This window comes from Quercus lobata, chromosome 3, assembly GCF_001633185.2.
Source record: "Quercus lobata isolate SW786 chromosome 3, ValleyOak3.0 Primary Assembly, whole genome shotgun sequence".
NCBI classification, from domain to species: Eukaryota; Viridiplantae; Streptophyta; class Magnoliopsida; order Fagales; family Fagaceae; genus Quercus; species Quercus lobata.
In genome coordinates this window covers 25,263,965-25,336,053 of record NC_044906.1, presented here as the reverse complement: position 1 = coordinate 25,336,053, position 72,089 = coordinate 25,263,965, and the positions used below count along the sequence as shown (strand labels likewise).

The 72,089-nt window shown below is 32.5% G+C and overlaps 5 protein-coding genes and 1 non-coding gene across 7 annotated transcripts; all 6 read left to right on the top strand.

The window, feature by feature from the left end:
• The first annotated feature begins 424 nt into the window (after positions 1 to 424).
• On the top strand, positions 425 to 9,120 carry LOC115981497 (probable aldo-keto reductase 1). Its single transcript, XM_031103682.1, has 7 exons — positions 425 to 589; positions 3,560 to 3,727; positions 4,831 to 5,034; positions 5,216 to 5,388; positions 5,642 to 5,738; positions 7,623 to 7,776; positions 8,667 to 9,120. The coding sequence occupies exons 1-7, from the start codon at positions 530 to 532 to the stop codon at positions 8,855 to 8,857; spliced, it is 1,047 nt and encodes a 348-aa protein (XP_030959542.1). The 5' UTR covers positions 425 to 529; the 3' UTR covers positions 8,858 to 9,120.
• Positions 9,121 to 25,715: 16,595 nt separating this feature from the next.
• Positions 25,716 to 29,218, top strand: LOC115982036 (receptor-like protein 7). Of its 2 annotated transcripts, XM_031104511.1 has the most exons (2): positions 25,716 to 26,557; positions 27,962 to 29,218. In XM_031104511.1, exons 1-2 carry the CDS (start codon positions 25,756 to 25,758, stop codon positions 28,036 to 28,038), a joined length of 879 nt encoding a protein of 292 aa, XP_030960371.1. In that variant the 5' UTR covers positions 25,716 to 25,755; the 3' UTR covers positions 28,039 to 29,218. The 2 variants fall into 2 exon arrangements, with proteins under 2 accessions (XP_030960371.1, XP_030960369.1); XM_031104509.1 differs by having other exon boundaries at positions 25,716 to 29,218.
• A 6,176-nt stretch (positions 29,219 to 35,394) lies between these two features.
• LOC115982372 (probable aldo-keto reductase 1) lies at positions 35,395 to 40,864 on the top strand. The gene is made up of 6 exons (XM_031104949.1): positions 35,395 to 35,556; positions 36,657 to 36,860; positions 37,038 to 37,210; positions 37,464 to 37,562; positions 39,487 to 39,638; positions 40,542 to 40,864. Exons 1-6 carry the CDS (start codon positions 35,413 to 35,415, stop codon positions 40,730 to 40,732), a joined length of 963 nt encoding a protein of 320 aa, XP_030960809.1. The 5' UTR covers positions 35,395 to 35,412; the 3' UTR covers positions 40,733 to 40,864.
• A 70-nt stretch (positions 40,865 to 40,934) lies between these two features.
• Positions 40,935 to 41,005, top strand: TRNAG-GCC. Its single transcript has one exon. It is a non-coding gene; the product is annotated as a tRNA-Gly (tRNA).
• Positions 41,006 to 43,576: 2,571 nt separating this feature from the next.
• Positions 43,577 to 50,265, top strand: LOC115980055 (probable aldo-keto reductase 1). The gene is made up of 8 exons (XM_031102255.1): positions 43,577 to 43,816; positions 43,937 to 44,048; positions 45,970 to 46,137; positions 46,343 to 46,546; positions 46,698 to 46,870; positions 47,035 to 47,131; positions 48,537 to 48,690; positions 49,884 to 50,265. Exons 2-8 carry the CDS (start codon positions 43,989 to 43,991, stop codon positions 50,060 to 50,062), a joined length of 1,035 nt encoding a protein of 344 aa, XP_030958115.1. The 5' UTR covers positions 43,577 to 43,816; positions 43,937 to 43,988; the 3' UTR covers positions 50,063 to 50,265.
• Positions 50,266 to 56,088: 5,823 nt separating this feature from the next.
• Positions 56,089 to 63,602, top strand: LOC115980054 (probable aldo-keto reductase 1). The gene is made up of 7 exons (XM_031102254.1): positions 56,089 to 56,229; positions 58,111 to 58,278; positions 58,471 to 58,674; positions 58,847 to 59,019; positions 59,320 to 59,416; positions 62,009 to 62,162; positions 63,223 to 63,602. Exons 1-7 carry the CDS (start codon positions 56,170 to 56,172, stop codon positions 63,399 to 63,401), a joined length of 1,035 nt encoding a protein of 344 aa, XP_030958114.1. The 5' UTR covers positions 56,089 to 56,169; the 3' UTR covers positions 63,402 to 63,602.
• Positions 63,603 to 72,089: the final 8,487 nt, after the last annotated feature.

Genomic DNA, 72,089 nt, shown 5'->3' with positions numbered 1-72,089 from the left:
AGCAGAAAGTTCAGATTCCTAGGGTGAAAAAGTTCATGAAGGGGAAGATATGTGTGTCTGTAGATATGACACAAATTCTAAGCAATATTTTGGTTCACCATCTTAGTGGGACCATCATCCTTACTGCTACAAAAAAATAGTGACTAGTCGTAGCAGCAATAACACACCTATTAAGCCAAGTTTTTTTTTTTTTTTTTGCTGAATCTATTCAGCCAAGTTATGTGCCTCATTGTTTGCTTCCGCACTTTCATAGAAACATCCCAAATAAGATAATGCATGAATATAAATGATAATCTCTTTTTTGGATTTTATAATGTCGGAGAACTTTTGGTGGGGTCTCCAGCCAAAGCAGGCAATTGGGGGAAGACTAAAAAATAAACTTTTGGTGGGGTCTCCAGCCAAAGCAGGCAATTGGGGGAAGACTAAATAATATATAGCATAGGCATCTATATATATATATATATATATATATATAACTGACAACAGAAGTAAGGCAAACAAAGATTAGGATTTTAAAGTAAGAATAAGAATGGCTGAGGAGCAGAAAGTTCAGATTCCTAGGGTGAAACTTGGAACTCATGGATTTGAGGTACCTTCTCTCTCGGGTTTTTTTATTTATTTATTTTTTTTAATTAAAGTTTTTCTCTTGCATATGGTTGAATTGAACACCACCACTATAGATTTTTCCCATGCCTAGATTAATTGAAATTTCAAATTAAAAGCTTTTAATTGAGAAAATTAATGATTTTTCATGGTTGTGCTTGATAAGCACATGTTTGTGAAACATAGAATTTTGATACTTTACAGCCCTTGAGCCCCTCAAAGAAATCTCACTGAAAAGATAGCAATGGCTATTCTGCCTAAATAATTGAAATTTAACTTGAATGTAAAGTTATGTAATTTGCCATAGCTAGAAGATCCTCTTTCTTATCTGGGAACATAAAATTGAAGGTTATGACCAAATGAAAATCAAACTGATTTAGGAGTGAATTGTTATTACTGATAAGCAACCTTTCAGAAGCTTTAGGTCTAATTTGTGGCAGGTGTACTGAACTAAAATTCTACAAGTCACTAATGCACAATTGGTATTGCTAGTATATCTATCCAATCTAAATAAGGACCCTTTTGCACATAGGTGCGTGCAAAAACAATATTGATTATGAAGATTAACAGGGCAGTTTGATTCTAATGGTTCTCATAAATGAAGCGGTATGATATTTGATTATCTTTATATATACCTCTCTCTTTACATAATGATTTTCCTACTTAACAAATGATATTAGCTACACTAGATATTGTCTCTTGAAAACCAAGACAACTGCTGTGACAATAGCATGCTCAAATGTAGCCATAGTGCATAGGTCCTAGTATCCCATGAACAGAGTCACAATATGTACATGGAGTTAATGTAAGTCTTAGGTGAATCCCTTACCAAATGTTGTTTGAGTTACAAGACAGTTTGATCCCCTTATTTGTTTTCCATTATGGCCTTAACCACTATCCTTAACTTCAAGTTCCCCACTTATTGAGAATCTTGAAAAGAAAAACCAGGAATATTTTGATAGATGGCAGAATAGAACAATGCATACTCATTAAATCATCAGTTCATGTCATCACCTAAATCTCATGTCATGTTTATGATTTACAGTATGATGCATGAGAATATGTGATTATTTTGTAAGGAAATATAAAGAATATATAATTTTTTTTTTTAAAACATGCGTAAAATCTTATATTAGGATTAGTCATCTGTAACAAAGTATTTTTCTCATTTTTTTTTTTTTTTTTTTCCATTTTGATGTATTAAACTACTAATTGCTGAATGCTCTTTTTTTTATAACCCTCTACCAAACCAACCAACTAAGAGCAAGGAATATTTTTAAAACTAAAATAAACATTGCTTTCTTTTTTTAATAATGAAATTTTGTGTTCTTTAGAAATAAAAAAATTTAATATATGCACACACACACATGTATATTTTACTTTCTTTTTATATCAAAATTTTCATTTGCTTATATTATTAGCCAATTCGCTAGTGATAGAATATAACAAGGATTAGGTTTTTCCAATCATTTAGTTAGAAAGGAAAGAGAAAAATAGAGTCTTCCCATCATTCAAAAAACTTCAACTTGTAACCACTATTTTAATGTTATCTTTAATACCAAACCAATTTATCTCTTTGAAGTATACAAAATATGATCATGATCTCTCTTTTTGAATACATTTCTTATCTCAATATGTTTGTAAATATATGCTAAATCAAAACATACTCATTCCATATGAAGAAACTTTGCAAAAAAACAAAGTGTCATATCAATCATTTCTTAACAATGATTAACTAAACTGATTAGGAAAATAATTTGATAGTGATAATCTTTTTTTTTTCCGCATAAATTGCAAATTCGTCCACCCAAAAAGATTATCAAACAAACAATTATTAGCAAAATCTCATAATTAAGTGTTATAATAACAATAACAATAACAATAATAATACAATTGCAAAAGCAAAAACATGTCACTAATCCGATTATTTTCCTTTGACTAACCTTTGCTTTTGTCTTAATAAGTGGCACTATAGAGTACTAAATCAATTACTAAGAGTAATTTCTCTACAAAAACAAAAATTTTCCACAAAATGATTAAAAAATAAACAAAATAGAGTAAAGTCTCATAAATTAACATCTAAACAGAACCCTAAAAAAATCAAATATAACTTGCAAAACAAGTAATTAATTATTAACCCAATAAAATCAAATCAATGAGATAAAGAAAAAAAAAGTGTAACTAGGAATTGGAATACCAAAACAACTAAATATGCATAGAAGCTGATACAAATTTTCCAAAAAGAGAAAGATATGTGATGTGTCAGTTAAATCGACAATAACAAAAAGAACCATTAGTAGAAGAAAAAAAGTGTTGTAACAACAAAAAATCCACCAAAAGAGAAACAAAATCGGGGAGAGAGAGAGAGAGAGAATGATCTTTTTTTTCATGGACAACTTGGAAGGAATAGGAGAGGTGGAAAGGAAGTAATAAGAAATTTATATGAAAATTAAGATAGAAGAAGAATGGTTGAAGTAGGTAAAAGGTTGAATAAAGTGAAATGGTAGATTTTAAGAAGATATAAAGTATAAGAATACAATGGTTGAAGAAGATGAAAGGTTGAATAAAGTGAAAATTGCAAAAATTAAAAACTAAAAAGTAAGAAAAGATGCAAATGATGTGGCACAACAGGAGTTTTGTAAAATTTATTGCAAAGCTTTCATTATTATATATTGAATGTATAGATAAGATGGGAAGTTAATAAACTTCCTTCTTGTCAAGTTATTTTCTGACCTTTGACAGTATTTAACGATTCATCAAATTCACATGGACTCCATCTTAAGAAATAATCAGAGGCCTAGACCATTGCCTATAATCTTTTTGTCTGTTTAGTAATTTTTTCCCCGCATGAGAAAATGAGGGAGGAAAGAGCTTAAAATCCCTGTTTAAATTTCCTTCCACCAAAACAAGAGGTATTTTTCTTCAATAATTACTTATAGTATTATTTGTCCTCTAGGTTTCAAAGTTGGGGTTTGGATGTATGGGGCTTTCAGGAGGCTACAATGATCCTGTCCCTGAAGAGGTTGGCATATCAATCATCAAGCACGCATTCAGTCAAGGAATCACATTCTTTGATACGTCAGATATTTATGGGCCACATGCTAATGAAGTTTTGGTGGGAAAGGTAAATTTACTTGAAAATGATATCTCAGATGGTTTGTATTCATTTAGACTAGCTTGGATACCTCTGAGTACCTTATTCAGTTTGTTCATAATGTACATAGCATCAATCTTGGGGTCTACATTGCTTAGATTAGAATTTTGGACTATGGTAAGTGGTCAGCCCTTGAATATAAATTTGTGGGCTGGAAGTAATTCATTCTGTCTATGTAACTAAATGAATAATTTTCTGAACAAAATTCCATTTGAAATTTGTTTGTATTTAATGAACAAGGATACCCTTTTCAATAAAGCACAATTGTAATAATTTTGATCTGTGTGGTTATAGAGATTACATAACCTTGGAAAAGTAGGTAACCAGTAAAATGTATCTCGTGATTGATTTGTATTTCTGAAAATCTGATTACACACTCCCTATTGCACACTCCACGCTACCTTTTGAAATCGTGTTTTCATTGAAACGATTTCAGTCAAAATTGTGAAATTGTGTTTTTAAAACATAAAACATGATTTCAGCTTGTGACAGTGTGTATTAAAGAGTATGTGACTATCATTACTCTTTGAATTGTTTGTGTATTATTTTAAGAAGATATCGTAGGGCGAGCTTATTTTCAGAAAAGCATTCTCCAACTATAGGAAGGGAGCTGCTTTTTACCCTTTGAAAGAATATAACTTGTTATCTAGAAAGATCAATCTTGTATTTAACAAAAACCTGAATCACAGGAAATGACTTCTGCAGAACTTCTTCCAAATTATAATTTTTGATATTAATTGACTGCCCTAAATACCTTTTTGTTAATTAAGAAAAATAATTTCTTTATGCCAAAGCTTTGATCATAAACATTTGTCACAAAACAATTTCCATGCTTTGGGGTTACAAGGAAGCTAACCTTTTTATTTTCGGAAAGAAGAAAATAAATGGTTTTGTTTAAGTTGATTACTCAAACATAATGTTTTCACTCATGTATCTTGCTGTTTCTCTTTCGAGAAACAGAAACAGAACCATTTGAATGCACATCTTTACTGTAACATTGGTTTTCTTAGTTATTGGTGGCTTTTTTTAGTTGGCTTATGAGTAAACAGTATAATTTAAAAAGGCATTTTCAGGCACTGAAGCACTTGCCTCGAGAAAAGATTCAGTTAGCTACAAAATTTGGTATTGTCAAATTTGATCTTAATAATGTTGAAATAAATGGTACCCCTGAATACGTTCGATCCTGTTGTGAGGATAGTCTGAAGCGCCTTGGTTTGGATTACATTGATCTCTATTATCAGCACCGGATTGACACAACAGTACCTATAGAGGAGACTGTAAGTGTTACAAAACTTCTTTTTCCCCTTCTTTTATAAATGCATTTTCCATGTGGCATCAATATTTATAAGCATAATTTCCTTTACTCCAAATCAGAAGTAGTGCTGTATTATTCTTTCACTTTCCTGAAGTTGTAAACTAGGCAATTCATACATGAAAACTTACTTTTTTGGATCATAGATTGGGGAACTTAAGAAGCTGGTGGAAGAAGGAAAAGTGAAGTATATTGGATTGTCTGAAGCTAGTGCAGACACAATACGAAGGGCACATGCAGTTCATCCCATCACGGCTGTACAAATGGAGTGGTCCCTCTGGACTCGCGAAATTGAGGAAGAAATAGTTCCACTTTGCAGGTAACTTCATATTCTCTTAAAAACTATTGGGTGTTCCATTCAAAATGACTGGGCCCCAAGGTAAGGGAAGGGGATGAGGAAGATTTAAATAAGTGACCTCCACTGCATAAGGCATATTTCTCAATGCATGGTTCCAGCCTGAGGAGCCACTTGGGGTTATTTGCATTTATCTTTTACTATACTGCTGTCACAATATGTTTGAACTCCACATTATGGAATGAAAAGTGTCCTTTTGATATGCCAAAATGTACAGGGAGCTTGGAATTGGAATAGTACCGTACAGCCCTCTTGGTCAGGGATTCTTTGGTGGCAAAGCAGTTATAGAAAGTGTATCTGCAAACAGTTTTCTGGTATGTAGCACATATTTGTCTTGACTTTTTCTGTGTGTTTAAATTATGGAAAAAAAAAAAAAAAAAACACTGACGAGGAATCAATTCTAGATATTTAATTAATCAATTTCATGCACAATTTAAATCATGGATAATCAAGCATGAAATAAACAACACATGAAAAAATTACACACACAGACAAGGAATTTTTCATGAAGTGAAACCCAATTGGGAAAGAGACTCTGGGCCAAATTCCAACCCATCAAATCCACTATGAAGACTCTTATGGTATAGACTACACTTGCTACACTTTCTAAACAAGTAAACCGTACTTGAGCTCCCCACTTTTGCTTGCAACTGTAGACTCTTGCCCTGTGTCTTTACAGTTTTTTGATGCAGCAAGTCAATATGCTGACCGCCAAACAAGTCTCTTGGTTACTACTAGGTTCATAGTGTGTCAGTTGGCTAACAAAAGTTAAGTCTTGCATGTATTTTGAAGTTTAAGACTCAAAACCAAAACAAGTCAAAAAAGAAGAAACATTTTGGAATCTCAACACATAGCTCGACACCTATAAATTGATCAAGAAAAGCTTGACATGTCTCGAGGCTCTTGACATCTATCGATTAATTGAGAATCATGGATCCAGATTCTCAATCTAGACCATTAATTCATCCAATCTGAAGTTTTTTGTGCCCTACTTGCTAGAGTATAAAGGGACTAATATATGATGACTTAAATAAGTTTTGAGAGCTGTGCTTTTATATGCTTAGGGTTTCATGACCGAGTTCTCACTACCATTAACCAAAGAAGATCTCTAGACCAGTGATAATGCTAAAGTCAGTGCATAACACAGACTAGTTGTGGAAACCTTCTAGAGGGTTCTTGAAGTCAGAAACAGAGTGCTCATATGAATAGAGTCTGCCATAGAAAAGTTCAAGAAGTTGGAGTTGCGTGCAGTCACGTTAGTAAATACAGTAGAGGTAGCTTCAGAATTAGAGTTAATTTTATTGGACAAACTTATATTCTATGAGTGGATTTGTTTTCTTGAGGAGTGGCGGTAAACCCCTGTAGAGTTTTCTTGTTAGGGTTTTCTCTTTGTAATCATATTGCTTGTGTTCTTTATTTTCTGAAGTTATTTATTTTGGAATATTGGTTTGTGGATTGAGTTAACCAAATCTGAATTGGAAAGCATAATTTGTAAATTAATTGAATCCATCATAAAATTGGTTAATTGATTGCAATAAGGGTCTGGATTTCTAACAGTTAGTTCAAGGCTTCTTGAAGATTTTGGTTAGTCTTTGTGGTTTTAATGAATGCTACAACAACACAGGTGGTTTTCTAATCTTGGTAGTGTTAATCCTCTCAATATTAGGCAATGGGAGAGGGTGAAAGATCTTTTGCGCTTGGAATAGTTTTTCTCAAGGATTTATTGGCCATCTTCCTCCTTTGAAATCACTCCTCTAAAATCAGGATTTAATTTTTGACTTTATTTGTCAAGGGTTTGAGGAGTGATTGGCCCCAAAAATTGCCATAAAAGCCTTAGTTGGTGCTTTCTTTAACAAGTTCTCTCTACTGAATGTTGAATGAAAGACTGTCAAAACTTTCTGTCCATGCTTCTGAATTTCTTCATATATTCGCCCAACCGAATATAAGCCCGCTCAACCAAATTTTACAGATGTGCACTGTGAACAAAATCTTCCATCTTCATCCTCAATTACGCCAAATTAAAAATTAAAATTCTTTTACAATTACAAGGAAACTTTGTGATTTAATCAGCCAACACTAAAATACCTAACAAGACATACAAACAATTTTTAATGGGCTTGTTGCAAATTTATTATTATTATTTCTTGTTGCTTGTGAGATTAAGCTTGGGACTAATGTGTAACCTTTCCTTTCTTCAGAACATACATCCTAGATTTCAAGCAGAGAGCTTAGAGCAAAACAAGACCATTTATTTTCAAATAGGAAAGTTGGCTGAAAAGCATGGATGCAGCCCTGCACAACTTGCACTTGGATGGATTCTTCATCAAGGAGATGATGTGGCACCTATCCCTGGTAAGTGACTCCTTTTTAATGTTCATTCACCTTCAGTTTCAAGTGTTCATCTTTTACCAGCAGCCTTTCAACTTTAATGGACAGAAGAATAGCTTGGATAAATCAGGGGAAGAGATAAAGTGGCATGTTTTTCCACTGAGGCTGCTCTAAATCCACCATCAGTCAATCACTATAAAATCTGAAATACCTCCTTCATTATCAAGAAAAATGGACTAGAGTACTGTACCTACTTTTGATGTTATGAATGTACAAAACCCCACTTTCCTTTGTGACTTGCCAATTCACAACTAGTATGACACAATCATGGCATGTTCAGCAACTGTATTTAGGTAGAAAATTTTTCAGTCTTATGACTTCTTGAAATTTGATGGTAATCTCAAATTTCCATCAGTTTTTCTTGCCCAATTCACCAGCATCTTTGCAGCATACAAAGTTATGTGGCTCATTTGAAGAGTAATCAAATCTTACGTTTAGCCATATACTTCTTATGTAGGCTGTAGCTCAAACAATCTGGTCCCAAAGATGGACTCATACAACTCAAGTAAACTCAACTATGCCTGGTGCTCATAACAGAAACTAAAGTCATAATTACAATTTTTCTTGAATTATGTCCGTATATTATCTTGATTAATTCTCACATAATTCCTGAATTTTTGAATTTATCATTTTTGAATCTTGTAATATTTCCTCTCTAAAAATTTAACAACTGCCCCCTCCCTCTTTTTTTTGGGGGGGGAGAGGGAGGGGGTATCCTTCTGTCCGAAGATAACAACACCTTAGTAGTAGTACTGTGTATATCACAACTTGCACTAATTTTTTAAGTAGGCTCTTGAACTAAGATTTATTGCTTATAGCTGATATTTTTTTTAACATTTCTCATGGATTTGTAGGGACTACAAAAATTAAAAATCTTGATGCCAATATCGGTTCCTTTATAGTGAAGCTCACCAAAGAAGATTTGAAAGAGATTTCTGATGTAATAACCATCAATGAGGTGGCTGGGCATAGAACAACTGACGCTTTTATTCACTGCTCATGGAAGTTTGCAAATACACCAGACAAAGAAAGTAAGTTAGCATAATAAGCTATGTGCACAATGGGAAGCGCATGTCTCATGGAAAGAAATAAAATCATGAGGCCACATAAAGCTACTTCAAATTGTGAAAGACGAAGATGATCAGCTACCAAAGAACAGTCCAAACTATGTTTGAGATATTGTTACTGTTAAGACTATGATGAACGGTGTAATATTGAATTCACAGAACTGTGATGCTGCTTGTTTTGTGTGTTACGATATGATTCTGGTTACTCTGTTCTTTTAAGAATTTTGTCTATTTTCTTCCATTTTAGGCCCTTACAGGTATGGTGAATGCAAATTTCTTACAAATATTTGCTTCTTATCAACATCTTTACTCAATCGAGCTGAAGTGAAAGGTGAGAGAAGTGTATCTTACCATAGCTTCTTAAGCTTTGGCCAATGCTGCTTATTCTTAGTGTGAGGCCAACATTTTGGGTACAGAAATAAAGAAATACAGAACAATAAGAAGCTTTCTTTCATATATACATACACACACACACACACACATATATATATATATATATGGGTTTTTTTAGGAAATTCATTATGGGAAAGCGAAAAAATGATTAACTTTTTTGATGGCCTTTTCAATTTCCTATAAAAAGTTTTTTTAAAATGGATGATTACTGTATGTCCTAAGGGCACATTAACTGAACCCTATATATATATATATATATATGCTTTTGTACTTATGTGTTTAAGAGATGCTAGATTTAAAAATTTTGAAACTAGTATTCTTGGATGATTCAATCATCCATGTTCAATGGTCCTATTTACTTCAATTGTTATCCTGATTTCTTGCTATTGATGATCCTAATAGCATTAACTTTGAATATTTTGACATCTGGTTATGATACGGAAGATGGTAGTAAACCTCTTGCTATCATTTATCGTATTTATTATAAATTGTTGAAAACCAAATTAAACCCACATGCTAAGTTAAAAAATGCTGGTGATAATACTTTGCTGATCCAATGCTCCAAACCTGATGCTAAGGTTACCCTTCCAAAAATGATTCGTTGGAAAGACATCACTCTTCCTAATGAGTGGAAAGACATCACTCTACCAATGGGTCTCCTTGTTTGAAGGACCATATATTAAGGAAAAATCGTGGAAGATAGAGTCTCTCAATCATTTCCATTAATGTAAGTACTTTGATCTATCATCGACTAGCTTTTTTTCCTTTCTTTTCTCTTTTTCTTTTTCTATATATATTTTTTCATTGAAGACTCAAAAACGATCAGTGATTTGCAAAAGAACCCTTATGACTCGTGAGTCATCCACTAACCACTAAATGGGCACCAACCTATCTTAATGCTCTTCCCAATTTGTCATTCCATTTCTTGAGTCATATTGACAGCCCTGGTCAATACATAATTTGTGAGCAAGCAATGGTCCAAGAGCCAATTCTTCCAAATTTTCATCACATCTTTCATTCCCCTCATCCTTTCAGATCTGCTCAACCATCTGCTAAGCAATCCTAATGGCTCTTCTGAAAAGCAAAGGAACTTCATCTTCCTCTTTCACCCACCAATCCAAGGATTTTGATGTCTTCTTGAGTTTTAGAGGTGAAGATATCCGTTATCGTTTTACATGCCATTTGCATCGTGCTTTGGTTCAAAATGGTGTAAATACCTTCATGGATGATAGCCTTCAATTGGGAGAAGAAATTTCAGTGGAACTTCTCAAAACCATTAAAAAGAAAATTTCAGAAGTCAGAGTAGAAGTGGATCCTTGGACTGAAATTTAGGGCTAGGTATTCCACTCATAAAGCCATTAAACTCTTAAATTTTGTTAAATTTCAAAGTCGTTTGGGAGTTCAACAATTTTTTAAAGATAAAAAATCTTGATGATAACATTGGTTCCATAAGAGTGAACCTCGGTAGAGAAGATGTGAAGGAGATTTCTGATGTAATACCCGTCAATGAGGTTGCTGGGGATATAATAAGTGATAATTTTATTCGCTGCTCATGGAAGTAGCTTAGAAGTCTTTATTTGATATGAGGTTTTTGTTTCGTGCAAAAATTATGGTGAAAGATGATGCTGATCAGCTACTAAAGTACAGTCCAACCTATGCTCAAGAAAGTTTTCATTGAGATGAATAACAAAGTACTGAATTTTTAGAATGGTAATGTTGTATGTGCTAGTATGATTATGATGTTGTTCTCTGTATTTGAAGTATTGTCCTCCATTTTAGGCACAATTAAATGTGTTGATGGCCAATATCTTAGAGATGTTTTACAAATCTGGTTACCTCTCTTTATTCAATGGAGCCATAGTGAGAGTCATGAATCGTAGTATAGTTTCACAAGCTTCAGCCAATGCTGCCTAGTTTTACTGTGATGACAAGTTTTTTTCAGTAAAGGAGCCTGCTAGAAAAAGCCTCAGCATCAGCTAAAATATCTACAGGATTCTAACTCAAACAAAAGACTACGAATGCATGAAGGTTTAAAAGCTATGTAAAGATCTTCAAGACATGAATGTTCTTTTGAGCTTCGCTCAAGCAATCATTAAAGTTAGGCAGAAAGTTCGCAAGATTCTTGCTTGAAATGGACAATAGAAACTTGAATTCAATAATTTAATAAACTGCTAGACAAATTAGATCGAAAGATTGTATCTCCAACGCATTTGTCTCATTCTCTTCAAGGATAATTTTTAATGTTGGGAGAACTTCCACCAAGCAGAACAGCTCAAGTGAGAAACATTACATAAAGTTTATCAATGGGGACATGTACTACTTTAACATAAGCAACATAAACAAAGCGTTGAAAATGCTGCATGATGACATATTTAAAGACGAAGGAGAAAAATAAAATGGCCATTTACCTGAAAACTATAGTGACAATGTGACATAATCAATGATGACAGAAAGTTCGGACTGGAGGACCAATTTTGTGGTCTGAAGTTCATTTTTGTTGTTTTTTAATGGCATGAAATTTTTTAAAGCTCGACTCTATGTTTCTAGAAGTTTGATTTTTTAAATCGGCGGGTTCCAACCTGGGCAGAAAATTAGCTTGCCATTTAAAGGTCAACTCTTTGAGTTTATAAAAAAAAAAGGTGAACTCCTTGATGCATGTATCTTTGAATTCTTTAGCATTACTATGCTAACATAACAAAGTTGTGGCAAAAATTGTGGTCCTAATATTACTATGCTATTTAAGTGTAAGTCTAGTCACTAGTGTCACAAACTTTTCTACAACTTTGCCACAGCTTTGCTATATGGCGACTCATGAATGGTGAAATCATAGACTCACTCATGAGTCGTCACGTAGTAAAGTTGTGGAAAAGTTTGTGACACTAAACTTACTTCGCTATTTAAAGGTGAATTCCATGATTCATGTATCTTAAATTCTTTAGCATCTTCCAAAGAAGTATTGCTATATATATAAAAGGTTATATTCAATGTATAAAACTCTCATTTTTGCAAGATTTGAAATAGGTTATGGTAGGCAATTTTTTTTTTTTTTTTTTTTTTTTGAGAGACTAATTCCGGGACTTGAACTTGTCATTTTTGTGAAAGGCAAACAAAAGAATTTTTGAATTAAGACTAAGAAAAGCTGAGGAGCAGAAAGTTCAGATTCCTAGGGTGGAAAAGTTCACGAAGGGGAAGAAGATATGTGTGTCTATAGATATGACAAATTCTAGGTAATATTGTGGTTCACCATCTTAGTGGGACCAACATCCTTGCTGCTACAAAAAAATAGTGACTAGTGGTAGCAGCAATAATGCTCTTTTTAAATGTGCCTCATTGTTTGCTACTTTACTTCAATAGAAACATCCCAAATAAGATAATGCATGAATATAAATGATAATCCCTAGGGTCATTCATGGGCTATTGGAAATTTGATTCATTCTCTTTTTCGGATTTTACAATGTAGGAGAACTTTTGGTGGGGTCTCCACCCAAAACAGGCAAGTGGGGGAAGACTAAATAATATATAGCATAGGCATGTGTGTATATATATATATATATATATATATATATAAAACTGACAACAGAAGTAAGGCAAACAAAGATTAGGATTTTAAAGCAAGAATAAGAATGGCTGAGGAGCAGAAAGTTCAGATTCCTAGGGTGAAACTTGGAACTCATAGATTTATTTATTTATTTATTTATTTTTATTTTTTTGAGAATCCTGGAACTCATGGATTTGAGGTACCCTCTCTCTGGGGTTTTGATTTTTTTAATTAAAGTTTTTCTCCTGCATATGGTTGACTTGAATACCAAATCACATTCCACCACTATAGATTTTTCCCATGCCTAGATTAATTGAAATTTCAAATTACAAGCTTTTGATTGAGAAAATTAATGATTTTTCAAGGTTGTGCTTGATAAGCACATGTTTGTGAAACATAAAATTTTGATAATTTACAGCCCTCGAGCCCCTCAAAGAAATCTCACTGAAAAGATAGCAATGGCTATTCTGCCAGAATAATTGAAATTTCACTTGAATGTAAAGTTATGTAATTTGCCATAGCTAGAAGATCCTATTTCTTATCTGGGAACATAAAATTGAAGATTATGACCAAATGAAAATCAAAACTGATTTATGAGTGAATTGGTCTTACTACTAAGCAACCTTTCAGAAGCTTTAGGTCTAATTTGTGGCAAGTGTACTGAACTAAAATTCTACAAATCACTAATGCACAATTGGTATTGCTAGTATCTCTATCCAAATTAAATAAGGACCCTTTTGTACAGAGGTGTGTGCAGTAACAATATTGGTTATGAAGATTAACAGTGCAGTTTGATTCTAATGGTTCTCATAAATGAAGCAGTATGATATTTGATTATCTTTATATTCACCCCTCTTTACATAATAATTTTCCTAATTAACAAATTATATTAGCTACACTAGATATTGTTATTGTCTCTTGAAAACCAAGACAACTGCTGTGCCAATAGCATGCTCAAATGTAGCCATAGTGCATAGATCTTAGTAACCCAAAACCACAAACTGCACTGCACCATGCGGTGCGGTGCACTATTACTTGCGGTGCGGTTATACCATTTTGCAGGCAGTTTTTACGGTTTGTGCGGTTTGATGAACACCTCTAATCACAAGTTCGCATGCTTTTCCTCTAGGAGCATTTACACTCCCAATCATTTTGGTGCAGTTGTGGAGGGTTTAGCTGATAAATCATGTGAAACAAATCAACAATCCATTTAGCTAAGTATGCTTATTTAATTAGTAATTTGTCATTCATCTAAGTTAGTGTCTTGTGAAGAATTGGCTTTTTTCATATTGTGGCCAAATAAATTTTGCATCTCTCCAAACTCTGAAATTGGTTAAATCTTGCAATAGATAGCATGACTTTTTTAATAGCTACATATGAATGTATAATAACAGAATGAGTTATCTTATGACAGAAATTGCTATAAATACAACTTTTTACTACAATTTAGCTATAGATAGTGGTAAAAAAAATGGACGTTATATCTCAAACAAGCATTAAAGCACCTTAATATCTAACAAGTTCTACATTCTTTGAGTTTCTATGATTTTGTACCATTGGAACTAAAACTATTTTGCAAGTTAGTACCAAATTGTTTTGATTATGTCCTCTCACTAAATGAGAGGGCCATTTGGCCCATTTTTCCATTGAAAGCTCTGCTTCTTACGTAATTATATTCTATCAATAAGTTGGAAATTGGTACCCATGACTCCATTTTCCTTCTCCTATACTTAACAAATTTCAACTCGTTTAGGGTCACAGATTATGACAGGGAATAATCCCCTAAAGAGAAAAGAGCTTGTCATTAGATGTATGCATATGAGGCCAAGAGGGAGGATGAAAATTGAGTGGGGGTTTTATTACATTCACAAAAACTTTTGTCAAGAGGACTTGCAAAAATCTAGTTAATATGGTCTTTAACGTCAACACATTATTTGTCAAGATTCAGGCACTAAAAATTGTAGATAGAGATAGAATTTGACTCATTCTTTCTATTATTTCTAGATTGAGATTTTTGTAAATAATAGCTTATATATTATGCTCCTCAACATTTTGTGTTGTGTTGTGTGTGAGAAACCTGTCTAGATGGGATTTTAGTAGATAAGGTGATTTAAGTCATAATTACGGTGTATGGAGTACTTTACTAGGATATAAAGAAAACCATTTCCTAAATCAACATGCTGCCTTGGAAAACCAGCAGAAGCGAAATTGTTCGAAACTAAAAATCATAAAGATGGTTGTATTATAAAACATACCATTTCCTAAAGTTTAGCTGCTCTCTAATGTGATCTTAACAAAGGGAGCAAGTTGCCAAAGTAGAACTTACTTGAAATGACAATTGAGTGTAAAAGTATGGCTTTAAAAATTTTAGGCTTCATTAGTGCAAAAAAAACTCGACTCTAACTACAGCAGTCTCCTTTAATTACTAATTTTGCAAATTCATTACTAGAGGGGTTTGTTGATATGGTTTTTGTCACCTACAATAATCTTCACCACTAGTCTCACTTTGAATAAAAACAAGATTGTTTAAGTCTTTTGTAAAAATATTTTATTTGATATTCCTAATGCCTACCTTCATTGTCAAGGTCCTATAACCATAGTTCAAATGCCTCCTCTTTGATTGTTATAACTATTAAATTATTAAATAAAATAAAATAAAGAAGTTTACATTCATTACTTCGATTTGCCAAAAATGATAATGACCTTTAATGTGGTAACAAATTTCGCATTGTCTCGAATGTCTAATTGCAAATACAATGACATTTAGTGATTCATGACTAGGTCGACTTATACAATATAAGGAACCATCTTCGTTTGAATAGTCCTCTCTTGCACTAATTATTTGCTAACAAGAATTTGGTAATGTCCTCTTATAAAATACAAGGGACCATATCCATTTAATGTCCTGATTCTCTTGCAATTATATGCTAACAAGAATTAGGAAATTGCTACAGGAGTTTATCAAATAAAAAGGCCTAAGTCAATTTTCTGTATCCTACACTTCAAGGTGACAAATTCATTAGTCCCTCCAAATGCCAAGATAGCAAAAGATTCCCTAATAAAGAAAAGGAAATGGAGCTTGTCATAGGAAGTATGGTCTATGGAAGTATGGATAAGAACAAGAGAAAGGAAGAAGATTGATTGGGGAGGATCTTACCATGAAAATGATGCAGAGTTACATCATCCTCAAAACTTTTGTCAGGAGGGCTTTACAAAAAGCTAGTCAATATATATTGCCTACCAAGATTATTAAGGCACTGAAAATTCTAGATAGAGATATCTTTTGAATAATAAAATAGTAGTAAATTTTTTTTTTTTTCCAAATTATAATACTTAATGCTTGCTTTTAGTATTTTCTAGTAAAATTGTTGGCAGAAAACAATGGGTGTATATTTGTTTTTTTCGTATTACATCCATTTTATTTTTTTATTTTTTTAAGGCAAATAGTGTGAGAGAGGAGAGGTGAAATTCAAAACATAGATATAAAATGCCATAGAAAAATGCCATTACACTTGGGAAATTTTTTTTTTTTTTAATGTAATTCAATAAATGCAACAAATTGTCCTTGTTGGCCATTACTTCAAGATAGTAAAAGAATCACCCATTGCTTGGGAAGGACGCCATTTGTTAGAGATATGACAACATTGAACGATATGAATGAGGCTAGACGAGGGGGATGAGAATTGATGGGCGTATAACTTGTCAAAGAAAAGAAATTAGGGCTAGAAATGCTTCCTCTTAGTATAAAATCTAGTAAACATGACATTTTCGTCAATTTATTATAAGTGTTTGTTAGTGAGACGTACAAAAAAAGCTAGTCAATTCAACACCACCGAGCTATCATAACATGATTTGTATTTTCTTATTTTATGTTCTCTTTGATAATTAGTCGTCCTTAATGCGTATGATGCAGAGTTCTTTTTATTTTATTTTATTAATTTAGTAGGAAAACCAAGATGAGATGTGGTGTTGACATGGAACCATGGGCATTAGAATGCCACGTATTAGGGTTTGAGAGAGAATTTTTTTTTTCTTACTAATTCTCATTATTAAGAAATGAATAATGAGTGGTTTTTTGCTCACATAGAAGGTATTTTCAAATGTGGAGAACAAAAGCTAGATTTGAGACCTTCAATTTAATCAAACTCCTTAGACAGAGAACAAACACATTTGGAAATAATCGATATGTAGGAAAAAAAATATTAAAAAAAAAAAAAAAAAAAAAACCTTTCAATTCAATAAATTGACACCATAGAATAAGAAACAGATGAACACCTCCACAACTGTGTATGGAAAGAAATTCAAGTCAATATGACTAATAGCTCCTACAATTAAATTATATCGCTCCTTCCAAATAATATATTGACAGCCTCCGAATTGAAATCCAATTATTTGCAAACCACAATAAATAAAAATAAAAAATAAGATAAACATCCAATTACCTTTGTCCTTCCAAATTGGCACCCATGACCTCAATATTCCATCTCCTGTACTTAACAAATTTCAGCTTATTTAGGGTCACTGATTATGACAGGGAAGAATCTCCTAAAGAGAAAAGAGCTTGTCATTGGATGTATGCATATAAGGCTAAGAGGGAGGATGAAAATTGAGTGGGGGTTTCATTACATTCACAAAAACTTTTGTCAAGAGGACTTGCAGAAAAGCTAGTTAATATGGTCTTTAACGTCAATATATTATTTGTCAAGATTAAGGCACTGAAAATTATAGATAGAGATAGAATTTGACTCATTCTTTCTATTATTTCTGAATTGAGATTTTCGTTTTATATATGATGTTCCTCAACATTTTTTGTTGTGTTGTGTGGAGAAACCTGCTCTAGATGGGATTTTAGTAGATAAAGGTGATTTAAGTAATAATTATGGTGTATGGAGTACTTTACTAGGATATAAAGAAAGCCATTTCCTAAATCAACATGCTGCCTTGGAAAACCATCAGAGGCAGAATTGTTCGAAATTAAAAATCATAAAGAAGGTTGTATTATAAAATATACCATTTCCTAAAAATTTAGCTGCTCTCTAATATGATCTTAACAAAGTGATGAGCAAGTTGCCGAAGTAGAACTTACTCGAACGCTCCACTTGTTTCGATGGAAAACCTTATGTAAAGATAGTTTTCCGTGTTTTCCATTGTTTGGTAGCATAAAAAAAAAAATAAAAAAAAATAGTCGAAGGAAAACTATCATTTGTCAACATAAAAAATATGACTTATTTTTAGAGATTGTTTTCTATTAATTTTTTTTTTTTTGGAAAACACCTTTATCTCATAGCAAGCTAAATAAGAAAAATTAAGAGATTGTTTTTCAACTCATTTAAAGTTGCTACCAAACATTGGAAAATGAGATAGTTTTATACAAAATGCTTCTTGGGAAATTACTCATTTCTAAAAAACATCATTACTGAAACAAACAGAGCGGAAATGATAATTGAGTGTAAAAGCATGGCTTTACAATTTTTAGGCTTCATTAGTGCAAAAAAATCTTGACTCTAACTACAATAGTATCCTTTAATTACTAAATTTGCATGTACATTTCTAGGAGGGTTTGTTGATATGGTATTTGTCACGTACAAAAATATTCACCACTAATCTCACTTTGAATCAAAACGAGATTGTTTTAAGTCTTTTGTAAAAACATTTTATTTGATATTTCTAATGCCTACCTTCATTGTCAAGGTCTTATAACCAAAGTTCAAATCTCTCATCTCTAATTCTTATAACTATCAAATTATTAAATAAAATAAAATAAAGAAGTCTACATTCATTAATTCAATTTGCCAAATGATAATGATATTTAATGTGATAACAAATTTTGCATTGTCTTGAATGTCTAATTGCAAATACAACGACATTCAAAGATTCACAACTAGGTTGATCTATACAATATGAGGAACCATCTTCGTTTGAATAGTCCTCTCTTGCACTAATTATTTGCTAACAAGAATTTGGAAAGGCCGTCTTATAGAATACGAGGGACCATATCCATTTAATGTCCTGATTCTCTTGCAATTATCTGCTAACAAGAATTTGAAAATTGGTACAGGAGTTTATCAAATAAAAAAGGCCTAAGTCAGTTTTCCGTCTCCTACACTTCAAGGTGACAAATTCATTAGTCCCTCTCCCTCCAAATGCCAAGATAGCAAAAGATTCCCTGATAAAGAAAAGGAAACAGAGCTTGTCATGGGAAGTATGGTCTATGGAAGTATGGATAAGAACAAGAGAGAGGAAGAAGATTGATTGGGCAGGATCTTACCATGAAAATGATACAGAGTTACATCATCCTCAAAACTTTTGTCAGGAGGGCTTTACAAAAAGCTAGTCAATATATTGTCTGCCAAGATTATCAAGGCACTAAAAATTCTAGATAGAGATAGCTTTTGAATAATATAATAGTAGTAACAAATTTTTTTTTTCAAATTATAATATTTAATGCTTACTTTTAGTATTTTCTAGTAAACTTATAGGCAAAAAACAATGGGTGTATATTGGTTTACTTGTGGAAGAGGAGAGGTGGAATTCAAACCATAGATATAAAATGCCATAAAAAATGTCCTTACACTTGGAACTTTTTTTTTTTTTTTTTTTAATTCAATACATACAACAAATTGTCCTTGCTGGTCATTACTTCAAGATAGTAAAAGAATCTCCCACTGTGTGGGAAGGACGCCATTTGTTAGAGATATAACATCATTGAAGGATATGAACGAGGCTGGACAAGGGGGATGAGAATTGATGGGTGAAGAACTTGTCAAAGAAAAGAAATTAGGGCTAGAAATACTTCCTCTTAACTCTTGTCAAGCATATTTTAGTATAAAATCTAGTAAACATGACATTTTCATCAATTTATTATAAGTGTTTGTTAGTGAGACGTACAAAAAAAGTTAGTCAATTCAACACTACCTAGCTATTTATTATAAGTGTTTGTTAGTGAGACGTACAAAAAAAGTTAGTCAACAACACCACCTAGCTATCGTAACATGATTTATGTTTTCTTATTTTACGCTCTCTTTGATAATTAGTCCTAAATATGATGTAGAGTTCTTTTTTTCTTTTCTTTTTTTAAAAAGAATGTAGGAAAACCAAGATGAGATGTGGTGTTGACATGGAACCATGGGATTAGAATGCCACGTATTGGAGTTTGAGAGAGAATTTTTTTTCTTACTAATTCTCATTAAGAAATGAATAATGAGTGGATTTTTGCTCATCTAGAAGGCATTATAGAATTTAGAATCAATCAACACATTTTCAAGTTAGCTATACAATTTAATCAAGCTCCATAGACATAGACAGACATGGAGAACAAAAGCTAGATTTGAGACCTTCAATTTAATCAAGCTCCTTAGACATAGAGAACAAACACATCTGAGAATAATTGATATGTAGGAACAAAATATTTTAAAAAAAACCTTTCAATTCAATAAATTGACACCATATAATAAGAAACATATGAACTCCTTCATAACTGCATATGGAAAGAAATTCAAATCAATACTACTGATAGCTCCTACGATTAAATTATATGACTGCTCCTACGATTAAATTATATGACTGCTCCTACGATTAAATTATATGACTATCCTGCAAATAAAACACATCAATTATTTTTAACTCACAAAATTTGAGGGTACGGGTGTGCATGGTAAGTTTGTGTTGAATAGAAGGTTTTTTCAACTCAACTTGACTTTAGCAAGTTAGGTCGATGAGAATTTTTTTTTTTTTTTTTTTTTTTTTTTTTTCTAATTACCGATTCTCCCGAAAGGTTAAGTTATTAGGAGATGGTGAATTTATTCGTTTGATCTAACAATATCAAGCTAACAAGCAGTACAACGAAATACAAACAGACATCAGTTAGAAGCCTATATCAAATAGACATCACACAACCCTCTGCAGCAGTAGGCACATAGCCAATAGCTAGAGCTGCTAAAACCAACAAAGTGCACAGCAATGAACTAAAGCTCATCCTAATTAAACATGAGACAGGATTTAAGCCCCAATCCAATTCAAATGAGATACCTATATCCACTGCTAAAACAGAGGAAAATTTGAGTTGGATCTCCCTCCCCTACTTAAGTAAGCCCCCCCAAAAATATTGGATCAATGTAACAAAATAATAAATTTTATAACAAGAGATATTTATTTCGTAAGGGCCAAACTCTTTGCCAATGAGCTCTTTTCTTTTCTTTTTTTGAGAAGACCAATGAGCTCTAATTGAAAAGAATTTGTTTCTCCTATAACAAGTTGACAGTAAAATTGTGCCTTCAAAATTCATTAGATACGTGAACTTACATGTTACATAGGTTACACACTTACACATTACAAAATACTTACATGTTACATCTTATGCACAACAATTAAAAAAATCCATAAGATGTTACATCATACATGAACAACTTTGGTATATTATGTTTCATCTTATGCACAACAATTAAAAAAATCGCCACACTCCAATAAACTCATCTTGAGACATAAATTATTAATAGAATCAAAGAAATAAATAAATAAACCCATCACTTTGCCGATGGGATAAGAGAGAGTCCTAGAGCTCTCTAGGAACAAAGAATGAGATTGGTGATTGCCATTGAATTACGATTCCTCAATCAATCCATGTCCATCTCTCAGAAACAAAATTTATACACCCCTCAATCAAACCACGTCCATCTCTCAGAAACAAAACTTGTACACCCATTCATTTTGCCCATTCATCATCACCGTGAGGAATAACATTGGCCTCTGCCCATCCTTTGGCGCCAATGGTAGAAGCAATGTATGAAAGTTCGATGAACTGAAACTCAAGTGGTGGTAATGCTCCTTCAACAAAGAATTTGTAAAAAAATTTGAGGTCCTATGAGCCTTTTTATTTTATTTTATTTTTAAAAAAAGAAGTTGTATTTGTACTTGACTATTACTGTGAGAGAGAAATGTGGAGGTGCGACAAACAAAAAAAACTTTTTTTTTTTAATTTTTAAATTCAGCTAAAATTTAGGAGTTTTTAAATTAGTAATGTTACATGTCGAACCCTATTATTTAAGTTTTACAAAGAAATGGATTTGAGGGTATTTTAGGTATCTAAAATGAGGATCCCAAATAAGAGAAACCCCTGAAATAGTAGTATAAATAACTTGATTCATCTCTAACCAATGTGAGACACAAAACTAAAGGTTAAGTGTTTGAAACATAACCCACTCCAACTATAAGTAAGAATTGTGGGCTCAACTCGCGATTTTAGTTATAAAACACATGTGCCAATAAAAAATAATCACCTAGGGCTTACCTGCAGGCACTAAATTCGTTTTATAAGGCAAAAATCTGGAAACGTTCCATATGTACATGTGAAGCTTCTTAAACAATGCCACATTACATAATCTTTTTCAATCCTATAAATACCACAAACCCTTCTCTCATATTTCTCGTACAAATTCCTCAAACCGTAATATATATACTTATTTTCACATTAGATATTGAAGTGCATATCTAAAATAAATAAATAAATAAAATGTTTCAATCCAAGTTGGAAATGTTAAAGTAGATGAAGCCAACGACATCGTATTAACGAGTCCAAACAGAGATAAACCTTCATATCAGCACCAACGTGCCAACACTAAAGTTCACAGTGGCACACACACTGACACTAAACTAAACGTTGACGTTTTGTTTAATTATAGTGTTATTGATGTATTAGTGAATCGGTGTGAGTGTGTGGAACTATAGAATAATATTCAGTTTTTACAAATCTCTCTCTAAATATCAAAGATTATTTTTGTCAATTTATTTTACTATTCAGCTTATTTTTGTTATTATTCATGGGTTTTACTGCACTTTCGATACTATTCATGGGTTCCACTGTATCATTTCAACTAACTTTTACATTCATCTAACTTTTAGCAAAAAAATTTCAGTTTTAACAAAATAAGCGGATCTCAAATAGACCCTAAAGCTTTCTGTTTCTTTTCTCGGAATTTTCCTTTACAGTTTCTCTCTTTTTCTTTCACTTTCTTTCATTGATCAATTGTGAAATAGTGTTGCTTTACTTCAATTTCTATCTTTTCCAAAGATTAAAGGTTTACAATTTTTAGAGAGAGAGAGAGAGAGAGAGAGAAAAGCTTTTGACCGCAAGATTCACGTGTAAATTAAAACAGAATAAATGGTTTTCACATTTCAGTGATGTTCAGTCGTGGTCTGCCACAATGAATGTATGCATTAAAATAGTTGCTGATAGAAAATGGAAAAGGAAAATGCAAGGTAGTAATCAATTTATCCACGTTAGTTCATTTTTGTACTATTATCTTCTCGTACTGGTAATCAAAATGACTACTTTTGTGCAGCGTTATTCACGTTCTCTCTATATTTACGAATTGAATTCTAGTTGACCGCATTGGAAGATTTTTTCAGCGTACCTGGCACGATTTTTTTATGAATTTATATATATATATATATAATATTTTTAAAATTAAAAGATTTTTTTTGTGAGAAACAAAAATTAAAAGATAATATCTCTAAATGTTTCATAAATTGAACAAAAATTGTGTATGAAGAACTGTAGGGACTAGGTTCTATTAGATGAGTCAACTCTGGCCCAACTAACCCAATACAATAAATTTATAGAGAATGGGTTTAAGAACTAGGCCTTAGTTTGAGGATTACAACAACTAGACATGGTTTTGAATGGATTGAATAACAAGGACGTGGACTAAAGTATGAAATTCTGTCATTGGGCATTTCTTCCGAGGAACTTAGGGTTCTTATTCTTTCTTCAATGCTTGGTTACAAAGGTTTCCAAGATCATGTAAATTGCTTCTGTATTCTCTCTTTCTCATCCCCCCCTTACTAGAGGATTTCTCACATTATATACCCCCTTTCGGTTGATCTTGACCCTCCATCTGTTGATCATGCAGGTCACTACTCGAGTACTTGTCCCATCAGCCACCTTCCCAGACCTTCTGTGTGTTGCAGCAACCAAGACAGCACTGTTCAGGGGTCATTTTCTCATTAATGCGGCCAGAATGTTAGTTGTGGGCATTTAATGCGGAGATGACAGTTTCTCCTTGAATTGCTCCTCCACCAGGCTCCCATGGATGTCCTACTGTACTTGTCGAATTGCTCCTCCACCATGCTCTCATGGATGTCCTACTGTACTTGTCCTTTTTCTTAGGATGCTCTGGGAGGTTGCCTTCGATGGCGTGCCATTCTTCCCTTCTAGGATCTCGGTTGGCCAAGGACAGGGTTGTCCTCAGCGACGTTTCTTGGCAATTTGGGCTTTCTTCGTTCATCCTAGGGCATTTCTTCCTCTTCGGCATGGGCTGGGGTTGCTATGTTCTTTGACCCCACAAGAACTATTAATCAAAATTCAATCTTAAAACTATTATAAAAAGAAGTATACCTTAGAATTAGTTAAGAGTGTGGGATCTAATTAACTCAACAGGTAAAATTTCTTGTCGAGCGAATAATAGATTTGTGGTTCAAATTCCACTTACATCAAAATTAATTAGTGTCTTAACTCTTTTTTTTTTTTTTTAGAAGAATTAGTGTCTTGACTTGATGATAGAAAACAATTATAATAAAGAGGACACTATAAATTTAAATTCTATTATATCTATAAAAATAAAAAGTATTAATAAAAAAACAATTAGTTGAGATATCTACTTATATGATAACCATGATTTTCAAACTACAGTTTGACAATTTAAGTTTCAATCAAACTTCAAATAGGTAAAATGTCATATTTCAAATCATAGGTAGACAACTTAAATTTCAATCAAATCATAGGTAGGTAAGTTGTAATTTGTCCAATTAATTTTGTTGACAACTTTTTATATTTTCAATAAAAATTTTGTCAAAACATTTTCATATAATTTATTAACTCAATTAAACACAGTCTATTAACAATTTCCCTAAAAAGCACTTGTTAACTATATCCTTTATTAATTTATAATATTTGTTTGTCAAGAGACATTTTTGTCTTCTATGTCAGGAGACATGATTGTATTTTAAACGTAGAAGAAAAGCTAGTCAAGTCAATAGAATCTAGCTATCATGATTCATGACGTGTTCTATATTTTTGTTTTTTTTTTTTTTTGATAGGGTGTTCTATATTTTCTTATTTTACAGACTCTTTGATATTTATCCCGTGTCTCACACGTCATAATCTTAGTATAACATACAGTTCCTTTAATTTTTCTATTTGGTTGAATAACCATTCTGAGATGTGGTTGCACATGAAATTGTGGGTATTGATTTGGAATGCCATTGAAAGTTTTTTTTTTTTTTTTTTTTTGAGATAAAAGATATAATTTTATTTGAGTAAGAGAACTATAAACCAATTATAAAGTCTAGCCATTGAAAGAAATTTTTGTTGGTTTGTTTGTTTATGTAGCATTATAATTTAAAATCATAGTCGGATTGCAAGAAGCTAACAAGCAAAAATTGAGATCAAAAGGCTATATAGATAGCAGAATTTTAAAAAATCAAAATTTATTAGTTTAAAATTATAATTTAGTGACTGGAATGTAACACAAAGGAAGGAATTTTAGTTACAAAAAATCAACTAAATATTAAATGTATGAGGGAATTCGTTTTTCTGTTTATAAAAAAGGATTGTCCTCTTCATATTTTTATGGTTACATAAAGGAACTTTTTAATCTAAAGCTTTCTAAATATAAAAAACTTTTTAATATGTTATCACAATCGTGTATGGAAAGCAATTCCAGTCAATACTGAGGACTTATAGATTCAATTTTCAGACCTTTCAAATCAATATATTTAAAGCCCTTAAAATCCAATTCGATTTAGACCACAAAAAATAATATAAATATCCAATTACCTTTAGTCCTTTCAAATTGTTGTGTCTATAAATATCCTCACGTGTCATTAGTTCTTTATCTACTCATAACACATAAGCCACCCAATTTTCCATTTACTTCCTCTGCTGAAAACATGTGGAAAATGAATCAATACCTGCCCTTATTCCTTATTGCATCTTGTTTGTTCTTCATTTCACATTCTCAAACTATTTCTAATACTTCCACTCAACATCTTTGCCTCCCTGACCAAAGCTCTGCTTTGCTGCAACTGAGGAAAGAATTTGTTGAGAAGAGAATTTATTCTGATGAATATTTGGATCCGTTTGATTACTATAATGGTTCATATCCAAAGATGAAGTCTTGGAAGGCAGATAGTGATTATTGTTCCAGCTGGGATGGGATCACATGCGATGCACACAACGGCCACGTCATTGGCTTAGACCTCAGCAAAAGCTGGCTTTGTGGGCCTCTCAAGTCTAACAGCAGCCTCTTCAGGTTGCGTCATCTTCGAAAACTCAACCTTGCCCTCAACAACTTCTCTTCCTTCTCCACAATCCCATCTGAGTTTGGGCAGCTTGTGAGGTTGACCCATCTTAATCTCTCTCGTTCCTTCTTACATGGCCGAATCCCGTCGGAAATTTCATGGCTCTCCAATTTGGTTTCACTTGATCTCTCTTTCAATTATAATTATTACTCTGTTGGTGCTGATTCCTATTATTTGAAGCTCAGAAGAATTGATCTTGAAGCACTTGTCCAGAACATGACATATTTGAGAGAACTTCATCTAGACGATGTGAACATCTCATCGTCACTGCCTCAATCCCTGGCAAATTTGTCTTCCTTGACATCTCTTTCTCTGTCTGACTGCATTTTGCTTGGCGAATTTCCCTCAGATATTTTCCTACTGCCCAAGATTCAAGCCATTGATGTGTCAGGTAACAACAATCTCACTGGTTTTCTTCCCAATTTTCGATCTGGTAGTTCCCTAAAGCAATTGCGTCTTTTCTCCACGAATTTTTCTGGGGATTTGCCCAATTCAATCGGCAACCTTAAATCCTTGAGTCATTTGGATCTTTCTGGGGCAAATTTTCATGGGGAATTACCCAGTTCAATCGGAAAGCTTGAGTCCTTGAATACTTTATATCTTTCTGGAACAAATTTTTCTGGGAAACTGCCCGATTCAATCGGCAATCTCAACTCCTTGAATGATTTGAATCTTGGTTCAAGTAAATTTTCAGGGGAAATTCCCCCTTCTATTGGGAACCTATCACAGCTTACTTTTCTTTCTATCTTAGAGAGCAATTTTCATGGCCAGCTTCCATCCACGTTAGGAAATCTTGCAAAACTCACTTATTTAGATCTTCGCAATAGCCGTTTCTATGGGAAAGTACCATCTTCACTGGGAAATCTTACAAAACTAGAAGAATTTCTTCTTTCATATAACAATTTTGAAGGCAGGTTCCCAGTTTTACTAACAAATATTACCAAACTCACTTGGATAGATATATCAGGAAATCAATTGAAAGGGTCAATCCCATCGGAAATAAGTAGACTTACTAATTTGTCTTCCCTTTACTTGTATCAAAACTCACTCACAGGGGCTATCCCCTCAGTTTTGTATACAATGCCTTCATTATTTGAACTGTTTCTACATCAAAATCAGCTTACTGGCCCTCTCCAATTCCAAAATATCTCTTCATCACAATTAAATATCCTAAGATTGAGTAGAAACAAATTGGATGGACCGGTTCCAAGGTCAATTTCCAATTTCACTAAGCTACGAGAGCTATATCTTTCTTCGATCAACCTAAAGGACAAGATGGAGTTAAACATATTCTTCCAGGTTAAAGAACTTCAACTTCTCGATCTTTCAAGTAACAATTTGTTGGTTTCAAAAGAAAATATCAATTCATCCCACCCCAAATTTTCATATTTGTATTTGTCTTCTTGCAATTTGCGTGAATTCCCTGATTTCCTAAAAGCCCAAAATAAATTGCAAGAATTAGACCTTTCCAACAACAAAATTGAAGGTAAAATACCTAAATGGTTTTGTAATGTTGGAAAAGGGACGCTACAATCCCTGAATCTTTCTTTTAACCTTCTCAGCGGTTTTGAACAACCGCTAAAAGTTCTTCCTTGGAAATCTATTTACATTTTAGATTTACGTTCCAACATGTTGCAAGGGTCACTCCCAATTCCCCCATTGTCTACATCATATTTTTTTGCCTCAAACAATAATCTAACCGGGAAAATCCCTCAAATGATTTGCAACATGAATTCCCTCCAAATCCTTGATATATCTAACAACCAGTTGAATGGTCACATTCCACAATGTGTAGGTCACTTAAGCAACTCTCTTTCAGTATTGAATATGAGGAAAAATTGCTTTCAAGGAAGCATGCCTAATCATTCATAAAAGGATGCAGCTTGACGACATTGGACTTCAGTCAAAACCAAATACAGGGGAAGATTCCACGATCCTTAGTGCAATGTCAAATGCTGGAGGTCCTAAATCTTGGAAATAACAACATGAATGATGCATTCCCCTTTTGGTTACAGTCTTTGCCAGAATTACGGATTCTTGTCTTGCATGCAAATCGATTCCATGGCCCTATATGGAATCCTCATACCAGGTTTGGCCTTTCCAAGTTGCATGTCATCGACCTCTCTCATAACAATTTCTCTGGTAGGCTACCTTCAGAATACTTTAGAACTTGGAATGCAATGCAAATGGTTCTTGCCAAAGATGAAGCACAACTAGAATACATGGGAAGTCAACCAAATTATTATTAAGACTTAATGACAGTGGTGAATAAAGGGTTAGAAATATTTTTGGTAAAGATCTTGACCATCTTCACAGCTATTGATCTCTCCAATAATAGGTTTGATGGAGAAATCCCGGATACAATGGGAATGCTCAAGGATTTAATTGTACTCAACTTATCAAGCAACGGTTTCACTGGTCATATCCCATAATCCTTGGGAAATCTAACCGAGCTTGAGTCATTAGATCTCTCTCAAAACAAGCTCTCAGGGGAAATCCCTCATCAACTTTTAAGTCTCACATTTCTTGCATATTTGAACCTCTCTAAGAACCAACTTATGGGTTTGATTCCCCAAGGTGAACAATTTTGGACATTTGATAATTCCTCTTTTGAGGGGAACTTGGGATTGTGTGGCCCTCCGTTGTCAAAGAAATGTGGACATAGTGAAATTCCAACTTTTGAACCAAGCAAGGAGTCATCTTTTGGAGAGTGGTTCAATTGGAAAGTGGTAGTGATAGGATATGCTTGTGGGTTTGTAATTGGACTGGTTACCGGGCATGTCATCATATCGAAGAGGCCAAATTGGTTTGTGAGAACTTTTAGAGTGAACCTGCGAAGGCAAAGATAATTTGAGTAGACTCTTAGAGGGCCTAGAGGCACTTAATGTGGATTTATATTTTCTGTATTAGCTGTATTTCTGCAATAAGATAAGTGTTATTTCCCCCCAGAAAGATAAGCTTGGCTGAATGTAATAAAATAACTCTTACGGTAGTTTTGTTATATTTTTGCATTTTGTTATATTCTCATAATAACAAACATATGTTTCCAGAAGGCCAGATTCTTATTTTTGTGAGAACTTTTGTGTTGAGTTTGCACAATTTTAGATGATTTTTATTTATTTATTTATTTATTTTTGAAGATGTTTAGCTGAATTGAAGTAGACTATTTGAGGGAATTATCAATTTTTTTTGCAATTATAATGATTGTAGTTGCATAGTGGCCAAATTATGATCGTTTTGATCTAACAAATAACTATATACTCTATGTTTTTTTTTTAATGGGTTCGGCTTGAATTCAGTGTTCTTTGCACTGGATTTGATAGGATGCTGCTATATGTCCAACAATTACCACATGCCAGCATCTTATTGGGTCAATACACAAGACACATTGGACTTAAGCCTCTTCCTTCTTTTACCCTGCACATATTGTCCATGGTTTTCTTCTTCAAGAGTCTAAGTCCTTAAAATGAGTTTTTACCAGTTGAGCTAATTGGAACACACAGAATTTCTAATCTTATCTAATGACTAATTAGATGGCAGTGTTTACACCAATGCATATAAGCATTGCCAATGCTTTATGGTTTGGTCCATACATAACTTGTATCTTTGTGTGGGTCATTTTTTATTATATAAGAAATGCGTAACTTTTATTAAGAATAAGATAAAAATATTACATCTTGAATCAAAGCTAACTCAATGAAAGTAGGATTTTCCTCTATCCAAGTTACAAAACTAACAACACTCCTAGTATGCTGAGCTAAGAGGTGTGCAGGGCAATTGCCCTGTCTTCTCACATGAGATACCAAGACCTGCAGAAAATCCTTGAGCTTGTGCCTAATCCCATCAATAATATTGCCGATAGTAGCTGGTGACTCACAATACCTATTTATAGAATTGGAGACAACCCTCGAGTCACACTCAAACATGACATCACGAAAACCCATATCCCAAGCAAAAGTCACTCCTTCCATTGCTTTCGCTTCACACTCCAACGGTCCCAATGGACAAAGTATATCTTTGTGTGGGTCATTTTAAATGACTTTTAAGGAGCATATATAAATCATTGATTTTAATGTAGTTAGCAAAGACCCCGATGAAACTAAAATATAGTTTCATTTTTAAATCAGGCACAATTGGGCCACATTCTTTATATAATTGTAAACCAACATTAGTACATGATGTTTAAGTATATTTAATTACTAATATTTTATTTTTAAAATAGATTTTACGACGACAAGTTAAGTATCACGAATAAATTTTTTTTCCCCCAAGAGTAATTGAGGTCCACTTCTTAGATGCATTGGAGCACCTGTTGAATTCTGTACTTAACAAGATCGAACAAGCTGGAGAATGTTCATGTAGAAGAATTTCAAAGTTATGTGCCTACTATGATGGGGAAGGTAAGCAGAGCATTTGTTGAATTTGCATAAAGAGTTACCAAAATTTTGTATGCCCCGACTAATTTTAACTCTTTTTTCTAAAGTTTGGATTCTTAAGAGTGGTTTTTTTCCCATTTGAAAAGGTTCTTAGTTGATTTTCAACTTCATCACCAAATTTTTGCGTCTTTTTATGTTTTCATTATCTTGTTTTTGGGTGAGTTACAATGGTGGTTGAATTACATATTTGCCTTATCTATATGGGATTGATATTTGGGAGGAGAATTTATCAAAGAACAGTGGTTTTTACATTTTTGAAAAATTATAAGATCACATAAAATTGCACAACTTGTGCTACAACTAATCAGAGGGCAGACTGTAAACAGCAGAGAAAAAATTATGGGGCAATATGAAAGTGACAAATAGCCAATCACAATCTAACATAGGAACGAAGCCATTCATTAGCTTGGGGGCAATGACCTCCCTAAATTTTGAAAAAAAAAATCAATAGTATATATATAGCTACCTAATTTTTAGCAATTTGACTCAATAAAATTAAACTTGCCCCATCCCTAAAAAAAAAAAAAAAAAAAAAAAAAAAAAAAAAAAACTTGTCCCTTTAAACCAAAGAAAAGGCTCATAAAAAAGAAAAAGAAAAGGCCCATAAAAAATTACTAATCGAAAATTCAAAAAACAAATTAGAAAGCCCAAAAATATTAACTCAACAACAAAATCAATAATAAAAAGTTAAAGAAAACTTAGCCCAATCAACAAATTTTACCAAAAAATTAGCCCAGCCCTTAAAAATATTTGAAACAAAATCAATATGAATCTTACATACCAAATCATTCCATCAAATTCCAAAACAAAGGAAAAAACTAAACTTGAGAGATAGATAGTGAAAGATGCAACAGCTGTAAGCTTGAGTGTTGAGACTTGAGCTCTTGAAAATGAGTGTTGAACTTGTTGGGCTACTGAGATTGAGCAGTGTATGGATGCAACAATGATGAACTTCTTAGATCCAACAGCTAAGGGAGTAAGGGACGCAACAACAGATGGTTTAATTGTGATTTGATTTGATTTCTAGACTTCAAGCAGGTTCAAATAAGAAAAAAGAAAATGTTTTAGTTGTGATTTGATTTATAACTGAGATAGCACGTGATAAGTTTTGCAAAGGTTGTATAAAATTTTTTTTTTTTTTCTAAAACCAAGATAATGGGTAATGGTTGTAATTCACTAACCGTAAATATCATGTTTTTTCACTTTTTTTTGTTTGCTAACCTTTTCTTTAAGAACTATTTGTTTACTTTAAACTTTATTTATATTTTTTGTTTTGGTTCGTGGGGCATATTCATTTGGTTTTTTTTGGCTATGGATTAATTTCTAGTAAAGTATATTTGTAACAGATGAAAATAACAAAGCATCTTAAAAATAATTAATTAATGGTTTTACTTCCGTGAAATCGGTATTAATTACTTCATTGTAGCATAATGAATATAATGAGAGATGAGCTTACATTAAACTTTTCCCCCAAGATTCGATTTTTGGTTCCGTTCTTGCTGTAACACGTAAGATATGACAAAAATTGTAGTAATTTATGTGGTACTAGAACTACTCTTATATTTTTACAACTTCAGTTATGGGATCGAAAGAGTATTAATTAAGTATTATGATACTCTTCCTTGTGAGGCTCGTGTAAAAGAGATAGAAGATGAGGTGATGTGTTTTTTGACCACTAGCTATGGACGTGTAATTTCAAATAAAATAAATGGTTTTCAGCAGTGTTCATTCCATTGTCTGCCACAATGAATGTATTGAAACTTTTTTTTTTTAGAAGGAATGTATTGAAACTTGTGGATAGAAAATAGAAAAAAATGCGTAGTAAGTAGCGCTCAATTAGGCAATGTTATCCATGTTGATTTTTCTACTGTTAGGATATTTTTGGTAATAGCTTTTGTTTTCTATTTTCAAAAAATTGTTTTTTAATTTCAAAAAATTGTTTTTAGGAATAGAAATTTAAAAAAAAAAAAAAAATTTCTTGTATTTTTAAAATAAAAAAACATGTTTGGTTAGTTGAAATTAAAAAAAAAAAAGGTTTTTTGAAGAAAAAGAAAGAAAATATTGAAATATATTGTTACTAGGACTCGAACTCTAACACTAGCTCATCTGCTTACTGTCATGACCAATTTAGAGGGAGGTGAAGGGAGGGGGTAGAGTAGAGTTGGCCGGAAATTGACGTCGTCTAGTACTAGACAGTTTCACACCAAAGAAATCTGATCATATTTGTCCACACATAAACACCATATGGATAAGTTGATTTGCATGCCAACTGACTTCCAGGTTATCTTTTCTCTCTTTTCTATGCCTAATGCTTTTGGGATGGTCGTAAATATTTTTTTTTTATGCTCATAATTATGTGATAATCATCAATGATGTGTTAATTTACCATTTGGTAGACCCAAGTTTTAATGCGTCTTTAAGTTCACCAATTTGGATATTGTAGACAATTCTAGCTGATTTGATATAGCAATTTCCTAGTGAATTTGAGGTTTCCTCACATTAGGATGTTTATTGCAATAAACGTCAAAGTGTCTATGAACTTGAGGGGATGTTCCTTATATGGTTTGTTTGACTTTGCAGTTATATGACATAAATTTTTAAGATTTTTACAGCTCAATGTGATAATTGTTCCATTACGGTTTGCAAAGATTCTTAACAAGCAATTTAAAAATTCATCCCTCTCACAAACTTGGTTGTCAAAATCGCGATCTGGATCGTAGGATCGCACGATTTTATGATTCCACCTCACCAAAACGTTTAAAATCGCACTAGGATCGTAAAAATGGTAGGATCATACATAGGATCGTGTAAGATCATATGGGATCCTACCAAAAACATAATTTTTTTATGGAGTAAATTTTTTGTTTTGATGAAGCTTTAAGGGTTTTTATTTTTTCATGTTGTGATGGTATGACTTTTTATCTTTCATTTTATAAAATTATGTCAACCTAAGCAAATGTTTTCTAATTTCTAATTCACTTGTAATCAAATTGAAAGAATGCTTCATCATTTCTAAATGAAGAATTTGACTTCCGATGTAAAAATTCCTAGCTACGCCCCTGCACGCACGCACGCGCACACACACATATATATATACACACATGTATATTTTACATTTTTTTATATTAAAATTTTCATCTACTCATATTATGAGCCAATTCACTGATGATAGAATGTAATGAGGATAAAGTTTTTCCAATCATTATAGTTAGAAAGGAAAGAGAAAATAGTGTCTTCCCAATTCCCACCATTCAAAAAACTTCAACTTGTAATCCTCTATTTTAATGTTATCTTTAATCTCAAAGCAATTTATCTCTTTGAAGTATACAAAGTATGATCATGATCTCTCTTTTTGAATACATTTCTTATCTCAATATGTTCAAAACATAGTCATTCCATATGAAGAAGCTTTGCAAACAAACAAAATGTCATATCAATCATTGCTCAACAATGATTAACTAAACCGATTAGGAAAATAATTTGATATTCATAATCTATTTTTTCACCACATAAATTGCAAATTTGTCCACCCAAAAAAGATTATCAAACAAATAATTATTAGCAAAATCTCATAATTAAGTATCTATATGTATGGTTATAACAACAACAACAACAACAATAATATAATTGCAAAAGCAAAAACATGTCGCTAATTCAACTATTTTTCTTTGACTAATCTTTGCTTTTGTCTTGATAAGTGGCATTATAGAATACTTCTAATTCAACTATTGAGAGTACTTTCTCTACAAAATCATAAAATTTTCCACACAAAATGATTAAAAAATAAACAAAACAAAGTAAAGCCTCATAGTTTAACATCTAAATAGAACCCTAAAAAAATCAAATATAACTTGCAAAACAACTAACTAATTATTAATCCAAATAAAATCATCAACGAGATAAAGAAAAAAAAAGTGTGACTGGGAATTGGAATACCAAAAAACACCTAAATATGCATGAAGCTGATACAAATTTTCCAAAAAGAGAAAGAAATGTGATGTGACAATTAAATCAACAATAGCAAAAAGAACCATTAGTAGAAGAAAAAAAAATAGTTGTAAAAAAAAAAAAAAAAAATCCACCAAAAGAGAAACAAAATCAAAGAGAGAGAGAGAGTATGACCTTTTTTGTTGTAGACAACTTGGAAGGAATAGAAGAGAGGTGGAATGGAAGCAGTAAGAAATTTATATGAAAATTAAGGTAGAAGAAGAAGGGTTGAAGTAGATGAAAGGTTGAACAAAGTGAAACGGTAGAATTTAAGAAGATATAAAGGAGAAAATTAAAAAATCCATATAGGGAATCAAATGAAACTTTTAAGAAGACAATGATTAGAGGAGATGAAAGATTGCACTAAGAATACAATGATTGAAGAAAATGAAAGGTTGAATAAAGTGAAAATTGCAAAAAATAAAATAAAAAGTAAGAAAAGATGCAAATGATGTGGCACAACAGGAGTTTTGTAAAATTGATTGCAAAGCTTTCATTATTATATTTTGTATAGATAAGATAGGAAGTTAATAAACTTCCTTCTTGTCAAGTTATTTTTTGACCTTTGACATTTAATGATTCATCAAATTCACATGGACTCCATCTTGAGAGATAATCAGAGGCCTAGACCTTTCCCTATAATTCTAGGACCCTTTTTGTTTGTTTAGTAATTTTTTCCCCGCATGGGAAAATGTGGGAGGAAAGAGCTTAAAATCCTTGTTTGAATTTCCTTCCACCAAAACAAGAGGCATTTTTTATCAATAATCACATATAAGTTATAGTATTATTTGTCCTCTAGGTTTCAAAGTTGGGGTTTGGATGTATGGGGCTTTCAGGAGGCCACAGTGATCCTATCCTTGAAGAGGTTGGCATATCAATCATCAAGCATGCATTTAGTCAAGGAATCACATTCTTTGATACGTCAGATATTTATGGGCCACATGCTAATGAAGTTTTGGTGGGAAAGGTAAATTTACTTGAAAATGATGTCCCAAATGGTTTGTATTCATTAAGACTAGCTCAGATACCTCTGAGTCCCTTATTTAGTTACTTTTTAATGGACATAACATCAATCTTGGGGTCTACATTGCTTAGAATTGTGGACTATTGTAAGTGGTGAGCCCTTGAATATAAAGTTGTGGGCTGGAAGTAATTCATTCTGTCTATGTAACTAAATGAATAATTTTCTGAACAAAATGCCATTTGAAATTTGTTTGTATTTAGTGAACAAGGATACCCTTTTCAATAAAGCATAATTGTAATAATTTTGATCTGTGTGGTTATAGAGATTACATAACCTTGGAAATGCAGGTAACTAGTAAAATGTATCTTGTGATTGATTTGTATTTCAGGAAATCTTATTATACATTCCCTATTGCACACTCCATAGACACTGCTTTTTGAAATCATGTTTTCATTGACAAGATTTTAGTTAAAATTGTGTTTTAAAAACACAATTTTAGCACATGTGGCAATATGTATACAGTGAATATGTATTAAGGAGTGTGTGACTATCATTACTATTTGTATTTATTGTGTATTATTTGAAGAAAATATCGTAGAGCCAGCTTATTTTTAGAAAAGCATTCTCCAACTATTGGAAGGGAGCCACTTTTTACCCTTTGAAAGAATATAACTTGTTATCTAGAAAGATCAATCTTGTATTTAACAAAATCCTGAATCACGGGAAATGAATTCTGAAGAACTTCTTCCAAGTTATAATTGTTTATATTAATTGACTGCCCTAAATGCTCTTCTGTTAATTAACAAAAATAATTTCTTTATGCCAAAGCTTTGATCATAATTTATCACCAAACAATTTCCATGCTTTGGGGTTTTAAGGAAGCTAACCTTTTTATTTGCGAAAAGAAGAAAATAATTTGTTTTTTTTAAGATTATTAATCAAACATAATGTTTTCACTCATGCTGTTTCCATGCTGTTTCTCTTTCAAGAAACAGAATCAGAACCATTTGAATATATTCACTGTAACATTGGTTTTCTTAGTTGTTGGTGGCTTTTTTAGTTGGCTTATGAGTAAACAGTATAATTCAAAAAGGCATTTTCAGGCACTGAAGCACTTGCCTCGAGAAAAGATTCAGTTAGCTACAAAATTTGGTATTGTCAAAATGGATCTTAATAATGTTGAAATAAATGGTACCCCTGAATATGTTCGATCCTGTTGTGAGGATAGTCTGAAGCGCCTTGGTTTGGAATACATTGATCTCTATTATCAGCACCGGATTGACACAACAGTACCTATACAGGAGACTGTAAGCGTTACAATACTCTTTTCCCCCTTTTTAAAATGCATTTTCCATGTGGCATAAACTTTTATAAGCAGAACTTCCTTTACTCCAACTCAGAAGCAGTGCTGTAATATTCTTTCACTTTCCTGAAGTTGTAAACTAGGCAATTCATACATGAAAACTTATTTTTTTGGATTGTAGATTGGGGAACTTAAGAAGCTGGTGGAAGAAGGAAAAGTAAAGTATATTGGATTGTCTGAAGCTAGTGCGGACACAATACGAAGGGCATATGCAGTTCATCCCATCACGGCTGTACAAATGGAGTGGTCCCTTTGGACTCGCAAAATTGAGGAAAAAATAGTTCCACTTTGCAGGTAACTTCATATTCTCTTAAAAACTATTGGGTGTTCCATTCAGGATGACTGGCCCCCAAGGTAACGGAAGGGGATGAGGAAGATTTAAATAAGTGACCCCCACTTCATAAGGCATATTTCTCAATGCATGGTTCCAGACTGAGGAGCCACTTGGGGTTATTTGCATTTATCTTTTACTATACTGCTGTCACAATATGTTTGAACTCCACATTATGGACTGAAAAGTGTCCTTTGGATATGCCAAAATGTACAGGGAGCTTGGAATTGGAATAGTACCATACAGCCCCCTTGGTCATGGATTCTTTGGTGGCAGAGCAGTTATAGAAAGTGCACCTGCAAACAGTTATCTGGTATGTAGCGCATAGTTGTCTTGAATTTTTCTGTGCGTACAAGATATGGATAAAAAACACTGTTTGAAACTCAAAGTCAGCTTACTAATATAATTCAATTCTAGATATTTACTTAATCAATTTCACACAAAATTTAAATCATGGATAATCAAGCATGAAATAAACAACACAAGAAAAAATTACACACACAGATGAGAAATTTTTCATGAAGTGAAACCCAATTGGGAAAATCACTCTGGGCCAAAGTCCAACCCATCAAATTCATTATGAAGACTGTTATGGTATAGACTAAACTTACTACACTTTCTGAACAAGTAAACTGTACTCGAGCTCCCCACTTTTGCTTGCAACTGCAAACTCTTGCCCTGTGTCTTCACAATATTTTGATGCAGCTAGTCAATATGCTGACCGCCAAACAAGTCTCTTGGTTACTATTAGGTTCAAAGTGTGCCAATTGGCTAACAAAAGTTAAGTCTTGTATGTGTTTTGAGGTTTAAGACTCAAACCCAAAACAACTCAAAAAAGAAGAAACATTTTGGAATCTCAACACGTAGCTTGACACCTATCAATTGATCAAGAAAAGCTATTAATTCATCCAATCTGAAGTTTTTTGTGCCCTACTTGCTAGAGTATAAAAGGACTAATGTGGGACAACTTAAATAAGTTTTTGAGAGCCGTGTTTTTATATGCCTAGGATTTCATGACCGAGTTCTTACTCACCATTAACCGAATAAGGTCTCCAGACCAGTGATAATGCTAAAGTTACTGCATAACACAGACTTGTTGTGGAAACCTTCTAGAGGGTGGTTCTTCAAGTCATAACTCATAAACAGAGTGCTCATGTGAATAGAATCTACCATAGAAGAGTTAAAGGAGTTGGAATTGCATGCAGTCACATTAGTAATTACTAGAGGTAGCTTTGGAATTAGAGTTAATTCTATTGTACAAACTTCTATTCTATGAATGGACCTATTTCCTTGAGGAGTGGTGGTAAACCCTTGTAGAGTTTTCTAGTTAGGGTTTTCTCTTCATAACCATTGCTTGTGTTCATTACTTTCTGCACTTATTTATTTTGGAATATTGGTTTGTGGATTGAGTTAACCAAATCTGAATTGGAAAGTATAATTTGTAAATTAATTGAATCCATAATAAATTAATTGATTGTAACCGGGGTCTGGATTTCTAACAGTCACTTCCTGGCTTCTTGAAGATTTTCGTTAGTCTTTGTGGTTTTAATGAATGCTCCAACAACACAGCTGGTGATCTTGTCTTTGGTAGTGTGAATCCTCTCAAAATTTGGCAATCAGAGAGGGTGAAAGATCATTTGCACTTGGAATAGTTTTTCTAAAGGATTTCTTGGCCATCTTCCTCCTCTGAAATCACTCCTCTAAAACCAGGGTATAATTTTTTACTTTATTTGTCTAGAGTTTGAGGAGTGATTGGTCACAAAAATTTCCATAAAAGCCCAAGTTGGTGCTTTCCTTAACAAGTTTTCTCGACTGAATGTTGAATGAAAGACTGTCAAAACTTTCTGTCCATGCTTCTGAATTTCTTCATATATTCGCCCTACTGAGTATAGGTTCACTCAACCAAATTTTACAGATGTGCACAGTGAACACAATCTTCCGTCTTCATCCTCAATTATGCCAAACAATTAAAAATGAAAATTCTTGAATAATTAAAAGGAAACATTGTCATATAATCAGCCAACACTAAAATACCTAACAAGATATACAAACAAAGTGCTAGGGGGGAAAGGATTTGAGTTGCGGGGTTAGCAGCATGTTGTAATTATTTCTCAAAAAAAAAAAAAAAAAAGGATATACAAACAATTTTTATTGGGCTTGTTGCCAAAAAAAAAAAAAATTACTTGTTGCTTGTGAGATTAAGCTTGGGACTAATGTGTAACCTTTCCTTTCATCAAAACATGCATCCTAGATTTCAAGCAGAGAGTTTAGAGCAAAACAAGACCATTCATTTTCAAATAGGAAAGTTGGCTGAAAAGCATGGATGCAGCCCTGCACAGCTTGCACTTGGATGGATTCTTCATCAAGGAGATGATGTGGCACCTATCCCTGGTAAGTGACTCCATTTTAATGTTCATTCACCTTCAATTTCAAGTGTTCATCTTTTACCAGCAGCCTTTCAACTTTAATGGTGAGAAGAATAGCTTGGATAAATCAGGGGAAAAGATAAAGTGGCATGTTTTTCCACTGAGGCTGCTCTAAATCCACCATCAGTCAATCACTATAAAATCTGAAATACCTCCTTCATTATCAAGAAAAATGGATTAGAGCACTGTACCTACTTATGATGTTATGAATGAACAAAACCCCACTTTCCTTCGTGACTTGCCAATTCACAACTAGTATGACACAATCATGGCATGTTCAACAACTGTATTTAGGTAGAAAAATTTTCAGTCTTATGACTTCTTGAAATTAGATGGTAATCTCAAATTTCCATCAATTTTTCTTGCCCAATACACTAGCATCTTTGAAGCATACAAAGTTATGTGGCTAATTTGAAGAGTAGTCAAATCTTAAGTTTAGCCACATACTTCTTATGTAGGCTGTAGCTCAAACAATCTGGTCCCAAAGACGTGCTTATACAACTCAATTAAACCCAACTATGCCTGGTGTTCATAACAGAAACTAAAGTCATAATTACGATTTTTCTTGAATTATGTCCGTATATTATCTTGATGATTCTCACATAATTCCTGAATTTTCGAATTTATCGTTTTTGAATCTCGTAATATTTCCTCTCTAAAAATTTAACAACTGCCCCCTCTCTTCTTCTTTTTTTTTTTTTTTGGGGGGGGGGGGGGGTGTTGGGGTATCCTTTGGTCCGAAGATAACAACACCTTAGTAGTAGTACTGTGTATATCACAACTTGCACTAATTTTTTAAGTAGGGTCTTGAACTAAGATTTATTGCTTATAGCTGATACATTTTTTAACATTTCTCATGGATTTGTAGGTACTACAAAAATTAAAAATCTTGATGCCAATATCAGTTCCTTTAGAGTGAAGCTCACCAAAGAAGATTTGAAGGAGATTTCTGATGTAATAACCATCAACGAGGTGGCAGGGCATAGAACAATTGATGTTTTTATTCACTGCTCATGGAAGTTTGCAAATACACCAGAAAAAGAAAGTAAGTTAGCATAATAAGCTATGTGCACAACGGGAAGTGCATGTCTCATGGAAAGAAATAAAATCATGAGGCCACATAAAGCTACTTCAAATTGTAAAAGATGAAGATGATCAGCTACCAAAGAACAGTCCAAACTATGTTTGAGAAATAATTACTTTCTGTTAAGACTATGATGACTGGCGTAATATTGAATTCACAGAACAGCCAACCATCAACGCACCAGTGGTCTAGTGGTAGAATAGTACCCTGCCACGGTACAGACCCGGGTTCGATTCCCGGCTGGTGCATTTTTTTGTTCACTTCTATTTTTGGGAGAAATTAAACAATAGTATTATCAATTGCATACTTTTTTTTCTTGTTGAAGTTGATGACCTTCCAAAATTTTCCACTTCTTTTTTTGAGAGAATTAAACAATAGTATTATTAATTGCCTACTTTTTTTTTTTTTTTTTTGAAGTTGATAACCTTTCAAATTTATCAAATTTCCAAATCTAGACGCTCATACCATCCCCCCCCCAAAAAAAAAAAAAAAAAACCCTCCATTTTTTATTTGTTGGGAGAAATTAAACAATATTATTAATTTCTTACCTTTTTTTAAAAAAAAAAATTGACAACTTTCCAGATTTATCCAATTTCAACACCCAAATGCCCATACCAAAAAAAAAAAAAAAAAAAAAAAAAAAAAGAAAAAGAAAAGAAAGACCTCTATTTTGATTTGAAAAAGTTTAAACCCACAAATTATTCTATAACTTTTTTTTATTCACAGTTGTGATGTGGCAAATTAAAAAATATTATTATTAATTGCATACTTAAAAAAAAATAAAAATTTGATGACCTTCTAAATTTATCCAATTTCCAAACCCAGACGTTCATACCCAAAAAAAAATGCAAAAAAAAAAAAAAAAAAAAAAAAAAAAAAAGACCTTCATTTTGATTTGTTGGGAGAAATTAAACAATATTATTAATTGCCTACTTTTTTTTTTGGTTGAAATCGATGACCTTCCAAATTTATCCAATTTCCAAACTGAGACACTCATACCCAAAAAAAAAAAACCTCCATTTTGATTTGAAAAAAGTGCAAGAACACAATTTATTCCACAGTTTTTTTTGTCACTATGATGTGGCAGATAAAACAATAGTATTATTAATTGCCTACTCTTTTTTCTTTTTTTTTGAAATTGATGACCTTCCAAATTTATACAATTTCCAATCCCAGAGATCCATACCCCAAAAAAATACGAAAAAAAAAAGACCTTCATTTTTAATTTGAAAAATTCTAAGAGCATTTACATCAGTTCATTTAAATTTTTTGTCTATTTTACACGAAAAAACCTACTTTTTCTATTTTACACATCCACTTTTACAAAACACCTACATCAGTTTATCTATTCTACACATTTATTCAATAAAATATTCATTATTTTACAATTTTTTAGTATTCACTCCCTCACTGCCCCTCTCTCTCATAGACCCACAGCCACCATCACCACCATCATCAGAAACCAAAAGTCATTAAATCAGAAATTGATCTTCAGACACGCCGATCAAAACTCCATTAGAACCCACTCGATCTCCACCCAAAATCAAAGAAAAATCAACATCAGATCAACCAACACCGATCAACCCACACAAAGAAAAATCAACGCTGATCAAAACGCCATCGTCTCCATGCCTCCACGCCTCCACACATACCCAGATCAACCCACAACCCAAATCAACCTAGACCAAGCAAACCCACACAAACCAAGACCAACCCACACCATAAACTCAGATTAAACCACCATCGAGACCTCCCCATGTTGTCGCCATCGATCATCGACCTAAACCCACACCGGCACCATCGAGACCACGCCACGCGCCGATCTCGCCATGCTGTGAACTCTGGTGGCATGCTTTGAACGATAGAGAGAGATGTGAGAGAGGGAGAGAGAACTGAGGATGAAAGAATGGAGTGGGTTTTTTGTGAGAGAAAGAGAGAGCGCACAGTGCCTGAGAGAGAGAAGGAGGTGAGAGTTAGGTACAGAGGAGAGAAAAAAAACTAAATACACATGCTACAGTGCCCGTGTAAATTTACACGGGTACTGTAGTTAGTTGATAATTTTACAAAAGTTTACACACTTTTAAATGGACTGATGTGAAGTGTTTTTTGGTTCAAAATGTGTAAAAGTGGTCAAAATCTATATTTTACACATTTATAAAAAGAGCTAATGTGAATGCTCTAAAACCACAAAGTATTCCACAAATTTTTTTGTCACAACTCTAATGTAGCAGGGTATGATTGGTGAAGAAAAAATAGTGGGTCCATATAAAAGTGATGGTTAATCACTCAAATTTAAATAATAATATTATTAATTTCCTACTCTTTTTTTTTATATATAAATTAATAACTTTTCAAATTTATTGAATTTCCAAACTCAGATGCCTACGCACCCAAAAAAAGACCCCCATTTTTATTTGAAAAAGTCTATAACCACATAATTTTTCATAACTTTTTATTACAATTGTGACATTATGGAGTGTGATTGATGAAAAAAAATTGTGAGTCCTAACCCACCCACAGTTTATCACGCCAAAAATGTGACCAAAAAAATTGTAAAATAATTTTTATTCTTAAAACTATATTTTAGTAAAGAAAATACTATAAGATGCTTTTAGAGTAATAATTAATAATCTATTTAAAAAAATATTTTATGTGAAAAGAAAAAAAATAATTAATATTTTGACAGTAATATTAAAACTTTTCTAAAATAAATGGTTAACTATTTTTCAAAAGCGGGTTAGCATAGCCATTTTTGTAAAAGGGAAAGTGACATAATCAATGACGGAAGAGATGGCGGCAAGTGGGAAATTGCTCAATTTATTCGGGGAGAACTGAAAGTTCTTGCCAGCGTGTACCATTCTTATCACACATTAAATTATTCACATTATCCGAAAGAAATAGGAACACTAATCAATGACATAATCAATGATGAAACAAAGGTTAAAAATTGGAATATGTCTATAAATATGTGTAGTATTTTGATTCGATACTATAAATAAGTGTAGTGGCTGCCACTGACAGCAGTTATCACTTATTCTCACTTCAACTCCTAATCCTAGGTACATGTCTTTACCAAAATTTTAAAACTAAACTAGTCTTTACATTTTTCTTTCTTTTTTGCAATGTTATTATTACCTCCACTGCTCTATATATATCTGATGTTGTTGATAAATGAACAGGGAAATCCTAAGACATTGAAAATCTTCAAAAGAAAAACACAGAATTTGGAAGATGGCAGAAGGGAAAGAAGTCCAAATTCCAAAGGTGAAACTGGGCAATCAAGGCTTTGAGGTGAAAACCCAATCACATTTCTTGAATTGTGAATATACCCATTTCTTTCTTCTTCTTCTTCATCTTTTTAATTTTTTAAATTTCAAGAAACTTCCACTTTGTATATGTCCAACTCACATTTCTTTGGAAACCCATCTGCATAATTTGGTCTATTTCGAGATTTTAAGGTTACATTAACCCATCTACATAATAGCTTCTCGGAATATTTGATGGAAGCTTATCCAGTACCATCAATGATAGCTCTTTTATTTATTTTTTTAACAGATATGCTCCTGAATGATGAAGCTAATATGTAATGTAAACTTACAAGATAGCTCATTTAATTTCCATGAAATTCACGAATTTGCATGGCTATAATTCCTGATGATAGTTTTAAATCCTAAGCCGTAATCTTTTGAGGAGACATGAAGGAAGGAAAGATTAGAAGAAAATTAAAACTGATTTTGGGAGTTTCCAAGTTACCTTTATGTGATCAGAAGCTTCTAGGTGTTAGGAGTACTATTATGAAAATAACACTCTTGCAGATTGTACGGTATATGTACAGTTTATTTTTGTAAAAATATGGTGTTAACTGAATGCTAGTTAGAGACACAGACCAAAAAGGTCATGGCCAGTGTATAGAGTTCCCACTTCTTCAAAGTCTAAGAGAGGTGATTGGTACAGTCTTACCCTCCCACCCCCCCTCCTCCCCCCAAACTTTTTTTTTTTTTTTTCTCTCTCTCTCTCGGTTTGTAGAGAAGTGTTCCATTGTAGCTGTCTTGAGATGTGGCTTGCTTGCTGCAATAATGATGTCTTCTAAAGACATTTGGCACCCTCCAATAAGTGAAAATGATAAGATACACTTTTATTCACAACAAATTTTACAATTGTTGAGTTGGTCAACTCTAATTGATGGAGAAAAATTTGTGGGTCTGTGAATGACAGTTGTGTCCACCACTCACAGTTGACCAACTCAGAAATTGTAAAATTTGTTGTGAAAAAAAAAAAAAAAAAGTTGTGTCAATAGTATTACTGTTCAATAAGAACTTCCTACTGCAGCAAGAATTGCGTCATCCCTAAGAACCACAATTCTATATTCAAAGCATGAGCTTGGATCAACCTCAGAGAACAGGAATGATTTAATAAGAGGTAATCTTTAAGCTTTGGCCTAGTGAGAAACTACTTGTGCCAGAAAATTTAAGTGGGAATGACAAAACAAGAGTTTAGAGCAATTTGATTATACTTATAATTGAATTGTTTTTTGAGATTATGATGCCCTTGAAACTCTGTCATGGCACCAAAGCAGCCATCTATATGCCTCAAAACAGGTCAACATGATAAACTTAACAGATTGAGGTGATTGGGAAACTTTTACTATAAAGTCTGAGTCCAAAAAGATTTGTTTTTTCTTGTGAAGACAAGAGGTTTGTGACAAATGCCATCTCTTAAATAGTTACTATTCTCTTGCCTACTATACTAAGAACCTTTTCTGGTAATCGTCTATGCTATATAATCGACTACTGTTGTGGTGAGATGCTGGAATCAACAAACTCCTGGTCTTTCATCCTTTTGATTTTCAGCACGTAATATTTGTATGTATTAAAGTCCATCAATCTTGTGTGCTTCATATGTTAACATGTGGGAGGCTTCAGAGATTAAAATTGATAGAAAGGATAGAAACTTTAGACCTTAATAGTTCTGTTTCTTTCTTACATCAAGAGTCTCAACGTAAGGCTGGACCTACATAAATAATCTATAACCTTGAAATCTTGCAATTAATCTTTCCCAATGTTCAAGATGCATAGGTTCTAAGGCTTTAAGGAAATTTTTTTTCTGCTAAAATAGTTTGCTGCGCTCTATTTTCTTTCTATTGCATGTTTTGCCAACTTTTTGTTTCTCATTTCTTTTTAATTCTAAACTCTCTCTCACCTTTTCTTTTCAGGTCTCAAAGCTGGGGTTTGGATGTATGTCCCTGACTGGAGCCTACAATTCTCCTATCCCTGAGGAGGACGGGATCTCAATAATAAAGTATGCTTTCAGTAAGGGTATCACTTTCTTTGATACATCTGACGCTTATGGACCCCATTCTAATGAAATTCTGCTTGGAAAGGTAAACGGCACTAATTTTTACTTTTACTAGCTCAAGAAGTTAAATGTTTTTGTTCCTATCTGGTGGTAAATCTTAAGATGGTTGAAGATGTGGAAATTTCTCTGTGATACTATCTTCTATATGTTTTGTTGTTAGTGAATTGATTAATAATGAGGACCATGTTAAAACTCTGTGCTATTACCTGAAAGAAGTTTATATCTTTTAGGCCTTGAAGCAGTTGCCAAGAGAGAAAATTCAGATAGCCACCAAATTTGGCATTGAAAAAGTAGGATTTCCTCACATGCAAGTGAACGGTAGCCCTGAGTATGTTCGCTCATGCTGTGAGGCTAGCTTGAAGCGCCTTGATGTGCAATACATTGATCTGTATTATCAGCATCGGGTAGACACAAAAGTACCCATAGAAGACACTGTAAGTGATTCTCTTGCTCTTTCACTAGATGCCTATGAAATTCTTGATTGTTCATAATTTGAAATTATCAAATTCTCTGCATTCATTATTTCATTGTAGATGGTGAGATCCAGGTGGTAAATTTGATTTGATACATATTTTTGGAATGTAGGTTGGTGAACTTAAGAAACTGGTAAATGAGGGAAAAGTCAAGTATATTGGTCTGTCTGAAGCCAGCCCCGATACAATAAGGAGGGCACATGCTGTGCATCCCATCACAGCTGTACAAATGGAGTGGTCTATCTGGACTCGTGATATTGAGGATGAGATAATTCCACTATGCAGGTTTATTCAGTTCACACTTCACGAATGATATTTTTATTAATTTTGGTCTCATGAGTGCTTCCATGTTTACACCACTGACATGTTCTTCCTTTCTTAATTTGAAAATTTAAAATTTAGATCTTCTTGTTCATTGCCCAGCTGTACAAATGCTTTTGTTCATGTAGGGAGCTTGGCATTGGAATAGTTCCATACAGTCCTCTTGGTCGTGGTTTTTTTGCTGGCAAAGGAATTGTGGAAAATTTGGATGCAAATAGCTCCTTGGTACATATTTCACCAATGTTTTTTCTCATTTATGCATTGACTGTCAAATTGCCTGCATTCTTTGATCAATGCATACTTCAAGTTTATTGAATAAAAAAGGAGGCAGTTGGTTGGTGGGTAACTTAAAGACACCCCTAATGTTAGGGAGCAAATTAGAACTTCTAGTAAACTTCAGGAACCAAAATAGTTGTATTCCCTTCATTTTTTTTATAAGTAAATCAATTTTATTGATGAAAAGCTATACAAGTACAGAAGAAACCTGGGGTATTTTGCCAATACATCTAACAATTCCCCTTGAAAAGTCAAAAGTACAATGAATCTATGAAATCATATAGAGTAGAATTTATCAAGACTTTAACTTTATCATGTCTGTAGATAACTCCTATGCCTCAAAGGTCCTCCTTTTCCTCTCCTTCCATACTTGCCACATTACACATTATGGAACTATATTCTACGCTATATTTCTTAAAGAGTTGGACCTTAGCCACTGTTTATTCAGTTGGCTTTAAAAGAATTATACATTGTAACATCTAATATGTATATTTTTTCTTAAAGCAATTTCCACTGAAAAATTTTCACGTAAATGCAGCATTTATTTTATTTTGAATTTATCATAATTGCTATTTTTTTGGCAATATTATGTTTTTTAGCTTAAGACTAGCTATGATCTATCGTATTGAGTTTTGAGCTATTAAGAATCAACATGATAATAAAATAAGCTTAACTAAAATAAGAATGTTATAGATAAGCTGGGGAAAAAAAGAAGAAGAAAGTGTACAAAATGAAGGTATTCCTTTAAAGATTGGTGGCTCCTATTGATGCAAAGATAAGAAAGAGTTGCTTAGTCATTTACAAAAGAAAGTGCTTGATACACCAATGAGAAGGAATGATTTAATTCAAGCCAAGAGAACAAAACGAAATAGAAGAAGACCTTAAAAAACATAAATAAAAGTAGTAAGAAAAGATATATTAACTATGGAAGTGATAGAGTATGATTTTGTAAGGATAGAATGGCATAGAAGAATATATATGGCTAAGAATACACATTGTTGACCAAGTTCTTTAACATAGGACGAATGCAGAATGGATGCAGCAAAACAATTGAAGAACCAAAAAATAAAAAGATAGATATCCTAGGAGTAAAGTACTAATAAGTAACTTACTAATAAGACTTAAAATAAATTAATTCACTTCACACTTCCCGCATTATTTTTTGGTTGAGAAATTATAGCCGACTCCAAAGTTTTGGGATTGAGACTTTGTTGTTAAACTTTAGAACCATCTTATATAAAGGATTTCAAGAATTTGGCATTTCCCCTTAACAGTAGTAATAGTAACAATAAATAAATAAATAAAAAGTTTTAAATGAAACTGACATCCAGCTGTTCTTCTTTTTTCTTATTAGGCGTTGCACCCTCGTTTCCAAGGAGAGAATTTGGACAAGAACAAGACCATTTATAGTCGCATAGAAAACCTTGCTAGAAAGCACCAATGCTCTCCTGCTCAGCTAGCTCTTGCATGGGTTTTCAAACAGGGACAAGACGTTGCACCCATACCTGGTAATTGGCTTTCATTTTTTTTTTTGGTCATGATTAATTACTTTAGTGAAAAACTGTGCTCTGTATTTAAGTTTTCAAAAACAGACGAGGAAAAGTGGCTGAAGATTTTATTCATTGTTATTTATACCATTATCTTTTGTGTGCTTCAAATTGAGTTAGCTTGACTCCAAGTCTGTAATGCACTTCCCCTTTTAAGCTGCAACAAGTAGAATTAAGATCACCTGCATCTTATAGAAGACAAAGTTGACATACAAGTCATGGAAAAATATCACAAGTATCCCTATTGAGTTCCATAAGGTTTTCCTGCCTCAAGTTTTAAACTATATAAATGGATAACAACCCATTTCATGGCTGGAGACTACGTAAATATTGCCTGCTATAGTGCCATAACAGCCTCAGAAAAAAAATCAGAGATTATAATTTAATGTTAAAATATTTATAAACATAGTGTTAGGTTGTGGTCATAACTAAAAAAAGATTTTATTTTGGGTTCATGTTTATGATCACAATGTCTTGAAGGCATCATTGGCCATACAGGCTAGTTTTTAACTTTTTGAATGAGTGGTAGTATGGTTTTGAGGAATAAAAATTAATATCATGAGTCAACCATGTGTAATTTCTAAAATATATTAGCAGATCTGCTAAATATATTGGGAGCTGTGTTTAGAAAAATCTGACAGCATTGATCAAGGTTTAGTTGAGCTCGTCAGAAAAACCTATTGGCATTTGATTTACTTTTCATTGGAAGTGTTACATGAATGAAGATGATGAAGCAGAGTGGAATTTTATGTTCAGTAAACCCTTTGGTACCTCCACAGGCAGGAAATTTGGAGTTTTATTTTATTATTATTTTTTTTTTTGCAGCAAAAATTGATAATCAAGAAGAGAGGATTGATAGTTCCATGGATATTTTAAGGACGATTGTAAATGTAAATGTATATAATTTTGAGTGTATATATCTCCTTTTCTCTTTCAGCAAGAAAGTTCACTAATATGCTCATTTTCAATTATATTTATTTAGTATAAACACTAACCGTTGCTTTTTTACTCAGATCCCTTTTGAATTGTTTGTGAAATTTTATTATCCAATTTGCCAAATCTCTTATGCCTCCTACATTTTAAAAAGGAGGCAAGTTGAGACTTTCAAGTTTCGCCTGCTATTTCTCATGTTCATTTGGCTTGAACTTTTACAGGGACAAGTAAGATCAAGAACCTGGAAAACAATATCGGCTCTTTGAACGTGAAACTTACAGAAGAAGACCTGAAGGAGATATCAGATGCTGTACCAATCGAAGATGTGGCAGGTGGAAGAAGCTATCAAAACATGGATCATTTTCAATGGAAGTTCGCTAACACTCCTCCTAAAAATTAATTATCTCCACTATGGAGCTGTCCATTTCACTTGGATAATGCCATGTTTTTGTGAAGTGAATGGGTAGATTTATGTTAATAACTAGCTATGTATTCACTCAGCAGATTAGGAACACTATTATGTCTTTCTCCAAAAAGAAAAAGGAACACTATTATGTAAACTTTTTGAGAATAATACCAACGTGGTTGCTTTATGTCACGCTCTATTGGATGTTTTGATAGTTTGTTCCTCACTTTGTTTTAGGGTAAATTACATGTTAGACCATATTCTTTAGGAGTGGTTACAAATGAATTTTGAAGTTTAAGACTTACAAATTAAACATTATAATTTTACTAGTTTCAAATTGAGTCCTAAAGTTTTAAAATTATATCAATTTAAACCTTGAACTCTTTAGGTTTGAGTAGGGGGTTTAAATTAATACAGTATTAAAAGTGCAGGGTTAAATTTGAAACTAAAAGGTTTAAATTGTAAGAGTATTAAATTTTAGGATTAAATTTGAAACTTCCCTTAAAGTGTAGGTTTTAAATTTTTTTTTTTTTTCTTCTTATATGGATATTTTGGGAGTTTGTTCCTCTCCTTTTGTATATTTACTAGTGGGCACTTGTGCAATATGTGGAAAATTTTGACAATTTGTTTTTATTTTTATGTTAAATGAATAATGAAATAGTAGATGAAATGTATAAGTGTTTGTCTTAAATCCTTTTTAATGATGTGATTATTTTCTAACAAAGTATAGTTGATACTTGATGCAATATGTAAGATTTTCTAAATTACACTATCAATATTTGTTATTTGAAAGTGTTTTTAATTTCTTTTTCAAGGAAGCATAATGTACTTTACATTCAATTATTATATAAGCCAAAATGTTTTGTAAATAATATAATGTATGGTTAGAATTTGTTTCTAGTCGTTCTTACAAATGGTTCATCCTCTGTATATCTTGAATGACCTAAAAATGACGCAAATATAAGTAAATTCATTACATATATTATTAAAAAAAAAAGAAAAAAAGAAAAAAAAAGACTAAAATATTTATTAAAAAAAAAAGAGTAATTTTATCCAGAACCTACTTACATTACGCTGAGAATATGACATAATTGTCACTGAAGTAACTTCTCTTTCTACACAAACCTCTCCTCTCAAAACGTCATTAAATTGGACTGAATGAATTGAAGTGGACCAAATAGACAGAACTAGGTCAAAATTGATTGAAATAGACAAAATAGAATTTAAGTGGACTGAACTGAGAATATCAATTTCTACTATTTCCATAGGATATACACAACTTGAGTATCATAATGTGGTTTTGACATTCGAATCCAAACCTTCATGAGAATATCTAGAACTGTGTACATCAACATCCACTATTTTGTTAGGTGATACAAAATCTAAAGCAAATTTGGACACTTGACATCCAAACCTTCTAAAGAATATCCATATTTGTGAATATCAATTTCCACATTTCCATAATATATACACAACTAAAGTATCATAAGGCGATTTGGACATTTGGCATCCAAACCTTCTAGAAAATGTCCAAAAATTACGTACATCAATATCCACCATTTGGTTAGGTGATACACAATCTTGAGGAGGCTTGGACGTTTGATATCCAAACCTTCCCAAGAATATCCACATTTGTGAATATTAGCGTCCACAATTTTCCATAGATTATACAAAACTTGAGTAACTTAAGATGGTTTGGACATTTGACACCCAGATCTTCTAGAGAATGCCCAAAATTGTATGTACATCAACATCAATCATTTGGTTAGGTGATACACTCTCCTAAGAACATTTGGATATCTGACATCCAGACCTTCCATCAAACATCTACATTTGTGAATATCAACACCCATGATTTATATAGGTTACACATAACTTGAGTATCATAAGGTGGTTTGGACGTTTGAAATCCAAATCTTCCAAGGAATGTCCAAAATTGTGTACATCCACATCCACAATTTGGTTAAGTGATACAAAATCTTAAAAAGGTCTAAATATCTGACATCCAAAACTTCTAACGAATATCCAAATTTACCGAATATCTACGTACACGATTTTCATAGGTTTTGCACAATTTGCGTATCATATGATGGTTTGGATATTTGATATCCATACCTTCCAAAGAGATTTGTGTACATCAACATCCATGATTTTGTTATCCGAAGGATATTTGGACATCTAAGATCACTTTGAAATTCAAAGCACCATACTCATTAATAAACTCTTGTCATAAACCAGACAACATGAAACCTATAAATGGCTAAATGTTCTTTCCAAAACCAAATAAACCCACACCATTAATCTAACTAGTCGCAAACCTACGCAATGCATGAGAATATATATAAATATTATATAATAGGATGTAATATATAAAAAGTAACACTTACTTCAAGTATTGTCAATTTTTTAAAAAGATTTCAACAAGTATTTTTTATCTTTTTATCTCTACAAATATATTATTCTATTATTTTTTGTATGTTTGATTAATATTTTTTTTAAAGTGAACCATATCTTTCTAATTTTTGTTGTAGTGTGTTATATTAACCTAATATATAACTAAAATTTATAAGTTTCAAATCTCTTAAAGAATAAGGAGATATCATGTAATCAAAACTCATCACAAAATTTCAAATTTATCTTAACCAAAATTAAAATGTAACCAACGAAATAAATGATTGACTTTATCATAATTTATTGTTCAAATAATTGGTAGGTATATTCAAATTCATAACCATGTTAATTGTGTTTTGATATAAACTCAAATTCCTATTTCCAAAAAAAAAAAAAATAAAATAAAAAATAAAAATCTAAGTATTAACCTAAACCAAAATTCAACCAAAGCTATAAAAGGGAGAGAGAAGACTTTTTAATGAAAAATTATAAAATTAAAAAAAACACATTTTTTTTTAAACCATCAATCTTAATTAAAATTATAAAAAAGAACAAAAATTCACCAAGAGAGAGAGTACTCATGGTTTTTGTGTGGTAAAAATATGGATTGAATGGGAGAAATGATATTAAATTTATACAATTAAAATGGGAAGAAGAAGAGTGAAGTTATAAAAAAGAAAATAGAAAATGATGAAGGAAATGTAATAAAGTAAAGAGTAGTGGGGGAGGTAAAGAGGCAATGAGGGAAGAGAAAGGTTGGAGGAAGTGTAACCATAAATGTGTACAAACAAAATGGGATGAAGAAGAGTCAAGTTATGAGAAATGATGAAGGAAGTGTAATGGTGAAGTAGAGAGTAGTGGGGGAGATAAAGAGACAAAGATGGAAGGGAAATGTTGGATAAAGTGTAACCATAGTATGGAGAAGAAGAAGTTTTTTGTTTTTGTTTTTTTGTAGATAGTAGTGAGAAGAAAAGTTTGAAAAATAAAAGAAGAGATAAAAAAATAAGTGGATGATGTGGCTCAATGATTGAGTAGCAAAATGTATTGTGTGTGTGTGTGTGTGTAAGGAATAGGATGGAAAGAAAATGACACTCAATGTTGAAAGGAGCTTTCAATATAGACAATAAACAATTAGAATTTATGATGACATGTAGTGTATTACATTTGGCCACAAAGAATTAATTTTGCAATAGACAATCAATAAAGATGGAAAACCAAAAAAAATAAAAATAAAATAGTGATGTGACCACTAATGTGGATCAACAGCAGCGTAGCAATAATAAATGCTACAGTTCAGTTTTTAGAGATAAATATATATATATATATATATATTTATATATGTATAAATGAAAACGCTTCCTTGATGGATTCTACAACCATAGAACCCACTTCAATTCCAATTGGACCTCTAGTCAGTAGTCTCTACTCTAGCTAGCCAACATTTGGGGGAGAGGGAGAAGGATGCTAGAAGCTGAAACCAATGTTTGTTTGGTTACATGGACAAATTTTTCATGGATGATAGGGAGAATGGCTGGTGGGAATATATATATATATATATATATATAAATAGGTAAATCCGAGAGAAAGTTCAATTAGAATATGAAATTAGAATCCAATTTTGTGTTATGTGTCTAAATTTATGTGGGGACTACACTATAATTATCCACTTAAATTTGTGCCATGTGTTCACTTAATTTTTTTTAATCTTTGTGCCAAGTGAGTTAATGAGTGCAAAATATTAAAAATCTAATATTAATGAACTATTTCAAAAAAAAAAAAAAATCACATATACTTAATAAATATCACCACACAACAAAAATCACCACACATTTTATCTTATTAAAAATTAGAAAAAAATTATCATAAGTAGTATTAAATTTAGGTAAGAATTTTAATATGTGACTAATTACATTTACCTTTTTATAAATAATTTGACTAATTATTTATATTTTTATGATAAAAATAGTGTTTAATTTTAAATGTATCCATATGTATGTTTGTGTTACATGCCTTTTTTTTTTATAATAATTTGACTAATTATTTAAATTTTTATAATAAAAATTGTGTTTAATTTTAAATGTATCCATGTGTTTGCATGGATTACATGCTAGTTAGAATAAGTGATTGGACAAAATTTGATAGATTTTTTTAACATATGGCAACGGTCACAAGTGTGTGCGGGGGCAGTGTCAAATGGTTAATACTTAATTTAAAACAGAAAAGTTAACTAATGTCTTGACCACAATGATTTAGAAAATATTTTTTAATGTATTTTACGAAAAAAAATAAAAAATTTGATTTTTAAACCCTTTTTTTTTATATATTTATCATGATAGTGATTAGTGTTATAATTTTCTTTTTCAAAATAATCAATTAATAAATGCACACTCAAAATTATCAATAAATAAATAAATAAATCCGCAGCCATTAACCCCTACGGTTTTCTTAAAAATAAAAAGTAAAAAACTCAACTCTTTAGGCACATCCAATTCATTTGGTTAGAAACTTTAGAATTCTTTGAAGTCAGCTATCAGTGACTACGTTTTGAATCTTTTCTTTTAAATTGTGCTTACTCTTTTAAGATCATGTCACGAATTTAATTATAATTGTAAAATAGTGAAATTATGTTTAGTGAAAAATGTTAAATTTAAAATATTTTTACAAGTTTTACGTGACAAATTGTTATTATTAGATAAAAAAAAACATTTGTGGTAAACTCGGATTAAGTCATCAATCTACTATTTAAGATTGGTTATGAAAATATATTTAACACAGATTTTATTTGAAATCCTGTATTAGTTGAGGGGATTAGAATCCGGTGCGATATCTAGGGTATTGCACCAGGTGCAATTTACCATTTCCACTCACAATTTTTTTTTCACTTTTCATTTTTTTAACTTTCACTGTTTACTTCTTTAAAATTTTTCTTAACTTTTTTGAATCAATGGTTGAGATTGAAAGTCGCTTTTTGTAATTATCAATCTCAACCATTCAAAGGAATTGACAGTACCCTAGGTATTGTACCTAATCTCAATCCTAGTTGAGGTGGCATTATGTGTGCTACACTGTTATGTAACTATCATTAGAGCACTAGCAATAAAGGATGTAAAAAAACACCTATTAAATATTCTCAAACACTACTTTATTTATTTTACTATCTCATTTTACAATTCACTTAACATCTTAATTTCTATTTTTACATACAATTTATTAAAATAATATAAACTATACCATCAAATAATATAAAAAACAAAACAACTCTTCCATCTCTCTACCTTTTTGTCTTTCTCTCTCTACCAAACCCACACACTACTTAAAATAATACTAATATTTAAGTTTACCACCCAGCTATAGTAGTTTGCAAATATGACAACTTACTTCAGCAAGGTGGCATAAATTTTTACCACTACCTACCCCAATAGAGTGAGTTTTTAATGAATTTGGTTGTGAAATAGCAACTTTGGAGTTTTAGGATCTGTCGGTAGAGAAATTTGATTAATGTTATTTGTAATTTTTTTTTTGTAAGGAAATATATAAAAATATATTTAATGTTATTTAAAAACTGAAAAATGTATCATTTAGAGGGTTTAAGCCTCACTTTCTTTCCTTCTTTTTGGGTCAAAATTAGCGTTTTACTATATATCTAACACTTCATCATCTCAGCAACTTATACATGCAGACATTGAAAAGAAAAACACAAAATTTGGAAGATGGCGGAAGGGAACGAAGTCCAAATTCCAAGGCTGAAACTGGGCAACGAAGGCCTTGAGGTAAATCTAAACGCCACTCCTTGAATACCCATTTCAATTTTTTTTTTTTCCTTTTTAAGAAACTTCCACTTTGTATATGTTCAAGTCATATTTCTTTGAAAACCCATCCACAGTAACTCAACACTGATTGACTATTAAGTTTGAGTCTCAAACTCAAATCACGAATGGTTGAAAACCGATGATGGGTATTGCCTAGTTACCTTTTTGTGATCATAAGCTGTGAAGTGTTATCATTATGAAAAAATTCCTCTTGCATATAGTACCCTGTGTGTTAAAAAGTACGGTGGGGAGTGGGGACAAAGTTAACTAGTGTGTTAATTAGAGGCAAGGAGCAGTGCATCATAAATTTGAAACGATTTCTATGAAGCTGTTTAGTTTAGTCACATGCTATAAATTGAGAATAAGTTTGTAGAGAAGTGTTAAACTGTACCTATCTTGAGATGTTGCTGCAAAAATGATGTTTTCTATACTCATTTGACGCCCTTCAATGAGAACTTACTACCACAGAAGGAATTGAAAGTCATCCCTAAGAAACACAATTTTATATTCAAGTCATAAGCAGTTAATGGCTTCGGTTTTGTAGTCATTTAACCACATACTTTTAACATTCCCCCGCACTAGTGAGTTGGGATTTTAAATGCGAAATAGAGTGGAGGAGACAAAGATTGAACTCAGGATCTCATGCTTACATACCATGCTAAATTACAGATAGTCTCAAAAGCTTAAGCTATTAGGATATGGTAAATTTAATTATTTAATCACATACTTTTATGATTTAATAGGAGATAATCTATAAGGTTTGGAATAATGAATAACTATTGCGGCTGCAAGTTTAAACTCGAATGACAAAGCAAGAGTTTAGAACAATTTGATTATACTAGTTATGATTGAATTGTGTTTTGAGGTTATGATCCCTTGAGACTCTCATAATTCAATTGTGTTTTGAGGTTATGATGCCCTTGGAACTCTGTTATGACACTACACTAAAGCAGCCATTTGTATTACCTCATAACCAAGTCAACATGATGAACTAAATAGATTGAGCTGATTGTTAAACTTTTAAGATAAATTTTAAGTCCACAGGGATTTGTTGTTTTCTTGTGAAGACATGAGATTTGTGTCAACACTACAGATGCCATCTAGTATTCTGAGAACATATATATGATACACATACACCAATTTGAGTTGGTGGGGAGATTTTGAAGTTAAGTGTCATTTTAATACGTATATGTTGGATAATGATCTTAAACTATATAATTGAGACTATGGTCATGGAGAGTTTCTGGAATTAACAAACTTATGCTCCTTCATCTTTTCTATTTTCAGCACCTAAGATTTGCATGTTTTAAAGTCCTTCAATCTTGTGCTTCATATGTTGTAATGTGGGAGGCTTTGGAGAAATAAAAGTTGATAGAGGTATGGAGACTTTAAACCTTAGTAGTCCCATTTCTTTCTTCCATCAAGAGTCCCAACATAAGGTTGAACCTGCATAAATAATCTATAACCATGAAATCCTCTGGTTAATCTTTCCCAATGTTCAAGATGCATAGGTTCTAAGGTTTTAAGGAATAGTTTTTGTACTAAAATATTTTGCTGCGCTCTGTTGGGGACATAACACTTGGGGATATTCTAGTTGAGTTAATATAACATATAGGGATAACATTTGACCCAAAAGCTTAAGCCTATGAATTAGAGCCTAATTATGTCATATGAACCATTCACTCTTGCCATTATTATCCAATGTGGAAACTCACTACTTAACTAACTACAATACTCACTCATGAATATTCCAACACGCTCTATTATCATTCTACTACATTTATTCTTAACTTTTTGTTTCTCATTTCTTTGTAATTCTAAACTCTTCTTTTTTCCCCCCAGGTCTCAAAGTTGGGGTTTGGATGTATGTCCCTGACTGAAGCCCAAAATTCTCCATTCTCTGTGGAGGATGGAATCTCAATAGTAAAGTATGCATTCAATAAGGGAATCACTTTCTTTGATACATCTGATGTTTATGGACCCCATTCTAATGAAATTCTTATTGGAAAGGTAAAAGACACTAATATTTACTTTTACTAGCTCAAGAAGTCAAATGTTTTTGTTCCTATCTGGTAGTAAATCTGAAGATGGTCACAGATGTGAAAGTTTTGTTACTACTTTTTATATTATCTGTTAGTTAATTGATCGAGAACCACGTTAAAATTCTGTGCTATTTAACTGAAAGTAGTTTATATCTTTCAGGCCTTGAAACAGTTGCCAAGAGAGAAAATTCAAATAGCCACCAAATTTGGCGTCCAAAAATCAGGATTTCCTCAGACGCAGGTGAATGGTAGCCCTGAGTATGTTCGCTCAAGCTGTGAGGCTAGCTTGCAGCGTCTTGATGTGCAATATATTGATCTGTATTATCAGCATCGGGTAGACACAAAAGTACCCATAGAAGAAACTGTAAGTGATTCTCTTGCTCTTTCAACTAGATGCCTGCAATGGGTGATTTTAAAAATTCTTGCTTGCTTTTTTGTAATTTGAAATTATGAAATTCTCTGCAAATTCATTATTTCAATGTAGATGGTGGGATCTAAGCGGCAGATATGATTAAATACATCTTATTGCAATGTAGGTTGGTGAACTTAAGAAACTGGTAGATGAGGGAAAAGTCAAATATATTGGTTTATCTGAAGCCAGCCCAGACACAATAAGGAGGGCACATGCTGTGCATCCCATCTCAGCTGTGCAAATGGAGTGGTCTCTCTGGAGTCGTGATATCGAGGAGGAGATAATTCCACTTTGCAGGTTTATTTTGTTCACAGGTGATGTTTTTTTATAATTTTGGCCTCATGAGTACTTCCACATATAAGAAGATTACAATGTTCATTTGTTCTAGATGTGGAGTTAAATTTAGAGCTGCTTGTTCATTAGTCATTGTGTCTTCCCTTAGGTTTCAAAGACCATTATCTTCTTTGAATGACTGCCACTATAAGGAAAATTTATTTGGTTTTGTATCCATTTTGTGTAGGCAGCTTTGATTTCATTATATGTAATTATCTTATCCAAAAGCATGAGAATGCTCTCTTGATGCCATTGTTCATGTAGGGAGCTTGGCATTGGTATAGTTCCATACAGTCCTCTTGGTCGTGGTTTTTTCGCTGGCAAAGGAGTTGTGGAAAATTTGAATGCAAATAGCCGCCTGGTACATATTTCACCAATAATGTTTCTCCTTTATTTGTGGACTTTCAAATTTTCTGCACAATTCTTCAGGCAATAATTGTTTTCTTTTTGAGCAATGCATACTTCAATATTATCAAGTGAAAAATTCCTACAAGGGAAAACAACTATTTTAGTTCTTGCAGTTTACAAGAAGTTCCAATTTCGTCTCTAATATTTGAAAATTTGCAAACAAGTTGCTGACATTTTTAACGTTTTTCAACTAAGCTTTTCTATCTGGCTCACACATACAATAGATGACCTGTCACGTCAAATAGCTAACCTGACATGACTTAGATGATGATTTGCCAATTGGAAGTCCACCTAGAATGATAGGAAGATGAGGTAGAAGAGTAATAACTATTCACAGATAAGTGAAAAGAACAAAAAGGTCCGTATATGTTTCCAATTTCCAAATCATCGCTAAGTTGTGCCACGTCATCTGTTGGCATTAGTTAGCACTTTGTTGTGTCATGTCATCTACTCATTACCACTCATCACTGACCCTCTCCACTCACTTCTGCTCTTCTCCTTCCCTGCCAAACAACCCCAACCGCTCACCCAAAACTGGGGTGTTATCCACTTCAACCCATAATCTAGTAAACAACATGCAGGGAAGTTCCCAACCCAAAAAAGAGTTAGTCAAGTAGCAGGTTGATACCAAACCCAAACTGCCTCAACTCGTTGACCTGCCTAATGTTAGGGAGAAAATATAACTTCTTGTAAGCTTCAGGAACCAAATTAGTTATTTTCCCTTCATTTTTCTATAAGTAAATCAATTTTATTGATGAGAAATTATACATAAGTATTGAAGAAACAAACGGGTATTTTTGTTCCCTAGATCTCTTATCTTTGTGTTCCTTCGATCTCTTTTATGAACTAAATTATCTCAAATATATCCACAAAAGAAAATAGTGGAAGGCTTAAGGTAACATTAGTAGTAGTAAAAAATGATATATTGATTAAGGAGGTGACAAAGTATGATTTTTGATCGGATAGAATAGCGGTGAAGAAGAATACATATGGCTGACTCCGATCAGTTGACACAGGACAAAACCGAAATGGATGCAGCAACACCTTGGGAGAGTCGTGTATTGAATAACAAAAATACTTTTGACTAAAGGAAATTTAAATAAACTACTAATAACCTTATTCACTCATATAAACTCTGGTCCATATTGAGTTAGTTTGTGGAAAAATATTAGAAGGGGGTGGCCCTCTTTATCTCGGTTTTTTCTGTATGAAATTGGAGATGGATCAAAAGTGCAGTTTTGGCTAGATAGATGGTGTGGATCATCTCCTCTTGTAGACTGCTATCCTGAATTATATTGGATTTGTTGAAACAAAGAGGCGAGTGTGGCTGATCTAATGAGGTACTCCAATGGAGTCCTTCATTGGGAGATAAATTTTTGTAGGGATGTTTGGAGCTTCATAAATACCATTTATAGTACTCCTGTAAGGGGGATTGGGGAGGATAAAAGATGTTGGCTACCTTGTAAGAGTAAGGGGTTTATGGTTAGTGCGTTCTACCATCTTCTAGTTGGCCACAATGAACAATTTTTCCCTTGGAAAAGCATTTGGAAGCAGAAGATTTCTTCTAGAGTTGCTTTCCTTGTATGGATCGTTGCCTTGGGGAAATGTCTGACAATTGACAATTTAAGGAAAAGAAAGGTTTGCATTTTGGATTGGTGTTATATGTGCAAATGTAATAATGAAACTGTTGACCATCTATTCCTTCATTGTTCGGTTGCTCTGGAGTTGTGGGACATGGTTTTTGGTTTATTTGGAGTTTGTTGGGTTATGCTAATGTCTGTTGTTGAGCTTTTTGCTTGCTGGCAAGGTCGATTTGGTTGCCATCAAAATGGAGATATATGGATGGTTGTTTCTCATTGTTTGATGTGGTGTATTTGGAAGGAAAGAAGTAGTAGCCAGTAGGTGTTTTGAAGACAATGAGCATTCTATGCCTGATCTCAAGTTTCTATTTTTCAGAACCTTATTGGACTGGTTCTCAGTGTGGAGAAACCAACATTTTTCTTCTATTTTGGATTTACTTGATTTATGTAATTTTTGTATTTGATATGTACTCCCTTGTATACTTCTTGTGTACTTGGGTGTCTCTTTCTTTTTGAAATCAATTAATCAATAAATCCTTATTACTTATTAAAAAAAAAAAAAAAAAATCCAATTGTCCAATGAAAGTACAATTGACCCAAAATTTATAAGACTTGTTGTTTACTGTGAAAGTGTTTTAGGGTTTGATAAGTAAACCCTAACACATAAAATATTATTTATATATAAAGTACATGATATTACTGTTTTGCCCCTATTACTCATAACAAGACTAAATTAAAATAAACTTTTCTTCGCACTTTCTGCATTATTACTTTGTTCAAAATCTAGCCAACCCCAAAAGCTTGGGATTAAGGCTTTGTTGTTGTACTATAAGAACCATCTTATAGAGAGGATTTCAAGAATTTGTTCTTTCTCCATAATAAAATAGTAATAACAACAATAAAAATTCTTCAAATGAAACTGAAAACCAGCTTCTTTATTTTTTTTAATTTTTATTTTCTATAAGGCCAAGCACCCTCGGTTCCATGGAGAAAATTTGGAGAAGAACAAGACCATTTATACTCGAATAGAAAGACTTGCTAGAAAGCACCAATGCACTCCTGCTCAGCTAGCACTTGCATGGGTTTTCAAACAAGGAGACGACATTGCACCCATACCTGGTAATTGGCTTTCATTTTTTGTTTTTTGTCCTGATTAATTACTTGTCAAAAATGTGCTATGTATTTAAGTTTTCAAAAAGAGAAAGAAAAGCGCTGAAGATTCTATTTCTTGTTATGAATACTATTATCTTTTGTGTGCTTCAAATTGAAATTAACTTGACTACAAGTGTGCTCTTTTCCCCACTTAAGCTGAAACAAGTAATATTTAGATTTCCTGCATCTTATTGTGGACAAGGTTGATATAGAAGTTGAGGAAATATATCAGAATTATCCCAATCCAAGTTACGTAAGGATTTCCTGCCTCAAGTTTCAAAGTTTAGCATATAAATGGATATCAACCCACTTCATGGCTGGAAATTACATATATATTGCCCACTCTGATGTCATAACGGCCTCAGAAAAACTCAGATTTTAATTTCCTGTTAACATATTCATAAGCATAGTCCTAGGCTGTGGTCATAACTAAATCAGATTTTATTATGGGTTATGGTTTGTGATCACAATGTCTTGAAGGCATCATTGGCCATACGGCTGGCTAGTTACTGACTTTTTGCAGGAGTGGTAGTTTGATTTTGAGGAATAATAAATCATGAGTCAATTATGTGTTTTTGATATTAAAATTGCTAAAAAATATATGCAGGTACGCTAAATATATAGGGAACTGTATTAAGAAAAAATCTAACAACATTAATCAAGGTTTAGCTGAGTTATCTACTTTTCATTGAAAGTGTTACATGAATGATGATGATGAAGCAGAGTGGAATTTTATTATGTCCAGTGCACCCTTTTGTACCTCCCACAGGCAGGAAACTCAAAATTTGATAATTAGGAAGAGAGGACTGCTAGTTCCATACATAGTTTAAGGGTGATTGTGTGTATATATCTTCTTTTCTCTTTCGGCAGGAAAGTTCACTAATGTTCTCATTTTCAATCTTATTTATTTAGTATAAACAGTTGCTTTTGTATTAGAGCCCTTTGGAACTGTAGATTTTAAAAGTTGAGGCAAGTTGAGACTTTCACTTGCTATTTCTCAATGTTCATTTGCCTTGAACTTTAACAGGGACAACTAAGATCAAGAACTTAGATGACAATATTGGCTCTTTGAACGTGAAATTTACAGAAGATGACCTGAAGGAGATAACTGATGCTGTACCAATCGAAGAAGTAGCTGGTGGTAGAAGCTATCAAGGCAATGAGCAATTTCTATGGAAGTTTGCTAACACTCCTCCACAAAACTAATACTCTATTTACACTTTCATGGATATTGTCCATTTCGCTTGAATAATGCCATGTTTTTGTGAAATGAATGGCCAGATTTATGTTAAAAACTAGCCATGTCATTCACACCACAAAATTAGCAACACTAGTTTGTAAACTTTTTGAGAATGATAACCAATGTGGTTGCTTTATGTCATGTTCTGTTAGATATTTTGTTCCTCACTTTGTTTTAGGGTAAAATACTTGCTAGACCATATTCTTTAGGAGCGGTTACAAATTAAATCTTGAAGTTTAAGACTTACAATTATTTATTTATTTATTTATTTTTTAGATTGTTACAAATTAAACATTATAATTTTGCTAGTTTCAAATTGAACCCTGAACTTTTAAAATCATATCATTTTAAACATTGATATGATTTTAAAAGTTGAGGTTCAATTTGAAATTAATGAAACTATAAGGTTTAATTTGTAACAGTTATAAATTTCAAGTTACAATATTAAACCACCTCTAAATATAGGGTTTTAAATATTATTTGACTTTTCTTATTTAGATTTTATTTTAGTTTGTTCCTCTCTCTCTCTCTCACGCACACACATGTAGCATCCTTGTCAAATGTTGTAACATACATTAGTGATATTAGCCATCTGCTGCTTTTGTTACCTCATCACAAACTACAGAATTAAAAGTTGATTGAGAACTTTGCAAGTTATCTCCAGTAATGATCTTATCATCAACATAAAGTAACATTGTGTGGTACCGTGGTCAATGCATCTAATAAATAACATTGCGTCATATTAATCGATAAAGTAACCAAGATGTCTTATGAGAATGCTGAATTTTGTAAACCATGTTCGATCTTTACAGGATACGATGAAGTATACAATTTATAGAAGAATGAGGCAAGCCTAGAGGATGCATCATCTAAACCTTTTTTTGAGTTTAGTTTTTGTTGAGAAAGACATTCTTCATGTCCATCTGAAGAAATAGTCAATCTTTAGAGGCAATGACTACAATGATAATGCAAAGTGAGGAGAGGTATGCAAAAGGGCCAAATGTCTTCTAGGTAGTCAATGGTGCGCTCTTGTGCGTGCGAACCTGTTAGCTACAACATTGGCCTGGTAGCAGTCAACAGAAGCATCAAATGTTGAATGTGTATGGAACGTGAACATGGAATGGAACATCTTGTGTTTCCCAAAGACAACAACATGATGGGAGACTCTGACTTACTTAGTGATAGGATTGTAGCATCCATAACAAAAACCCTTTTGTTTAAGATCATACCCCAGGAAGTAACACAGTTGAGAGCGCATTTGTCGTTTAGTGCGAGTGCGATCACTAGGTTAGAAAAGAATAAAGCACACACCCGGAAACTTGAAGGTGAAGGTATCCAATTGATGGTAGAATGGATGGCAATGGGAGATGCTTCTCCCTTATAGGAGGTAGGAAAAGAAGCTGAATATAATGAAGTTTTTGATTGGCTAGACTCTTATATGGTAATGCATGTTTTTTGTCTTGTATACCTAATATACAATCAAATGATTTAGAATTGACTTGACTTAAACGCTGGCCACTAAAGACTAAACAGTAGACAAGGAAGCATGATTGAGATGAGAGTGCCATAGAGTAGAGGAGTGCAACAAGGGCAAAAGTCTCCTCTAAGTCAAGTCATATTCTTGAGAACTCTTTAGCAACAAGGTGGGTCTTGTAACACTTAACAGGATCATCAAGGAGAATCTTGATCTTGTACACCCACTTGCATCGTACAATAGGCTTTTTAGGGGGAAAAAAAACGTAAAGAAAAAATATACTAGATTGAGATCCCATAATTTGACAAGTTTGTGATTACAAAATAATGCCTCAAAACCAAGAAATGTGCTATGACTCTAAGCTCAAAAAGGGACAACTTCCACATTAAAATGATAATGAAGAAAATTTAATAAATGTAATCCTTTAAATAACAAAGCTGCAAATGCTCACTACTTGAAGTATGAGGCCGAGATTTTTTTTTTTTTTTTCAACAAAGCTGCTAAAAAAAGCATATGCATTAGTCATGATGGCCGTGTAGACACTCACTTTGTGATTTGTTTGTATTATGAAAAACGTTTTTTGGAAAATGATTTCGAGAAAATAAACTTATTTTCCTATATTTGGTTGTGATCTTGAAAATAAGTTAGAAAACTGCTTGCTCACTCTCAAATGCAGGAGATCGTAGCAATATAATTCTCGAAGTACCGAGGTCAAACCATAGGGAGCAGGGTAAATTCAAAGACAATATAATTAAATAACAATTTGGGTGAAGAAGAAAAGTACTTTTGCTTCGAGATTGTTAACAAGAATAGTAATAAAAGACGATTAAAATCAATAATGTAAATACCAAGGCATCGAAGTTTTTCCCTATTCGATATGAAATTCTTTGTGATCTAAGAAATTATATATTTCATAATTGATTGTTCTTATACAATTAAATACTTACGATTCGGTTGAACTAAGACAATTCAAGAATGCATGATAACCTAGATTAATTATGCGGTTAGAAAATTTTCAAAAAAACCCATTCACTTTAGAACCTGATTTCTATTTGAAACTATTAGAAATTCATCTAAACAATAAGAAAAACATGATTGAACTTATTGAAAGCATGGAAGAACTAATACAACAAAAGAAATCTAATTGAACAATAAAAAATGTTGTTGATAAAATCTTAGAAAGAATCACATTGAATATTCATATCGTATAAAAGAAACATAACCCTTAACCCTAGCAAAGAGTTTAGGTTGCCATTAGAGAAAAGAAAATACAAGGTTTTCTCTGCCAAAATTCATTTTCCCAGCCTCCTTTCAAAACCCTAATGTCTAAGTGTTCAAAGAATATAAAACTTTTACTATTTTAATTTTCGTCCAGGTTTACAGCAGTAACTTGTGAATTAATTTTGGCGTTCAAAAATTGAGAATTTCGAAAAACTCAAAACTGGAAAGTTGTAGATATTTAAGTCACAGTTGCAACCCATCTAGCCTTGTGTCAAGGGAAATTATTGTGTACTCCTGGAGTATCATAAATGTGTGTTCCCTCCTCTCACATGATTGGTGGGTCCCACTAATTAAATTTATGGTAGGACCTACCATTCATGTGAAAGGGGGACTATGCATTTATAGTACTCTGGGAGTACCTAATAATTTTCCTTGTGTCAATTGGATTTTCGACGAGAGAGATATGCCCAAAATACTGATCAGTGCTCAAATCAGATTTTTCCTTTTTGAGATTCTGCCTCTTTGATTTCTTTCCTTATTTGAAGCTTCCAATCATGGTAGACTATCCAAACACTCCAACTGCACCTCCTTAGATATTTAAGCATGGTCCTTTAGCTCCACTTTAATTCTAGTTTGGCCTCCATTCTCTCACAAATTTCTGTAAACTCATTTTTCTCACATAATTTCCTGAAAGTAAAAAATTACACACAATGAATGACATCTTATTCAAGAAATTATGTAAAGATAAATAATAGGGACTAATGCAAATCATGGCTTAATTATATAAATTAAGCATAGTAATATGAAGATAACGCCCACATAAATATATAACAAGTATACATTTCAAGGCGTTATCAAAAACATTTTTTGTTGTTTGGCTTGCACATAAATCATTAATAATCGATGATGAAACATACGCAGCAATAACTTTGTCTCAAATGCATTATTAGTGGTTTGATTTTTAATGTTTAGAGGGTGCCAATATTTTGACATAACTCATGAATACAACATTATTTTTAAATTATTTTTAATATTTTATTTAAGAATTTATTTTTTGAAGTTAATATTTAGTGTAATTGAGTTTGTATCAAAGCACAATTAATAAATGGTTCAACCTCGTGTTGACCTACATAAGTCACAATCAACCCAAAATGATTTGGTTAATTATTTATGTTAGGATGGATGACCCATTTTGAACCCATTTAGTTGAATATATCTAGAATTGAGTAATTAAAAGAAAGTTAATGTTATATCGGTAAATTTTTATATCAAACCTTAAAGTGTCTAACCTTGCATTTCATTTTATTTTCTTAACTTGTATATTTCTAAAGCTGTATGGAATTTCATTGAATTGAATTAAAAACTTTTAGGTTGTGTGCTATTAGCATTTAAATAGATGTTATTGTGAAGCATAATTTCAATTTGTATGAAATTTATTTGTTTAATACTATTATAATTTAGTATGCTTACAAAAATATAAAAATATGGTAATCTTGTTAATTATTTGGTCTTTTTTTTTTTAAAAAAAATTATAAAATAACAAGAGACTTTACCTGTTGTGCTAACTAAAACTCACGGTCACCTATATTAAATGTGTTGAAATGGGTTATATTTATGTCAACCTAACCTATTTATTAAATGAGTTGAAATGGATTGTGTTAGATATAAGCACGTTATTAATAATCATGTTGTTTTAAGGTCGAATACTTTTGAGTCGTGTCGATTTATGTACTCAAATACACCTAACTCAACTCAAACATGACCCACTGACATGAATGGTCGTCGACTAGTGCAGTGGTTGGAGTTTTAAGGCACTTGGCAATACCTATCAAGGTCTTTAAAAAGATTACTTGTCAAGAGTCTTATAACTTAATTAATATTTTTTGGTGTTCCCAATAAAGACGAATTCAAATCCCCTTCCTCCAACTATTATTTATATATATATATATATATATATATACATATAGATAATAAATAAAATAAAATAAAAACCTTAAGACCAGTAGTATCATCTTTTCTAAGAATAATAAATTCAATTGTGTCATGTTTTAAATTTGCTTGGGAAACTTAACGTAGTAAACCTAGATAGGAAACTATAGCTTCTTCTTTAAAAAAAAAAGAAAAAAAGAAAAAAAAGAAAAGAAAAAGGAAACATTAGCTAAGATTTTTCCCATTGAACCCCTATGGTTTTTCTTAAGGGAAAAATAAAATTGAACTCCTAGGTAGCAAGGTGCATATTCGTGCAAGTGGTTAGAATTCTTTGAACTTGCCATCAGTGATGACGTTTTGAGTTTCGTTTCAAAACATCTCCAGATATTGGAAAAGTAAAAATGAACTCCCAGTTCTACTTCTAGGTAGGTAGTAGGTACATATCCATGGATGTCGTTAGAATTCTTTGAACTTGCCATCAGTGATTACGTTTTGAGTTTTGTTTCAAAACATCCTATAGTCTTTACCTCTCTAGTAGTACTACTATATATATCTGAGATTTTTAATGATAAATGAACAGGGAAATTATCCTAGAAACAGATTTAAGGTATTGAAAATAATCTTTTTTTTTTTTTTTTTTGAGAAACCATTGCAAATAATCTTGGAAAGAAAAACACACAATTTGAATGATGGCAGAAGGGAACGAACTCCATTGTCTATATAATATTATTTTATTATTATTATATTATATTATATTATATATATATATATATATATATATATATATTAAAGTTAGTTCTTAGTGTGATGACATGTGATTTTTATCAAAAGTTACAAGTTGCAAGTTTAGTTGCAACTTGTAGGCAAAAAAAAAAAAAAAAAAAGATATGTTTATTTGATAATATGTTTTGGGTGGATAAAATTACAATTTTTGCAAAGAAAATAACCTTAATATATTATCAACAAAAAATTGTTTTTCCTAATTGGTCCAAGTATTCATTGTTAAGTTTATTAATTTTCTTAGTTATGTTTTTCTTTATTTTGGATTGTAGGCAAAAAAAAGGGGGTTAAGAAAGTTTGTTTAAAACTAAACGAATAATTTTCAAAATTTATATATATATATATATATATTTTAATGATTCACAAAATGTTATAAATAACTTTTATTAAAAAAATGAATATTTTCGTTAACTTGCCTTTTGAATTTCTGAGAAAAATTGTATCGTTTTCAGTTTGGTACGACAAAATTTATATTTATGATTTCTGATTGTTCTTATATTACATTTATGATTGTTTCTATAATAAATAAAACTATGATTATGAAATACATTATTCTTTATTAAATTTGTTTAAATTGTTTAAAAAAAAATTACAATAAAAATGATTATCATGCGCAACGCACGGGCTCACGATTAGCATATATTAATAGGTATAGATCAGAGAAAGTTCAATTAGAAGCCAATTTTGTGCCATATGTCTAAATTTATAATGAGACCACACTATAATTATGAATTATCCACATAAGTTTGTGTCATGTGTATATTTAAATTTTTTGATCATTGTGCTAAGTGAGTTAATGAGGGAAAAATACTAAAAATCTAATATTAATGAACTATTTAAAAAAAAATCAAATATACTCAATAAAAATTACCACACAACAAAGATAATCACACATTTTATCTTATTAAAAATTAGAAAAAAAGTTATTATAAGTAGTATTAAATTTAGGTAAGAATTTTAATATGTGACTAATTACGTTTACTTTTTTTTAATAAATAATTTGACTAATTATTTATATTTTTATGATAAAAATTGTGTTTAATTTTAAATGTATCTATATGTATGCTGTAGGGGTAAGGGCCCAAGATCATATATTGGGTTTTGGACTTCACCCAGGACAATTGACAAGTCCGAGGAGAGGCAAATAGTTGTTAAGGGATCCCTAGTTAAAGTCTCATAAGCAGGGAATAAATGGAAGATGATCTGAGGAGGAATACCTCCTCTGATGCGACGAATGTAGCTCAAGTGTGTACTCTAGGAATTAGAGGGACCCTTCAAAAGGCTTTAGTGATAGGAATGTACCTCATAAACATACTAGAAAGAAGGAAACACAAAATATCTAAGGAAAAGCTGCTACCACCGCATTAAATGTATTGCAGCTACTTTTCTGGCTGCATTTATGTGAAGAAGACTTTTGAACAGTGCTGTCTTGACTACCACAACTCACAGAAGGCTGAATGGGGTGTCTGATGGGATGGACACTCAAGTAGGGACTCAGATGATCAAGAAGTGTAGGATCAAAATGACCCAAAAGGGGGTATATAATGTGAAAAAACCCTCCATGAGAAGGGGATTGGAAAGTAAAGAGAAAAAATAGTATAACAATCTAAATCATTTTGATATTCTAGAATGATCATTATATGCAGATTTAACCTCCTTGGACTGAAAGTTTATTGATATCAGCATCCTTTGTTTGTGTTTGATCGCCATACAATTCAATACTAGCTGTTGTCCAACTCATTAGGATCTAGTTCTTTGACCCATTCTCTACAAATTTATTGTATTGGGTTCATTGGAACAAGATGATGGGTGTTGCCAAGTTACCTTTTTGTGATCATAAGCTGTGAAGTGTTACCATTATGAAAATAATCATCTTGCATATAGTACCCTGTATGTTAAAAGTATGGTGGGGACAAAGTTAACTAGTGTGTTAGTTAGAGACAAGGAACAGTGCATCATAAATTTGAAACGATTTCTAAGTAGCTGTTTAGTTTAGTCACATGCTATATATTGAGAATAAATTTGTAGAGAAATGTTTAACTGTACCTATCGTGAGATGTTGCTCCAAAAATAATGTTTTCTATATTCATTTGACGCCCTTCAACGAGAACTTACTACCACAGAAGGAATTGAAAGTCAACCCTAAGAAACACAATTCTATATTCAAGTCATAAGCAGTTAATGGCTTTGTTTTGTAGTCATTTAACCACATACTTTTAACACTCCTTCTTACTAGTGAGTTGAGATTTTAAATGGAAGATAGAGTGGAGGAGACAAAGATCGAACTCAGGATCTCATGCCCCGATAATATGCTAAATTATAGACAGTCTCAAAAGTTTAAGCTGTTAGGATATGACAAATTTAATCGTTTAACCACATAGTTTTATGATTTAATAGGAGATAATCTTTAAGGTTTGGAATAATGAATAACTATTGTGGCTGCAAGTTTAAACATGAATGACAAAGCAAGAGTTTAGAGCAATTTGATTATACTAGTTATGATTGAATTGTGTTTTGAGGTTATGATCCCTTGAGACTCTCATAATTCAATGTTTTGAGGTTATGATGCCCTTGGAACTCTGTTATGACACTACACTAAAGCAGCCATTTGTATTACCTCATAACCAAGTCAGCATGATGAACTAAACAGATTGAGCTGATTGTTAAACTTTTAAGATAAATTTGAAGTACACAGGGATTTGTTGTTTTCTTGTGAAGACATGAGATTTGCGTTAACACTAGAGATGCCATATCTTAAAGAATAGTTACTATTCTTTTTCCTAGTATACTGAGAACATATATATGATGCACATACTCCAATTTGATTGGGTGGGGAGATTCTGAAGTTAAGTGTCATTTTAATACGTATTTGTTGGGTAATGATCTTACACTATAATTGAGACTATGGTCATGGAGAGTTTCTGGAATTAACAAACTTATGCTCCTTCATCTTTTCCATTTTCAGCACTTAAGATTTGCATGTTTTAAAGTCCTTCAATCTTGTGCTTCATATGTTGTCATGTGGGAGGCTTTGGAGAAATTAAAGTTGATAGAAAGTATGGAGACTTTAAACCTTAGTAGTCCCATTTCTTTCTTCTGTCAAGAGTCCCAACATAAGGTTGAACCTGCATAAATAACGTATAACAATGAAATCCTCTGGTTAATCTTTCCCAATGTTCAAGATGTAAAGGTTCTAAGTTTTTAAGGAATAGTTTTTGTACTAAATATTTTGTTGCTCTCTGTTGGGGAC

What these genes read in the sequence shown, in the direction of transcription:
- LOC115980055 (XM_031102255.1), top strand. Translation starts at nt 43,989, where the DNA reads ATGGCAGAAGGGAAAGAAGTCCAAATTCCAAAGGTGAAACTGGGCAAT. An exon ending in GAGATAATTCCACTATGCAG is followed by an intron (nt 46,871 to 47,034) that starts GTTTATTCAGTT and finishes TTGTTCATGTAG; the next exon opens with GGAGCTTGGCATTGGAATAG. An exon ending in TGGATGCAAATAGCTCCTTG is followed by an intron (nt 47,132 to 48,536) that starts GTACATATTTCA and finishes TTTTCTTATTAG; the next exon opens with GCGTTGCACCCTCGTTTCCA.
- LOC115981497 (XM_031103682.1), top strand. Translation starts at nt 530, where the DNA reads ATGGCTGAGGAGCAGAAAGTTCAGATTCCTAGGGTGAAACTTGGAACT. An exon ending in GAAATAGTTCCACTTTGCAG is followed by an intron (nt 5,389 to 5,641) that starts GTAACTTCATAT and finishes CAAAATGTACAG; the next exon opens with GGAGCTTGGAATTGGAATAG. An exon ending in TATCTGCAAACAGTTTTCTG is followed by an intron (nt 5,739 to 7,622) that starts GTATGTAGCACA and finishes TCCTTTCTTCAG; the next exon opens with AACATACATCCTAGATTTCA.
- LOC115980054 (XM_031102254.1), top strand. Translation starts at nt 56,170, where the DNA reads ATGGCGGAAGGGAACGAAGTCCAAATTCCAAGGCTGAAACTGGGCAAC. An exon ending in TGGGCAACGAAGGCCTTGAG is followed by an intron (nt 56,230 to 58,110) that starts GTAAATCTAAAC and finishes TTTTCCCCCCAG; the next exon opens with GTCTCAAAGTTGGGGTTTGG. An exon ending in TGAATGCAAATAGCCGCCTG is followed by an intron (nt 59,417 to 62,008) that starts GTACATATTTCA and finishes ATTTTCTATAAG; the next exon opens with GCCAAGCACCCTCGGTTCCA.
- LOC115982036 (XM_031104509.1), top strand. Translation starts at nt 25,756, where the DNA reads ATGTGGAAAATGAATCAATACCTGCCCTTATTCCTTATTGCATCTTGT.
- LOC115982372 (XM_031104949.1), top strand. Translation starts at nt 35,413, where the DNA reads ATGGGGCTTTCAGGAGGCCACAGTGATCCTATCCTTGAAGAGGTTGGC. An exon ending in ATGAAGTTTTGGTGGGAAAG is followed by an intron (nt 35,557 to 36,656) that starts GTAAATTTACTT and finishes AGGCATTTTCAG; the next exon opens with GCACTGAAGCACTTGCCTCG. An exon ending in TGATGTGGCACCTATCCCTG is followed by an intron (nt 39,639 to 40,541) that starts GTAAGTGACTCC and finishes ATGGATTTGTAG; the next exon opens with GTACTACAAAAATTAAAAAT.